This window comes from Hypanus sabinus, chromosome 10, assembly GCF_030144855.1.
Source record: "Hypanus sabinus isolate sHypSab1 chromosome 10, sHypSab1.hap1, whole genome shotgun sequence".
NCBI classification, from domain to species: domain Eukaryota; kingdom Metazoa; phylum Chordata; class Chondrichthyes; order Myliobatiformes; family Dasyatidae; genus Hypanus; species Hypanus sabinus.
Window position 1 is genome coordinate 63,255,426 of NC_082715.1, and position 58,119 is coordinate 63,313,544.

General features: G+C 42.2%; 1 protein-coding gene across 1 annotated transcript; it reads left to right on the top strand.

Moving 5' to 3' along the window:
- The first annotated feature begins 5,606 nt into the window (after nt 1–5,606).
- Nucleotides 5,607–40,539, top strand: rnaseh1 (ribonuclease H1). Its single transcript, XM_059981986.1, has 8 exons — nt 5,607–5,721; nt 17,465–17,586; nt 27,470–27,652; nt 29,912–30,011; nt 34,357–34,411; nt 36,469–36,553; nt 38,189–38,313; nt 39,571–40,539. Exons 1-8 carry the CDS (start codon nt 5,618–5,620, stop codon nt 39,655–39,657), a joined length of 861 nt encoding a protein of 286 aa, XP_059837969.1. The 5' UTR covers nt 5,607–5,617; the 3' UTR covers nt 39,658–40,539.
- The last annotated feature ends 17,580 nt before the right edge of the window (nt 40,540–58,119 follow it).

Genomic DNA, 58,119 nt, shown 5'->3' on the forward strand with positions numbered 1-58,119 from the left:
CAGATTAAAACACAATAAATTATGCAGATGCTGGAAATATTGACAACATTCTGAAGAAACTCTGCAAGCTGGCAGCATCTTTTGAGGGAACAAGCAGGGTGCGTTTCGGGCCGTTTCAGAGGGAATGCACCCTTAAAGAGAAAGAAGTCATGAGGCAAAAGATGCCGAAAAAGGATTGTAAGACATTCATCTTCAACTGAGAACACTTGGGAAGATCTAGAGAGGAAGGTGTGTCATCGTATTAGATTTAATGGGTACGGAAAAACTGGAATAAAGAACCCTAGTTACAATGAAGAACAGAAAGCAGATAGGAAGCAAATAACTTAGGTGTAAATCTAAAACAACAATCTGCAAGAGAAACTCTGTGGACCAAGCAGCATCTCTAGGGGGAAAAGGAATTGTCCAATGTTTCACTTCAACTGAGCGTCATAGGAAGTCATTCTTGCCCGTGGCCATCAAACTTTACAACTCCTCCTTCGGAGTGTCAGACACCCTGAGCCAATAGGCTGGTCCTGGACATTTCCACTTGGCATAATTTATTTATTATTATTTAATTATTTATGGTTTTATATTGCTATATTTCTACACTATTCTTGGTTGGTGTGACTGTAAGAAACCCAATTTCCCTCAGGATCAATAAAGTATGTCTATCTGTATCAGGACTGGATGATGAAAAAGTCTCTGCTGATACTTTGATTGTTTATTCCCCTCCATAAATACTGCCCAGCTTGTTGAGCTCCTCCAGCATTTTGTATATGTTAATCAGGACTGTCGATATTCTTTCACAGTTGCTGTTCGACCTACTGAGTTCTTCCAAGATTGCTTATTGCTCCAGATTCTTGCATCAGCAGTCCCCTGTGTCTCCACTGAGTCAAGATCTCCTTAGCTTCTGATAAAAATCAGCTAAGCAAACTAGTGCCATTAGGCACAGATTGGAAATTCAGAGGAAAATATAATACCAAAATCACAAACAATATATCTTCCAAATTCTTGGTGATTGTGCATGTGTTTTCTAATTTCTTGATAATTTTGTTCTTCAAAGTTTTTAGATTGACAGACTTAAATAGAGCTACACTTTCCCAGAGGTAGTCTTCTACCTCTTGGCACCTCATAATATACTTTACTGAAATAATTTAGATCACATTAATATTTATACAAATAAAGTCAATTGATATCAAAGTTATTTAAAACTAACTTTCTATTCATGTTGTCCTCCAAATACTGATTTCATTGCTACTCTATCCCTATTTTAAATGTTAGTTGGTTTAATTTGTGTTTATTTATAATTTAGTACTCAACACTATCCACTTCCTAACAATATATTGTGGTTTCTTTGCAGCTTCCATTTGGGTTGCATGTATAAATCTGTGGTTTATGCAAAGCATGAGAGATGTCCTTTACATTTCTTCTTCAGAAACTTTGCTTACTTCAACATAAGAACACAACATTTCCTCAAAACTGTCATGGCCCACATATTTGAAGCTGACACCTCTTTGAGGTAACGAGCATGGTTTCCACTTCTGCATTAACTCACTACGATTGGCAGACAACTTGAATCCCAGGGCCTCACAGGCTGAAAATCCTTTCCTAAATATCTCTCCCTTTTTACTTCACTGAAAGCTGGCACAAAATCCACTTTTTGTAACGAAGTGCGCCTTCTAAGTGTGCCTCTTTGGCTCAATAGCTATTCTTTTCATAAGGCCACAGCCAAACACTTTGGGCATTTTTGTGTTAGAGATGGAATAAATCTGAACCCATCCCAGATCATTATCTGCATTATAATCTCAGCACTAGCTCACAGCTGAAAAACAACAGGGCCTCAGAGCAGACAAGGACCTTGCAGAACGTAATTTCCTGTTTCAGCAGAACTGTTTACTGTAAAACATGGTAGAAAATGTGTGTGTGTGCATGTCTGCGCCCATCATGAGCAATGAAGACTACTGACATCCTTGGGTGAGTGTGTTATTTGTGTGTGCAGAGGTGACTGATGAGCCCAATCTGGGCTAGGGAGCACCTCCTGCACATTGGGCAAGTGTGTGAAGATTGTGTAGTTGAGGTGCCTGCTGCTCGTTCTTTCTGCTGTCGTCGCTTACGTTTTGCTTCAGTGTTGCGATTCTTTTCAGCTTTGGTGGCACCTCTGTTGAGAAGGCTGTGCCAGGATGAGCGATTCAAGGCTGCGTGTTGCCAAGAAGTATGACCGAGCTCAAAGGCCTTGAGTGTGTCCTTGAATCATCTTAGCTGACCACCATGAGAGCACTTACCTGTGGTAGAGAAGTACTTCTAGCATAAATAGATACAAGTATCTGGGAGTGCAGTTAGACGAGAAGCTAGACTGGACTGCCAACACAGATGCCCTGTGCAGGAAAGCACAGAGTCGACTGTACTGGTGTCATTCAATGTTTGTAGTGAGATGCTGAAGATGTTCTATCTGTCAGTTGTGGAGAGCGCCCTCTTCTTTGTGGTGGCGTGCTGGGGAGGCAGCATTAAGAAGAGGGATGCCTCACGTCTTAATAAGCTGGTAAGGAAGGTGGGCTCTGTTGTGGGCACAGAACTGGAGAGTATGACATTGGTGGCAGAGCGGAGGGCGCTGAGTAGGCTATGGTCAATCATGGAAAACCCTGAACATCCTCTGCACAGCACCATCCAGAGACAGAGAAGCAGCTTCAGCGGCAGGTTGCTGTCAATGCAATGGTTCTCAGACAGGATGAAGAGATCATTACTCCCCAACGCCATTCGGCTCTACAATTCAACCACCAGGGGCAAGACATGTTAAGTGCCGGTGTTAGGACTGAGCTTAAGTTACCACTCAATGCACTTTAGTAAACTATTCAAGAACTTTTTAAAAGCTATTTATTAATGCTTTTTGGGAGGGTGATTTTAGATGCATATCATATTTTAACTACTGTATGTAATTAGTTTTGCTACATTAAGTGTATGGGACACTGGAAAAATGTTGAATTACCCCTTGGGGATGAATAAAGTATCTATCTATCTATCTAAATGCAGAATTCATCACCATCCAGGAAGAAGAGACCACTCCAGGAGATTTCTGCAATATCACATTTATAACTATTTTCACAGGAGGACACAACTTTATGTATACAGTACAGAGGTCATACATTTCCTTAATTCATTCAAGGGCTTTACAGGCTGAGGCAGCATTTAATTGTCCATTCCTAATTGCCCTTGAAAAGGTGGTGGTATACCCACAATGTTATGGAGATGGAGTTACAAATACCTTGTACCAGCAATGGTAAAGGAATGGTGGTATATTTCCAAGTCAGGACAGTGTGTGGCTTTGCCGGCAACTTCCAGGTGGTAGCTTTCCAAGCTGTTGCTTCCTTTGTCCGTTCAGATGGTAGATATTAGGGATTTGGAAGGTGCTGTCTAAGGAATTTTGTTAAGTTGTTTCTAGTTGGTGGTTGAGTGAATGAATGGTCATGGATGGGTTGCCTATCACACAGGCTGCTACGTCTTGGCCCAAAATGTTGATTGTTTATTCCTTTTCCTAAATGCTGCCCGATCTGCTGAGTGTGTGTTGCTCTGGATTTCCAGCATCTGCAGGATCTTGGATGTTTACATTCTGTATAGTGTTGAGCTTTCTGAGTATTGTTGAAGCTGAACTCATCCAGGCAAGTGGAAAGTATTTCATCACACATCTGAATTGAGTCTTATAGATGCAGGACAGGGTTTGTGGAAGCAAGAAGTGAGTTACTCGTCACAGGATTGCTAGTCTCTGACCTTAAAATCAGGTATATTATCACCGGCATGTGTTGTGAAATTTGTTAGCTGTTGTTCTTGTAATGGTGATGATGGTAATCCAGTCTCTGACTGATTCTGCCTCAGATAAAGTCATTGAAAGGATCTTTCTTCCTGTGCTTCAGAAGCTCCACCAGAGTGACAATGCCAATCATTAAAAGGTACAATGTACACAATCTTGACTGCACAACAGATCCTGAAAATATGACTTTCTCAACATCACAAAAAGTATTGTCTTCATTGTAGGTAGCAATTAGGGGTGACAGGGTAGAAGTAGATGCACATAAAGTAATTGGGGAGGGGGGAATTCCGAGGTAGGGTATTTCTGCTACCCTATTAGAGTAGATCTTCGTTAAGATTGGCCTTTCCCAACACAAATTTATTTTTGTCCAGGAGGGCCAAGAGGAGGGACTGTTGGAGTGATTTCTGGGTTTAGCACATTTAGCAAATGACTTTGGACACCAATCTTCAAATAATCTGAATATAGATTATAGATTTAACTTAAAATGCAGCTCTGAGCAATAGGTTTTTGAAAGCCTTGAATCACAGACTAGACAATGCTGATTAAAATTCATCTAGATGTCTGCAGTGTGGGTGCGAATCAGGAGGCATGACGTTTGTGTGTAGTTCCAAAGAAAGCATTGTAGATGCATTGTAAATATGGAATTGTCCTTTGATGTTCAGCACATAAAGTATCAGGTGGTGAGGACCAGCCAGACCTTTCCGCCGAAAGTGTCTGATGCCTGCTGTATCTTGCTTTGTCAAATAAAGAGGCTGTTTCATATCTACCAGTACTTTTCTCCAGTGACTTCATTCACCCAACAGTCATTAAGCCCAAAGAATTGATTGTGGACTTCCAAAAGGGTAAAATGAGGGAACACACACCAATCCTTGTAGAAGGATTGAGTGGAAAGAGTGAGCAATTTCAAGTTCCTGGTGTCAATATCTCCAAGGATCTAACCTGGACTCAACATATCCATGCAGCTACAAAGAAGGCATGATAGCAGCTCTTTTTCATTAGGTGTTTGAGGAGATTTGGTATGTCACCTACAACACTCACAAATTTCAGCTGTACTATGGAGAGCATTCTAACTGGTGGGGGGGGGGGTGCACAGGATCAAAGTAAGCTGCAGAGCGTTGTAAACTCAGTCCTATCATGAACACTAGCCTCCATAGTATCCAGGACATCTTCAAGGTTGTGTTCATTATTATGAACCCCCATCACCCAGGACATGCCTTCTTCTCATTATACCATCAAAAGGCAGTACAGAAGCCTGAAGGCACATACTCACAGTTCAGAACAGTCTCTTACCCGCACCATCTGATTTCTGAATGGACATTGAACCAACGAACACTACCTCAGTACTTATTTACATTTTTTGCACGTTAATTTAATTATTTATATACTTACTATAATTCAGTTTTTCGTCTATTTTTATAGCAGAGGCAGCATTGTACTGCTGCAGCAAAGTGAACAAAATACACGACATACGCTGGTGATATTAGACCTGATTCTGATTCAGTAACTGCATGCATCAGGGACTGCGGCGGTTGGTGCAGTATGGACAAGGCAACCCGGGCAGTTCCTCCAGCCACGTTCATTGTTATTTCAGCACCGGTAACTTCCAGAGACTTCATACTGCTTCTCCCCAGCCTACCACCTGAATGTGGTACAGGCGCCAGAGAATCAAAAGCGGAGTGGGCGGGACGAGTACGTGGCGTCACACGATTGACGTGGGTAGCTACCAACAGGCTCTCCCGTGCAGTTTCAGTCATCACACGTCCCATCCTCTCGCAGAGCGGCAGTGTTTACGCGCTCCCGGCAGCCAATCAGGGGCGGGGCGGGGCGCACGGCCGGATGTGGAAGTTGGGCGGCTTGGCTGCAGCGCTCATCTGTCGAATGAAGGGTCGGTTTTACTATGCGGTGCGGGCAGGGAGGAACCCCGGGGTGTATGAGACTTGGTGAGTGTGGGGACCGGGGTCAGCCAGGGATTCCGCTCCCACCACCCTTCCCCCTCCGCCCTGGCTCCGAAGTAGGTACTTCAGCCTTTGGCTCTGCAGGTTGTGGATTCAGATACAAAGTCGGTGGGGTCGTTTTGCTCTCAGTCTACGTCTGTGGGTCTTATTGGACTGGGGTGAGGTTGGATTGCGTGGCCTGGTCATGTCGGAATAGGTGTACTGTTTGGAGGCATGTTCCCACTCGGTGTTAACCGGGAAAATTGAAGTAGGGATTATGGTCAAACCTGGAATACTTCGATTATGTGAGAGGGTAAGATAAAAAGTGTTGCATGCCAATAACCGGTAGTTGTTGCTTGCCAACCTCATAAAGCCTTAGAATTTCAGTAGAAATACATCCAAAACTTAGTGGAGAGGAGATAGTCACACATTCACACCTCTTGGGGAAATTAGGATATTTCAGGGAGTTCAATATAATCAGTTTTTTTTTAGCAAAGAAAACGGCCTGTCCTGAATGCAGGAGTTGTTTGAACATTTGTCAATCATTGTTGTCACTGTCCAGACAGACTGTCACTGTCAAACAGGTCCAGAGAGTTGCCAACGTGCTGTAAGGTGAATCACATAAACACCTATGTCAGCATGCTGTTCATCATAGCTCAGCATTTAGCATCATCATTCCCACAATCCTGATTGAGAAGTTTCAGAACCTGTGCCTCTGTACCTCCCTCTGCAATTGGATCCTCAGCTTCCTAACTGGAAGACCACAGTTTGTGCGGTAGTGGTGAGGAAACAGAGAGCCTGCTGAGAGACGTAGATAGCTTAGGAGGATGGGCAGAGAAGTGGCAAATGAAGTACAATGTTGGAAAATATATGGTTATGCACTTTGGTGGAAGAAATAAATGGGCAGGCAATTATTTAGATGGGAAGAGAATTCAAAATGCAGAGATTCAAAGGGACTTGGGAGTCCTTGTGCAGGATACCCGAAGGGTTAACCTCCAGGTTGAGTCGGTGGTAAAGAAGGTGAATGCCATGTTGGCATTAATTTCTAGAGGTATAGGATATAAGTGCAGGGATGTGATGTTGAGGCTGTATAAGGCACTCGTGAGACCACACTTGGAGTATTGTGTGCAGTTTTGGGCTCCTTATTTTAGGAAGACATTGGAAAGGATTCAGAGAAGATTCATGAGAATGATTCCAACAATTAAAGGGTTACTGTATGAGGAATGTCTGGTAGCTCTTGGGCTGTATTCCCTGGAGTTTAGGGGTGGGTGTCTCATCAAAACAATCCTAATGTTAAAAGGCATGAACAGATTAGATTTGGTGAAGTTATTTCCCATGGTAGGGCTGTCTAGGACAAGAGGGCACAACTTCAGGATTGAAGAACGTCAATTTAGAACAAAGAGGTGGAGAAATTACTTTAGTCAGAGGGTGGTAAATCTGTGGAATTTGATGCCACGAGTGGCTGTGGAGGCCAAGTCATTGGGTGTATTTAAGACAGAGATAGATAGGTTCTTGATTAGCCAGAGCATCAAAAGGTATGGGGAGAAGGCAGGGAGTTGGGATGACTGGACGAATTGGATCAGCCCATGTTTGAATAGTGTAGTGGACTCAATGGGCTTAATGGCCTACTTTGGCTCCTATATCTTATTGTCTTAACATCTCCTTGCTGGCGATCAACACTGGTGCACCTCAGGGGAATGTGGTTAGCCCATTGCTCTACTCTCTCTATAACCATGACTGTGTGGCTAGGCATAGCTCAAATACCATCTATAAATTTACTGATGATACAACCATTGTTGGTAGAATCTCAGATGGAGATGAGAGGGCATACAAGAGAAAGATATGCCAACTAGTAGAGTGGTGTCACAGCAACTACCTGGCACTCAATGTCAGTAATATGAAAGAGCTGATTGTGGACTTCAGGAAGGGTAAGATGAAGGAACATATACCAATCCTCATAGAGCGATCAGAAATTAAGAGAGTGAGCAGTTTCAAGTCCCTGGGTGTCAAGTTCTGTGAAGACCTATCCGGGTCCCAACATGTTGATGCAGTTGTAAAGAAGGCAAGACAGCGGCAATACTTCATTAGGAATTTGGTATGTCAACAAGTATACTCAAACTTCTATAGATTTACTGTGGAGAGCATTCTGGCAGGCTTGCATCACTATTTGGTACAGGGGTGGGGCTGCTACTGCACAGGACTGAAAGAAGCTGCAGAGTTTTGTAAATTTAGTCAGCTCCATCTTGCGTACGAGCATATGAAGTACCTAAGAGATTGTCAAGGAACTGTGTCTCAGAAAGGTAGCATCCATTATTAAGGACCTCCAGCATCTAGGGCATGCACTTTCCTCACTGATACCATCAGGTAGAAAGTACAGAAGCCTGAAGGCACACACTCAGCAATTCAGGAATAGCTTCTTCCCTGCCTTTCGATTCCTAGGTGGACATTGAACCCTTGAACACTACCTCACTTTTAAAATGTATATTATTTCTATTTTTTGCACATTTTTACTATTCAATATATGTATACTGTAATTTATGTAATTATTTACTATTATTTTATTACTTTTTCTTCTATATTATGTATTGCTTTGAACTGCTGCTGCTAAGTTAACAAATTTCACAGTGATAATAAATCTGATTCTGATGTGCTTTAGAGGCATGGTGGCGGAGAGTGTACTGATAAGTTGCATCACAGCCTGGTATGGAAACAGCAATACCCTTGAATGAAAAAGCCTGCAAAAAGTATTAGATATCTCCCAGTGCCTTCTCCTCCAGTGAGCACATTTACAAGAAGTTCTATTGCAAGAAAGCAGCATCCATCCTCAAGGACCACCCCCCCATCACCACCATTCAGGCCATGCTTTCTTCTTGCTAATCCTATCAGGAAAAATTAACAGGAGCCTTGGGACTCACTCGACCAGGTTTGGATACAGTTATTACCCCTCAACCATCAGGCTCTTGAACTAGAGCAGGGGTCGGCAACCCGCGGCTCCAGAGCCGCATGTGGCTCTTTCATCTCTGTGCTGCGGCTCCCTGTGGCTTTGGAAAATAAATGATGAGTATTTAATTAAAATGTATTTTATGTTAGTTTGTTAGTTTTTGAAATGTAATTCTAAATTTGAAGATTATGTTAATCTTGTATAATCTAAGTAAAAGGTGTTTTTGTCGCTATTAATATACGTCACCACTGCCAGTGCCTGACACCCGCCAGTGCGCGATTTCTTTAATTTTTCGATCCAAGGTAGGCTAACTATGGAGAATTCTAAAAAAAGAAAAGTGACTGAAGAAAACAGAACGTTAAATGATACGTGGGCAGATTCATTTGCTTTCACTGCTGACGCGACTGGTTTACCGGTATGCTTAATATGCAATGAGAAACTAGCAAACAACAAAAAGTCAAATGTCGCAAGACATTTCCAGAATAAACACGCAACCTTTGCTCAAAAATATCCGGATGGAGATGAGAGAAAAAAAGCTGTTTCGGAACTGATGCGGAAGGTTGATCTGAGCAAAAATCATTTCAAGAAGTGGATGAAGTCTGAAAAATCAACTACATATGTCAGTTTTGTTGCCGCTCAGGAAATAGTCAGGCACGGGAAGCAGTTTACAGATGGTGAATATATAAAAGAATCTTTCATTAGATTTCAGAACATCTATTCACGGAATTTAAAAACAAGAGTGAAATTGTGAAGAAAATCAGGGATCTGCCCCTCTCTGCAAAGACTGTCAAAGACAGAACCATAAAAATGGCAGAAGACATCACAAGACAGCAAATTAAAGACATCAATTCAGCTGTGGCCCCCTCGATTGCCTGTGACGAGTCTAAAGACAAAGGTGATATTGAACAAATAGCGCTGTTCTGCCGGTATGTAAATCCTGCCGGGCCACAGGAAGAAATGATTGAGTTGATACCTCTAAAAGGCCAAACACGGGGGGGAGGACATCTGTGAGGCTGCCTTGAATTGTTTAAGAGCCAAAGGAATAAAGACCACCCACCTGGTGTCAGTAGCTACTGATGGGGCACCGTATGACAGGAGCGCACAAGGGATTTGTGGCTTTCCTGCAGAAGTCGCTGGACAGAAAGCTGCTGACTTTTCACTGCATCTTGCACCAAGAGGCACTGTGCGCTCAAATATTTCCTCCGGAATGCACAGAAGTAATGGATGTTGTCATTCGGGTTGTCAATAAAATAATGGCAAAAAGTTTAAATCACCCGCAATTCCGTTTGTTACTGGACAAGCTGGAAAGCGCATATTCTGATCTCCTGCTGCACAACAAAGTCCGGTGGCTGTCAAGAGGGGAGGTGCTGAAAAGGTTTGTCGCGTGTCTGGAAGAAGTGAAAACTTTCCTGGACAGCAAAGGGCTCACCTTTCCTGAGCTGGAACAGCCAGAGTGGCTGTAAAAGCTGTACTTCATGGTGTTCATGACAGCGCACCTGAACACGCTGAACACAGCTCTTCAGGGGAAAGGACGCACAGCCCTGCACATGTTGGAGGATGTTTTGGCATTCGAGCGCAAGTTAACAGTGCTTGCCAGAGACTTACAGAAAGGCACATTGTCTCACTTCCCCAATTTGAGAGAGTTCAGACAAGCTCACAAAATGATAAATTCGGAGTATTTACATTCTGCAATCATCGCAATGCAAACATCATTTGGGAAACACTTCTGTGAGTTCAGAGAGGAAAAAAAACACATTATCCTTCCCGGTCACTCCCCTAAGCATCGAGCCATCCCTACTGATTACGACTGCATTGGCAGGTGTGAGTCAACCTGATCTTGCGATGGAACTGGACGACCTAGCCGACAAAGACATATGGGTGTCCAAGTTTAGACGCTTGGCGGCAGACCTTGAAGATGTTACCTGTCAGAAGGCCGTTCTTCCTAAGAATCACCAATGGAGTGATATTGAAAACCTCCTCCAACCGGACAAACGTGTTCTAAACATGGAATGCTATCCCCGACATTCATGTAAACATTAAAAAGTATGCGCTTGGAGTCCTGTCGATCTTTGGATCCACATATGATTGTGAGCAGGTGTTCTCCAACATGAACTTTATTAAAAACAAACATCGCGCACGCCTCACAGATGACAGCCTGCGATCCTGTGTAAAGATGAAGGTGACGTCATACAGCCTTGATGTGCAGACGCTGTGCGCTGAGGTCCAGGAGCAGAAATCCCATTAACCAAGTATGATAAATATTTTAATTGCCTACTATTTTACGTATATTCATATTTTTTCATTGTTCAGTGAAATAGTACTTTTATTTTTTAGGTTGACAGCTGTCTGACGTTATTTTTGGTTTGCCTCTGGCGGACAATTTAAGTTCGACGTTTTTCATAAATACAAGAATGACTCAGATAGACATTGAGTACTTTACTCAAAAGTAACCTTCAACCCAACGTCTTTTTTTCAGAGTTCAAAATGTTTTTGTTGCATGCAGAAATGTAATTTCGTTTTCTCTGCAGGAGTTTATCGATTTCATAAATGCAACACATTATAGTTTGTTTATACATAGCATAAAGGCAAAAAAAAAACGTATGCAGTGTTATTTCATTTGACATGTCAAACGGGTTTTGTGGCTCCCAGTGTTTTCTTTTCTGTGGGAAACAGGTCCAAATGGCTCTTTCAGTGGTAAAGGTTGCCGACCCCTGAACTAGAGGATATAGCTTTGCTCCTCTCACCCCAACATTGAGCTGTTCCCATAACTTCTGGAGACACTTTCAAAGACTTGTCATCTCATGTTCTCATGGTTATTGCTTTATTTATTATTATTTTTCTTTCTGTGTTTGCAGTTTTTTGTGTTTTGCATTTTGTTCGTCTTGTGTGCAGTTTCTATTGATTCTATTGTTCTTTGCATTTACTGTGAATGCCAGAAGTAATTGAATTTCATTGTAGAGTCCTGCTGAAGGGTCTTTGCCTGAAATGTCAACTGGATTCTTTTCCATAGATGCTGCCTGGCATCTCCAGCATTTTGTGTATGTTGCTTGGATTTCCAGCATCTGTAGAATTTCTGTTGTATCTCATTGTAGTATATGGTGACATACAGTGACATGCAAAAGTTTGGGCACCCCTGGTCAAAGTTTCTGTTACTGTGAATAGTTAAGTGAGTAGAAGATGAACTGATCTCCAAAAGTTATAAAGTTAAAGATGAAACATTCTTTTCTACATTTGAAGCAAGATTAGTGTATTATTTTTGTTTTGTACAGTTTTAGAGTGAGAAATAGGAAAGGAGCACCAGGCAAAAGTTGGGCACCCCAAGAGATTTGAGCTCTCGGATAACTTTTACCAAGGTCTCAGACCTTAATTAGCTTGTTAGGGCTATGGCTTGTTCACAGTCATCGTTAAGAAAGGCCAGGTGATGCAAAATTCAAAGCTTTATAAATACCCAGACTCCTCAAACATTGTCCCAACAATCAGCAGCCATGGGCTCCTCTAAGTAACTGCCTAGCACTCTGTAAATTAAAGTAAATGATGCCCACAAAGCAGGAGAAGGCTACAGTAAGATAGCAAAGCGTTTTCAGGTAGCAGTTTCCTCAGTTCGTAATGTAATTAAGAAATGGCAGTTATCAGGAACGGTGGAGGTCAAGTTGAGGTCTGGAAGACCAAGAAAACTTTCCGAGAGAACTGCTCGTAGGATTTCTAGGAAGGCAAATCAAAACCTCTGTTTGACTGCAAAAGACCCTCAGGAAGATTTAGCAGACTGGAGTGGTGGTGCACTGTTCTACTGTGTAGCAACACGTGCACAAGTATGACCTCAATGGAAGAGTCATCAGAAGAAAACCTTTCCTGCGTCCTCACCACAAAATTCAGCATCAGAAGTTTGCAAAGGAACATCTAAACAAGCCTGATGCATTTTGGAAACAAGTCCTGTGGACTGATGAAGTTAAAATAGAACTTTTTAGCCGCAATGAGCAGAAGTGTGTTTGGAGAAAAAAGGGTGCAGAATTTCATGAAGAGAACACCTCTCCAACTGTTAAGCACGGGGTTGGATCGATCGTGCTTTGGGCTTGTGTTGCAGCCAGTGGCACGGGGAACATTTCACTGGTAGAGAGGAGAATGAATTCAATTAAATACCAGCAAATTCTAGAAGCAAATGTCACACCGTCTGTGGGAAAAAAAAAGCTGAGGATGATAGCTTCTACAACAGGATAATGATCCTTAACACACCTGAAAATCCACAATGGACTAGCTCAAGAGGCACAAGCTGTAGGTTTTGCCATGGCCCTCAGTCCCCTGACCTGAACAGCATCAAAAATCTGTGGATAGACCTCACAAGAGCAGTGCCTGCAAGATGGCCCAGGAATCTCACAGAACTAGAAGCCTTTTGCAAGGAAGAATGGGCAAAAATCCCCCAAACAAGAATTGAATGCCTCTTAGCTGGCTACAGAAAGTGATTACAAGCTGGGTTACTTGCCAAAGTGGGTGGTACTAACTACTGACCATCCAGGGTGCGCAAACTTTTGCTTTGGCCCTTTTCCTTTTTTGTTATTTTGAAACTGTAAAAGATGGAAATAAAGAAGTGGCTGGAGATCGGTGACTAGTCGAGTGCCACAGGGATCTGTCCTGGGACCCCTGCTGTTTGTGATTTTTATAAATGACCTGGATTTAGAGGCGGAAGGATGGGTGAGTAAGTTTGCGGATTACACGAAGATTGGAGGAGTTGTGGATGGAGCTGCAGGTTGTCGAAGGTTACGAAAGGATATAGACAGGCTGCAGAGTTGGACAGAAAAATGGTAGATGGAGTTCAATCCAGATAAGTGTGAGGTGATGCATTTTGGAAGGACAAACCAGAAGACTGAGTACAGGATTTATGGTCAGTTGCTTAAGAGTGTGGATGAACAAAGGGACCTTGGGGTTCAAATCCATACATCCCTCAAAGTTGCTGTGCAGGTTGATAGGGTAGTTAAGAAGGCCTATCGGATGCTAGGCTTCATTAACAAGGGGATTGAGTTCGAGTAGAGAGGTCATGTTGCAACTCCCTTAATCTCTGTTGAGCGCACTTGAGAGTATTGTGCTCAATTCTCATTATAGAAAGGATGTGGAAGCTATGGAGAGGGTGCAGAGGAGATTCACCAGGATGTTGCGTGGTTTGAAGAATAAGTCATATGAAGCAAGGTTAGCAGAGCTGGGACTTTTCTCTTTGGAGCGTAGAAGAATGAGAGGGGACATGATAGAGGTCTGTAAGATTATGAGAGGCATAGATAGGGTGCATAGTCAGTACCTGTTTCCCAGTGCACCAATAGCAAACACCAGAGGGCATATGTACAAAATTAGGGGAGGCATCAGGGGTAAGTTTTTTACACAGAGGGTTGTGAGTGCCTGGAATGACTTGCCAGGGATGGTGGTGTAGACTAAAACATTAGGGGTATTTAAGAGCCTCTTGAACAGGCACATGGATGAAAGAAAAATGGAGGGTTATGGGGTAGTGTGGATTTAGTACTTTTTTTAAGGATTATATGGGTCGGCACAACATGGAGGGTTGAAGAGCCTGTACTATGCTGTAATGTTCTATGGTTCTAAGTAATCTTAAAATATTAAATAAATGTGTCATCTTTAACTTTATGCCTTTGGAAATCAGGTCATCTTTTACTCGCTTAGCTATTCACAGTAACAAATTTTGACTAGGGGTGCCCAAACTTTTGCATGCCACAATACAGTTGGCTCTCCTTATCCGTGGGTTCAGCATGTGCAGATTCAAACAACCACGGATCAGTTGAGCATTGTTCGCCTCGTGTCTCGTTCATTTGCTACTTGTGTTGTGAGCGAGAGGAAGGAGTTTAAGGCTAGTGAGGGATGGCTGGCCAGCTATGTAAAGCGCTTCAGCCTCAGAACTTAAAGATTGCGGCAGAATCGGGATCAGCTGATGTCGAGGCGGCATCAGTGTTCCCAGAAGAGCTACGATGCTTGCGCCTGTACTGAACACGTACAGACTTTTTTCTTGTCATTATTCCCCAAACAGTACAGTATAACAACTATTTACATAGCATTTACATTGTATTAGGTATTATAAGTAATCTAGAGATGATTTAAAGTATATGGGAGGATGTGTGTAGGTTATATGCAAATACTATGCCATTTTATATAAGGGACTTGAGCATCCGTGTTTTTTGATATCTGCGGGGCGGGGGGGGGGGTCCCCAGAACCAATCCCCCGCAGGTAAGGAGGGCTGACTGAATATAGACTTTGATATTTAGTTTACTTTGAATTCGAAGTTTAAAAATTTGGACAGACTAAGCTTGTTTCTGCTGTAGTTCAGAAGGAGTGGGGGGGGGGGGGGAGAGAACTAGTTTGAGGCATCTTCTCATGCATGGAGTGGGTAGAAAGGTTTCCTTTCGCTGGAGAATCCAGAACTAGGAGTCACTTTTTTTTTTAAAATAGAGTCACCTGTTTAAGACAGGTGTGGCAAATTTTCTTAGAATAGTAAGGTTTTGTAACTTTGAGGTCTGTAACTGAGTATTTTTAAAAGCTGTAATAGGTAACACGTGATATCCAAGGCGTTAGCTGGTGGAATGTGATGTTTAGTTTACAGTTATCAGCCATGGTGTAAATGGTGCTATAAGCTTGAGTTCAGTGGCTTCCTCTAGCTCCTATGCTTAGTATGCATCGGCTTTTTTTTTTTCAAAATTGATACCCAAGTCTGATTCTGTCATGTTGATTGTGTAGCATTCCTGTTTTTTGGATTCCTGCAGAAAACCATTTCCACTGAGATTGAATCTGTTATGGACCCATCTGTTAGGATCTTTGTGAAGCAAACACATCCCTTGGTGGGGAGTAGCTAAAGAAGGTTGGTAATATGTAGACCATAGGACGTGGCAGCAGAATTGGGCCATTTGGTCGATTGATTCTGCTCTGCCATTTCATAATGGCTGATCCATTTTCCCCCTCAACCCCTTTCTTCTGCCTTCTCCCCATAACTTTTCATGCCCTAATTAATTGAGAACCTGTCAACTTCCACCTTAAATACACTCAATGACCTGGCCTCCACAGCCACATTTGGCAGTGAGTTCCACAGATTCAACACCCTCTGGCTAAAGAAATTCTTCCTCATCTCCATTCTAAATGGACGAACCTCTTCTGAGGCTGTGCCCTCTGGTTCTAGACTGTCCCACCATGGGAAACAGCTTCTCCACATTCACTCTCTAGGCTTTTCAAGATTCAATATGTTTCAATGAGATTCCCACCCCCCCTCAATATTCTAAATTCCAGTAAGTACAGGCCCAAAGTTATCAGTCACTTCTCAAAAGATAAACCTTTCATTCTGCTATAGCTCTGAGCTCTCTCCAATGTCAGCGCATCCCTCCTTATATAAGGGGCCCAAAACTTCTCTCTTAAGGAAAGCATGCTGACTTTGGTCTATTTTATCTTCTCTCCAAGTACCCCAAAAATCACATCTTTAACAATTGACTCCAGCATCTTCCCAACCTCTAACTTTTCTGTAATTTCCTTCTTCTGCCTCCTTCCCTTGAAGAGTTGAGTGACATTTGCAATTTTCCAGTCCTCCAGAACTATTCCAGAATAGTGATTCTTGAAAGATTATTACTCATGCCTCCACAATTTCTACAATTCTGCTGACGGGTTTTGGCCCAAAACGCCAACTGTACTTTTTTCCATAGATGCTGCCCGGCTTGCTTAGTTCCTCCAGCAGTTTGTGTGTTACGGTTCAGAACTGGCATCATGGATTTTCCTTGCATTTTCTTAACTCTGCACACAAGGACTCTACATCACCTCATTCTGAGGATTTGATTTTATCTTATCGACAGAGCCTCAGTAACCCTGTGCTTACCTGCTTGTCCTTTTGATACAAGGTGTATCTGTGGATGTTATGCTCCCAACTATAATCTTTCAGCCATGACTCAACGATGCCCACAGTGTCATACCTGCCAGTCTCTTAACTGTGCTACAAAGATCATTCAGCTTGTTCCGTATGCTGCGTGCATTCAAATGTAACACCTTCAGTCCTATATCCATCACCTTTTTTTATTATTGTCCCCTTTTTGCACTGCAACTCATCTTGCTGACTGCAATTATGCACTATCATCTGCCTGTCCTTCCTGGCAAAAGTCTCTGCTTGTAAATGAACAGTCCTATCACTCTGGCTCCCATCCTTCTGCCAAATTAGTTTAAACCCTTCCGAACAGTTCTAGCAAACATAGTATATAATCTTGTGGGTACTAATATTTCTATTTAAATGAAAAGTTGACTAACCAACTGAGTGTGCCTGTACTAGTGAACTGGAGAATTTTTATCATCGTCTGTTCTTGGTTTACATGTAAATATTATAATTGGAGTGAAATTATTGTTAGATTTTGTTAGATTTGGATTGTTCGGTGAAGGATAATTTGAATTATTGTGCTCAGTTGTAATTAAATTTTTGTTTTTGTATAAGTCACTTAAGTTTAGAAAAGCTGCCAAACGGGAACGATGCTCTGTGCCGCTGCAGTGAGTTAGCAGGATAATGTGTAGTTTATATTGGCAATATCCATTGAATGCAAGAGCTTCATTTGAAAGAAAGTTGACTTGATTGTGCGGGGGTGGGGGCGTTGGGAAGACATTTCGCTGTACATTGTGGATGCATACAAAGATGTAATCGGGAGAATTAAATGGGAGGAAAATTTTTGGAAAGTTCTGATGATGAGTCAATTGATTTCTAATTTGTACTGTTTCGTTTTGTTTGCTCCAATTAATCTTTATTGAAGAATAAAGGTATTACATTTTTTTCTGAAATTAGATATATTCTCTTCTAGGGATGAATGTAAAAAGCAAGTTGACAGATTTCCTAATGCCATTTTCAAGAAGTTTGCAACAGAAGATGATGCATGGGCTTTTGTAGGTACTGAAGCTATAAATTCACAAACTGCATCATCAGGTAAAGTATGATATTTGAGTTGCATAATAAATGGATGTAAATACTGTATTGCCAATACTGTAGAAGAATATAAGAAACTGGCATTGTTCTTTGGGCGAACACATAGATTTTTATTTTTAATGTATTGGCTTTTTAAATGGGTAAATTGCAAATAGAGAGGGATTAGGGAGAGTATGAGGAATAAAAATTGCAGCTTAGCAAAACTTGTGACAGAAGTAAATACAGGAGTGTGAAATGATGTGAGTTAAGTCGTGCTTTATTATCACATTTAAGTTGAGAGGGTAGCTGATGTGTGTATGTGTGTAATCAACTCCTGCCTGAGCAGTGATGTGGATCTACTCCAGTTTGCCTACTGTCACAACAGGTCAAAAGCAGGTGCTTTTTCATTGGCTCTTCCTCAACCCTGGAACATCTGGACAATGAAAATGCATACATCAGGATGCACTTCACTGCTTACAGCTCTGCATTCATTACTATCATCCCCTCAAAACTAATCAATAAATTCCAAGACCTGGGTCTTGATATCTCCCTTTGCAATTGGATCATCAATATTCTCACTTGCAGAACCCAGTCGTTTTGGATTGGTAACAATTCGAACAACCACAATTTCCATCAGTACAAGTGCTTAGCCCCCTGTCTGCTTGCTTTATACTTGTGACTTTGAGGCTAAACACAGCACTGATATCATATTTAAGTTTGCTAATGATCCCACTGTTGTTAGCCAAATCAAAGGTAGTGATGTATCAGCATAAAGGATGGTGATTGAAAATCTGACTGAATGGTGCCACAAAACAACCTCTCTCTCAAGGTGAGCAAAGCCAAAGAGTTGATTATTGACTACACGATGAGGAAACTGGAGGTCCGTGAGCCAGGCCTCATCAGGGAATCAGAAGTGAAGAGTGTCAGTAACTTTAAGTTCCTTGGCATTATCATTTCAGAGGATCGGCCTGGATCCAGCACACAGGTGCCATTAGGTGGCAGCACCTCTACTTTAGAAGTTTGTAGACATCAGAAGTTTGCGATGTGAAATTTATTAAACACAAAGTACACTGCAGATGCTGGGGTCAAAGCAACACACACAACACGCTGGAGGAACTCAGCAGGTCGGGCAGCATCCGTGGAAATGAGCAGTCAATGTTTCGGGCCAAGACCCTTTGTCCTAGTCTTGGCCCAAAACGTTGACTGCTCGTTTCCACGGATGCTGCCCAACCTGCTGAGTTCCTTCAGAGTGTCATGCGTGAAATTTATTAATTTAGCAGCAGCAGTTCAAAGCAATATATAATCTAGCAGAGAGAGAAAAACCAAAAAAAAAACATAATAATAAATAAGTAAATATATTACTTATATTCAATAGATTTTTAAAAAGTGCAAAAAACAAATACTGTGTATTAACAGAATGTGGGAAAAACAGAAATACTGTACATGCAGCATGTCAACTAAAACTTTCACAAACTACTAAAGATGTGTGGTGGAGAACCTACTGACTGGTTGCATCATGGCCTGGTATAGAAACACTAATGCCCTTGAACAAAAAAAGCATACAAAAAGTAATAGATATAGCCCAGTCCATCCCTCCCCATCAATGAGCACATTTACAATCAGTGCTGTCACAGGGGAGCAGCATCCATTATCAAGGACCCTTACCATCTCAGTCTTGCTGCTGCCATCAGGAAGGAGGTATAGATCCCAGGACCCACACTACCAGCTTTAGGAACAGTTATTACCCCTCAACCATCAGGCTTTTGAACCAGAGGGAATAACTTCACTCACCCCAATGGTGAACTATTCCCGTAACCTATGGACTCAATTTCAAGGACTCCTTATCTCATGTTCTTGATGATTATTGCTTGTCTACTTATTTTTTTTTCTTTCTGTACAGTACTTGCAAAGGTCTTGGGTGTATATATGTACCCAAGGCTTTTACACAGTATACTGTAGTTTTATGTATTGCACTGTATTGCAGCCACAAATAAATTTTGTGGCATGAGTGATAAACCTGATTTTGACATGGGTCTTTATTGTGGACTGAGTGGGAAGAGAGGGAGAGGGGAAATTAAGTTGGGGGAAGGGCTGGGAACACCAGAGAGATATTTTGTAGTGATCAATAAGTCAATTGCATGATCTTGCCTGGGGTGTTTCAGGGCTGTGTGTGTCTGCACTTCTGCCACCCCTCCCCTGGCACTCCTTATCTGCCAAATGTCCCACACCCTTGCTACAGCACTTCACCTTCACCAGTCCCAACATCCATTGCTGCCACCAGATTTACAAACCAACTCTCTCCTGTCTGTAGTCCTATCTCCTTTCTGTACTCTGACTCAGCTTTTTTTTTAGTTATTTTGGAAATCTTGAAGGGTCAGAAACTAAATGCTTTTTTTTTATCGTCTGGCGAACATGACTGTTTTGACATTAAATTGGATTATATTGTCACACAAAGAAAATCAGCTTTAAGACTAATATGCTTTCTGTTCAAAATATGTCAAGTTTGATACAACATTTCAATTTCAGAAACAAGTATGATTCTGTTTTACCTGAAAAGCACTGTCAAAGTATAATAGCCTCATAGCTTTTATAAAAACTATAACCGTTCCTTAAAATGTAAAATCTTAAACCTGTCTCATTGTTGATACTTGTTTACAACCTACAGCAGCAGGTTCTGCAGGGTATTCCGAAACATCCTTTTACTGCCATTTGTGAAGTAGCATTGAATAACACAAACCTTTTCAATAAATAAAGGAAAAGTGAGCCTTGTATGGTTTTACAAATTACTATAGACAAGAAAAGTTGAAGATTACATTGCAAAGATCTGGAAAGTGTATTTTGTATTGATAGAAGTAGCTTTTCCATTATCTCCCACTTCCTTCAAACAACAGGGCACTTGCATGGATCCCAGCTATGCCTGCCTGTTTGACAGCTACGTGGAACAGTGAATGTTCTAAGCCTACACTGGTGACTGTCCCACACTTTTCTTATCTACATCGACGACTGCATTGGTGCTGCTTCCTGCACCCAAGCTGAACTCATCAACTTCATCCACTTTGCCTTCAACCTCCACCCTGCCCTCAAATTCACCTGATCCATTTCCAATATCTCCTTTCCCTTCCTTGATTTCATTGTCTGTATCTCCGGAGACAGCATATCCACCGATGTCTATTACAAACCCACGGTCTGTCACAGCTACCTGGACTACACCTTGTCCCACCCTACTACTTGTAAAAATGCCTTCCCCTTTTCCCAATTACTCCGTCTCCATTGCATTTGCTCTCAGGATGAAGCTTTTCATTCTAGAACAAAGCAGATATCTTACTTTTTTTTAAAGAAAAGGGCTTCCCTTCCTCCACCACCAACACTGCCCTCAACTACATCCTTCTATTTCTTGCATGATTGCTCTTGCCCCATCCTCTCTACCCTATGAGGGATCTTGTCCTCACCTACCACCTCACTGGCCTCCACATCCAGCACATAATTCTCTAAAGCTTCTGCCACCTCCAACAGGATCCCACCACCAAGCATATCTTTTCACAGGGATTGCTCCCGATGTGACACCTTGAAAGCAGAATAACTGCTACACCTGCCCCTACACCACCTCCCTCATGGCCAGCTGATGGCGCAGTGGCATCGGCGCCGGACTCCGGAGTGAAGGCTCCCGAGTTCTAATCCAAGTCGGGCCACCCCCAAGCGCGCTTTCCATCCGGGCTTGGGTTAAGCGTCAAGCTAGCCACTCGGCCTCGTTAAAAAAAGAAGAGTCGAGTCAGGAACGTTCACATCATGACCCAGTTAATCTGAAAGGAGACCAATCCTGACACCACATGCCTGACAAGAATAGCTGACTGTCTGGTGCGACACACTTTTTTTTAAAAAAACAAACAAACCAACTTCCCTCACTACCATTCAAGACCCTAAATAGTCCTTCCAGATGAGGTGGCTCTTCACCTGTGAGTCAGTTGGGGTCACTTACTGTGTTCAGTTCTCCCGGTGTGGCCTCCCGTATAGCAGTGAGACCCGACATGGATTGGGAGATTGCTTCGCCGAGCATCTATGCTTTGTCCACCAGAACAAGCGGGATCTCTCAGTGGTCACCAATTTTAATTCCACTTCCGATTCCCATTACGGTGTGTCCATCCATGGGTTCCTCCACTGTTGTGATAAGGCTACACATCAGTTGGAGGAATCACACCATGTATTCCGTTTGGGTAGCCTCCAACCTGACGGCATAAACATCAATTTCTCAAACTTTTGGTCATGCCCCCCAACTTCTCCATTTTCCTCTCACCTCATCTCCTTGCTTGCCCATCACCCCCCTCCGGTGCTCCACTGCCGCACCCCCCTTTTTCTTTCTTCCATGGCCTTTGTCTCTTTCACTAATCAGCTTCCCAGCTCTTGCTTCATCCCTCCCCCTCCAGGTTTCACCTATCACCTGGTAGTTCTCTCTCCCCTTCCTCCCACCTTTTTAAATCTGCTCCTCGGCTTTTTTTCCCTCAAGTCATGCCAAAGAGTTTCAGCCCAAAACATCAACTGTACTTTTTCCCATCGATGCGGCCTAGTCTGCTGAGTTCCTCCATCAGTTTGTGTGTGTTGAAGTAGCAGAAGTCCATTTTTTAGGTTGGATTCATGATTCATGGCTTGCAAGAAGTGGAAATAATTTTCCACTGGTATATATGAATTACGGGAAGGCAGACTTACTTATTCATATGTATTAGATACACTCTGCATGCGCAGTTTTTCAGATGGGATTGTTCAAATTTGTAAACAGAAACAGTGTCACTGTGTTTTAACAAGAAACCACGCTAAATATCCAGATATTTACATGTGCTATGATACTTGTTGAATAACTCACGTTTTGAAATAAAATCGAAGAAAAAAATTCCAATGGCAGTGAATGCAAAACGCAGGAAGATTGACACTGAGTGCTGAAATTTCCAAGACACTTGGACACTAGATTACTTCTTCACTGAGCAAGCTGGGAAACCAGTTTGTCTCATTTGCCTAGAAAATCTTGCTGTGAAGAAGGTGGCAAATATCAGGTGACATTATGAGACCCGCCATAGTGGAAATTTTAACAAGTTTACGGGGCAAGCAAGAAAAGATGAAGTTGAGTAAATGAAAGCTAGTTTTGGAAAACAAATGTCATATTTTGCCAAGAAAAGCAGTGAAAGTGAAGGAAATACCCCTGCCAGCTACGAAGTCTCAAAACATATTGCAGAAAAGATGAAGCCTTTTACAGATGCATGGTTTGTCAAAGAATGTTTACTGGCAGTGGTGGATATTGTCCTGAAAAGAAATCTTTATTTGCATCTATCAGCCTGTCAGCAAGAACGATCATACGGCAAGTTGCAGCAATGTCAGCAGATGTTAAAAATTGTGGGAGTACCAGCTTCAAAAGGGAAATTGTGCACATTTTCCCATTTTTCAAAAAAAAGTAAAGCTCAAGATCCAGACATTTTTGTGAATATTGTCCAAGAATCGAGAAGAGAGTTTTCATCTCGTTTTGCTGATTTTTGCTTGCATGCAAATGAGTTCAAGCTGTTGCTACTCCATTTGATGTGAAAGTGGACAATGCATCAGAAATTCTTCAAATGGAATTGATTGAGATGCACTGTGACGACCTATTGAGATCAAAATTTCATTCTGAAGGTATGTCAGTGCTTGGCTTCTATAGAAAATATATTCATCCAAGTGGGAAGTATCCTAACTTAGTGGACCATGCAAAAAAAAATGGCATCATTGTTTGGCAGCACTTATCTGTGTGAGCAATTATTTTCAAAAATGAAGCGCACCAAGAACCATTTGAGAGCAAAATTGACTGATGCCCATCTGGGTAACGTCTTGCTTTTGGCATCAACAAGTCTGACCCAATATCGAGAAGCTTTCAAGCAACAAACAGCAACAAGTTTCACATTCATTTATCAACTGTTTGCATTAAAAATTTATTTTTTATTATACTTAATTTACCACCATTCAATGCATCATGTTCATACGTTTTATGTTTAAAGATTCTTTGTCTCCTTTTAATAGATTCAAAAGATTCCTTAATTAAATTAAATTGCAACTAAACTGAGTTCTTTGATTACTAATTGGCACCCTTGGTTAAGCACAAATGATTTTGTAGCATGCATTATTCATTAATTTGAGGCAAAACATAACTAGATGTATTTAAATGGACATTTCCCATATTTCATGTTTTTTATGGCATTTATCTGGCCCACCGTCCACTCATTAATGTGCAGTCCAGCCCACAGAGGCGAAAAGGTTGCTGACCCCTGTTCTAGAGTCTATTATGCATGGAAAATCCCAGATGATCAACAATTTTTGAGATACTCAGCCATCCCGTGTGGCACCAACAATCATTCCATTGTTAAAGTTATATAGATCACATTTCTTTCCTGTTCGTTTGGTTTGTACAACTGAACCTTTTGATTGTGTCTGCTTGTTTTTGTGCATCGAGTTGCTGCCACATGATTGGCTGATTTGATATTTGCATTAATGAGGTGTACCTAATAAAATGGCTACTGAGTGTATGCTGGCAGCATTAACTGATACATTTTTGGTAAATAAAAGAAAAATGTAAGTCGTCTACAGTTTGAAAAATAAGAAAATACAAGAGATTTGGAAAAAATCCTTAAATTCAGTTTAACTTAATTTTCCAAAGTTTTAAATTGTAGTTGCAGGACATAATCATATATATATTCTGAGTGCTGCTCATTAATTATCTTGAGTAAATAGATGGTTTAGACGAAGATTCTTTATTAGTATGTGGAGGTTCTATATTGTATGACTGAGAATTTGAGAAGACAATGCTTAAATGGGATGATGGGAGCATTAATCCACAGATAAAAATATTGGAATATGCCTTGCATATTCTTCTGATTATTACAAAGCTTTTGATAAAAGTGATTTTTGTAAAGAATAATATTTTGATCTGACCTATATATCTATATCTGTCACTTGAATGAATCAAGCTATGGGATACATGGAGATCATTTAATTTAGCTTGTTTAATTTGCTCCAGTTTTTAAACTAATTTTAACATAAATCTGGTATTTATAAATAAAAATCATTACTAATAAAGCAGAATTTGTTTGGTGTGTCCACAAAAGCTTCCTAACACAATTTGTGGACATGCTGACCAGAGGAGAAGCCATTACTGGATCTAGTACCTTGTGATAAACCTGGTCAGGTGATAGAACCTCTTGGTGGGTAAGCATGTGGGAGACAGTGACCACAAATCCCTGACTTTTAGCATAACCTTGGACAAAGATAGAAGCAGATGGTATTGGAAAGTATTTAATTGGGTTGGGGAGTGGGTGAATTATAATGCTATTAGTTAGAAACTTGCCATAAATTTGGAACAGATGTACTCTGGGAAATGCACAATGGAAATGTAGAGATTATTAAGGCTGCACTTGCATGGGATTCTAGATGGCTTTGTCCCATTGAGGCAGCAAAAAGGCTAGTAGTGTGAAAGAACCATGGTTGATGAGATGTGGAACATCTAGGTAAGAGGAAGAAGGAAGCATACAAGGTTAAGGAAGCAAGGATCAGATCGGGCTCTGGAGATTTACACAGTAGCCAATAAGGACTAGAAGAAGGGACTTAGAACTAGAAGGGCAAAGGATTGACAAGTTGGATCAAGGAAAAACCCCAAGGTGTTCAACATGTATGTGAAGAAAAGTTGGATTACTAGAGTGAGGGTCGGACCAATTATGGGTAAGAAGAAATATGCATGAAGTTGGAGGAGGTAGGGAAGGTGCTCAATGAGTACTTTGCTTCAGTATTCAGCAGTGAGAGGGACCTTGCCAATAGTGAGATCAGTGTACAGCAAGTTATTATGCTGGAACATGTCAAGTTTAAGAAAGAGGATGTCTGAAACTTCTGAAAAAACATTAGGATAATATCAAAACACAAAATTACAACTGCAGATGCTGTGGATCAAAGAATACGTACACGACGCTGGAAGAACTCAGCAGGTCAGGCAGCATCCGTGAGAAAAGAGTAGCCAACGTTTCGGGCCGAGACCCTTCATCAGAAATGGGGGGGAAGAGAGGGCTGAAGCCTTCCTCTGATTGGTTCTCCACCTGGCGCCTCTAGCCCTTCCCCCTCCCCTATCTCTATTACAGGGCTTCAGCCCTCTCTCTCCTCCCCCCCCCCCCCCCCAGCCTGACCTGCTGAGTTCTTCCAGCGTTGTGTACATATTCTTAGGATAATATCATAGGGTGGGACAGGATCTACCCAGGTTACTACAGGAAGTAAGGGCAGAGATTACTGTGCCTTTGGTGATTATCTTTGCATGGGCATGGGAGCAGTACCAGAAGATTAGAGGGTGTTGTATGTTAAATTGTTCAGGGAAGGGATAATCCTGGGAATTGTAGACCAGTGAGTGGGCAAACTATTGGAGAACGAGATGTATGAACATTTGGAAAAGCATAGTCTGATTAGGTATAGTCAACATGCCTCTGCTAGGGTCAGTTTGTGCCTCTCAAGCCTGATTAACGACTTCAAGGAAGTGACAAACCAAATTGACGGATGTAGTGTATATGGAATTTTAGTAGGGTATTCAACAAGTTACCCATTTTAGGCACATTCAGAAAATCAGTGGAAACCTGGTTGTGGGACATCCATGATGTTTGTTGTTATACAAGGATCTGTTTTGGGACCCCTGCTCACTGTGATTTGCGTATACGGCTGGGATGAGGGAGTAGATGTGTGGGTTAGTAAGTTTGCAGATGACATGGAGGTTGTTGTAGTTTACAATGGGACATTGATAGGATGTAGAGCTAGGCTGAGAAGTGGCAGATGGTGTTTCATCTGGAAAAGTGTGAAGTGATTCACTTCAGAAAGGCTGAACAAGAAGGCAGAGTACAGGATTTCTGAGCAAAATAGAGTTCTTAGCAATGTAGAGGAACTGAGGGATATTGGGGTGCAAGTTAATAGGGTTGTTAAGAAGGTGTGTGTTTGTTTTCATTTAGATGGGGGGATTAAGTTCAAGATACAGAAGGTTATATTGCAGCTCTTTAAATTTCTGGTTAGATCAGTGTTCGGTACTGGCCGCCTCATTATTGGAAGGTTGAGAATGCAGAGGAGGTTTGCCAGGATGTTTGGATTAGAGAGCATTTATTATGAGGCTTTTCACTTTGGAGTGAAGGATGGTGAGAGATGACTTGATAGACGTATATAAAATATAAAAGGTTTGTTTTAGATTGGACAGCCAGCACCTTTTCCCCACTGTGGCAATGGCTGATAAAGGAAGCCATAATGTAAGGTGATCGAAGGAACGTACAGGCGGGGGTGGAGGCGGTGTCAAAGGTAGGTTTTTTTTAAAGAGTACGTTTCTGGAATGCATTGCCAGGCTAGTGTTAGAAGCAGATACATTAGTGACATTTGGGAGACTATTTATCATCTCTAATATAGAAGCAATAGTGCCATTCCGCAGTTAATCAAATCTAGGACTGGTGATGTGGCATATGGTTGCTGCATCGATACCAGAAAGTTGAGCTCAGACTTTTGTTTCAATCACATCTTGCCTTTTCAGTCTGAGATACAGTACTCCTGAAATCATGGATAAAGTTTGCTTGCTTGAGCTTGGGGTCTGTCTTCTTTGATCCACAATATTTTGTAATTCACTTCCTTTTCTCTGCTTCATGATATTAAAGTGGGAGTTGAGGCATGGCTGTAAGTACTCTAGTGTACACTTTGATTACTACTTTCGTTTTCTGTAAACATCCTTAAAATGGTGCAATCTGCTGTTTATATTTTATGCCATTAATTATCACTATTCTGAATCTTATTTCTATCTTACAACTGAATAGTATTTCTGGAGAATCACATTTTGAAATGTACATCCTTTCCTTGGCTTCTGAAAAGCTGATCATTTATTTGAAACTTTTAGAATGTGGTGGCCAAAGGAAGTCTGCTGATGAGTCTGAACAACAGAACTGTGGTGGGCTTAAACATTTGCTTGATTTGTCTGATGATGATGATGACGACGACGACAATGAGGATGAGCCATGCAGCAAAAGGTTCAAAAGTACAAAACCGTTCATTGACTCAGAACATAAATTCACATATATGGGTAGGTAAATGTATTGTGTACTTCGTTGTATTGGTCATGTATACATGATATTAAAGTTGTTTCTTTGATTAGATGTTATCTTTTACTATGTTAATGTTAAAATTCTAAGAAAATAAATGTTTAAGTTCCATTTACCAATGTGAATATTGAAAATGAGATGATATATTCATGCATATTTATTGCTTTCCATTATTTGCAGTTTGTTTCAATATTTTCTGTTTGAGTGATTAGTGAACTACTTTGGGAAAAAAAAGTTATCGATGTTGTTACCAGTTTGCCAGTTAAAACATTCTAAACATTAGTACTTTTTCCCTTTGTTATGAAGCTGAAATTATTGATGGTTGTAAGCAGGTAGAGAGAATAAATTTAGTGACTACTTTTAGATGCAGAATATCAAAGCAATTGGAAAATAGATGGAAGTGGAAGTAGAAATGTTTTTAATCTTTTGGTAAGACTGGGATACTAAATGTATACAATTGTCTCTTGTTTTACTGTGATCTTAAGTGACCACAAAATACAAAATTCTTCAGTTATGTATTTTGTCCCATCAGCCTGAATTCATTTTTGATTGGTGCAGACGTACACCCATAAACTGGCACTTGACGGCAATAACTGTCCGTTTGTTCGTTCAGCAGTGCTATAATTTTAAAACCTATGAGCTGTTCATGGCAGTTTAATTTATTTGAAATTAATTTTCTTTATCATTTGTTAAATGTGTAAGTAAATGAAATCTTGAAACAGTGCCTGCTTTAAATACCCCACCAAATATAATTAACCTCAGTATCAAACTTTTCCTTGCTCAATCATGGCAGCCCCTAGTTACACAATGCTTCAGATTTAAAATCTCATCTGTGTTTAAATTCATTGTCTCCTCATCTCTAATCTTGTTAGCAGAACATTGTTAATCCTGCTTTCTTGATCTCATCCACCTATGCAGACCTTGGTGCAGAATTTCTACACCAAGACTTTAATCTACTTAAGGTGCTCCTTAAAATGATTTTATTTTCTTCTTTTCTTTTTAGATTTTTTAATTAATTTTAAACAAACATAAATGAAACATGAATACAGAGAGTTTGAGAGTACATAATTAATAGATTAAGTATACATTCAAATAGATGATAATCCACATATATATAAATAATAACCTCCCAAACTCATAGTAATACGAGAAAATACCCCCCCCCCAAGAAAGAAAACAAAACTAACGTGGGCCATTGCATTATGTCAAATATACACAGCAGCGTCAGTAACTCCGTACCTCCATCCAAATAATTAAGGATAATGAAAGTAAGGTTTAGGAAAAATCAGTTTAGCTCATGTGAAAATGTTGAATAAATGGTCTCCAGGTTTCTTCAAATTTAACTGAAGGATCAAAGACAACACTTCTAATTTTTTCTAAGCTCAAACAAGAGATAGTTTGAGAAAACCACTGAAACATAGTTGGAGGATTAATTTCTTTCCAGTTCAATAGGATAGATCTTCTAGCCATTAATGTAACAAATGCAATCATCCGTCGAGCTGAGGGGGGTTACAACTATTATCCACCACTGGTAAACCGAAATTGCAGTAATAGGATGCGGTTGCTATTTGATATTCAGAACTGTTGAAATAGTACCGAAAATATCTTTCTAATAATTTTGTAAACAAGGGCAAGACCAAAACATGTGGGTCAATGAAGCGACTTCAGAATGACATCTGTCACAGGTTGGATTAACATGAGAGTAAAATCGAGCAAGTTTATCCTTGGACATGTGAGCCTTATGTGCAACCTTAAATTGTATTAGGGCATGTTTAGCACAAATAGAGGAAGAATTGACTAATTGTAAAATTTTCTCCCACTGCTCAGTGGGTATAAGACAATGAAGTTCTTTTTCCCATTCCTTCTTAATTTTTTCTGATACTTCTGGCTGTATTTTCATGATCATATTATAAATTATGGCTACTAAACCCTTCCGGCAAGGATTCAGAGCTAAAATTTTTTCCGTAATGTCCATTAGACATAATTTCGGAAAAGACTGTAACATATTATTCAAGAAATTTCTAAAATGATTTTTATCAAGGCTAGGGTCACCTTTCCTGGTATTTAATTCTTCAGTTTGGATTGCGTTTTCACTCTAATCAACTAATTTGATACAGTAAATTTGCTGGAATTTAGCTCAAGAAGTTTAACATTAATATTGGGAATAACTAAATAATACTGGTCTGTTAAGGCAGCAAACATTCTTTGGATAAAATAAATGCTTCTGCTTTTACGTCCAGGAGATGCTGTTGCGGTTTATACTGATGGCTGCTGTACAAGTAACGGAAAGAAACAATCTCGAGCAGGAATCGGTGTGTACTGGGGGCCTGGTCACTCCCTGTAAGTAATGAACTTCATTAAAAAAAAATCATTTTAAAATTTTAGTGGTTTTTAAAAAGCTTTTAAAAGTTAGAAACACAGTACAGCAAAAAGATTCATAGAAAGAGAAAGTCTTAACATTTCAATTCAGGTCTCTTCATCAGAATTGTTGACCTGAAACGTGTGCACGTGTATTTGTGCATGTGTATGACAGCGATGGCAAGGTTCAGGTATCTTGGATAGCAAGGACATTAAGGTGATGATGTGAGAAGCTGGGAGGTGATTGGTGAAGAGGGAAATGGAATTGGATAGGAGAGACAGTTAATGATGGAATAAAGGGAAGAAGGGAACCAGAGGGAAGAATTTGGAAATGATGGCCATGTCATGAGCCCTAATAGGGGAAAAAGAAGGGGTAAAACAACACACAAAATGCTGGTGGAACACAGCAGGCCAGGCAGCATCTATAAGGAGAGGCACTGTCGACGTTTTGGGCCGAGACCCTTTGTCAGGAGAAGGGGTAAATGGGCCACGGGGGAAGGGCAGTGGGAGGGGGAGGAAATAGGGGAAAGGTAACAGGAAGTTAGAGAAATTGCTCTTGACGTGGACAGGTTGGAGATTACCAAGATGGAATATGAAGTATTGCTCCTCCAATCTACACCTGGCTGTTGGCTGAGGAGGAGGCCATGAGCAGCCATGATCTCCTGGGTGGTCAGATGTTTTAACTCCATTTCCCATTCCATTTTGGGAACGGGAAGTGGAATTAAAATGCCTAGCCGCCAGGAGATCCTAGCTGTTGTAGTGGATGAGTGAAGATCCTTGATAAAACTTTTTTTTTCTTTCCTCTCTTCTCTATTCCCCCCCCCCCCCCCCACCCTTGCCTACCACTCCACAAACCTCTGCATACAACACGTCATTCTCCACAAGTCCTCCATCTCCAACATGATTCCAGCATTGGGCGCATCTTTGCCTCCCTTCCCTTCTCCACAACTCCCTTGTCCACTCTTCGCTCCCCACTGATACCCCTCCAAACAATTATTCCTGCAATCGTGCTAAATGTGGCATTTACCCCTATTCTATCTCCCATTCAAGGTCCTAAGGAGGATCTCCCAGTGGCCAGCCATTTTAATTCCACTTCCCATTTCCACACTGACATATCTGTCCGTGGTCTGCTCTCTCCTGTCACGTTGAGGCCGGATGCAGATTGGAGGAGCAACATCTTGTATTGTATTGGTAGCCTCCAACCTGATGGTATCAACATGAATTTCTCTTATTTTGAGTAACCACATCCCTCTTTTTCAAACCCCCCCTACCCCAGTGGGCCACTTTACCCCCTTCTTTCCTTTTTTATCTCAGTTTCATAACCATCACCTTCACGTTCCTCTCTGGTTCCCTAACTCCACCCTTATTCCATGGTGTACTGTCCTTTGCTTTTTCAGCCCTTTGCCTCTTCCACCTATCACCCCCCAGCTTCTCCCCTCTTTCCCTTCCCTTCATCACCCATCTGTCTGCCTTCTCTCCTCACTGAATTCACCTATCACATATGAGCTCATGCTCCTCCTCTTGTTTTCCCAATGGTTTCTGCCCTCTTGCACTCCTGATGAAGGGTTTTGACCTGAAATGCTATCTGTTATTTTTCCCTCCATAGATGCTGCCTGACCTAATGTGTCTTCCAGAAGTTTGTGTTGCTCCAAATGTCCGTGACAAGTAAAATAAAGAAAAATGCCAATATATTTATAACAAAAAGGTAGCTAAGAAGAAGGTAGGTCTAAACAAGGACTAAGAAGGGAATCTATGCCCTGAGCTTGAGGAAGTGGCAATGTAGGCAATGTACTATTTTAGCATTTTGGATCAGTATTCCCTAAGGAGGTGGATGTGCTGAGATGAGAGGGGTATGTTGATTATTAAAAAGGTGAAGCTGAGTCTCTGAATATTAAGGTAGATAAGTCCTCAATGACTGATGGCACCTATCCCAGGTTGGAGGGAAGCAAGGCAGGACAGTACCTGATTTTGTGTCCACTTCAGCCGTCAAGGGAGTCTCAGAAGACTGGAGAATGACCAATATTCTTCCTTTGTTTAATAAGGGCAATTTAGATTATAAGAAAATTACAGGCTAGTGAACTTCAGATTAGTGGTAGGGTGATTATTGGTAATAATATTTGAGATGGAATTTGCTCACATTAAGGAAAAGTATGGTCTATTCCTATCAAGTCTATGAGGCATAGCAGAATTAGGCCATTCAGCCCATTGAGTCTGCTGTCTTGGCTGATTCATTATTCCCCCACCACGCACACAACTCCAATCTCTCCCTTTTCCCCATAACCTTTGACATTCATGTACATCAAGAACTTGTTAAGCTCTACTTTAAATATACCCCATGACTTGGCGTCCACATCTATGGCAGTGCTACAGATGCACTACTCTCTGCCTAAAGCAATTGCTCCTCTCTGTTCTAAAGGGATGTCCTTATTTCCTGAGGCTGTGCCTTCTGGTCCCAGACTCCCTCACTATAGGTAACATCCTCTTCCACATCTACTATCTTTCAATAGGTTTCAATGACAAATTCCACCCCCCACCCCCCCAAAACAAATTTTTCTAACTGCCAGGACATACAGTTCCAGAACCATCAGCTCACCTCATACTTTAACCCTTTCATTCCTGGAATCATTCTCGTGAATTCTGTCAGGACCCTCTCCAATGCCAGAGCATCCTTCATTAGATAAGGGGCCCAAAACTGCTCTGTGGTCTGACTAACGTTTTATAAAGCCTCAGGATTACATCCCTTGCTTTTATATTCTAGTCCTCTTGAAATGAATGCTAATGTTGCATTTGCCTTCCTCACCACACACTCAACCTGCAAATTAACCTTTAGGAAATCCCAAGCCAGTGATTAGGAAATGAAACTGTATTTGGCCATTGCTGCAGTGGACTTGGAGATGATTTGATGTGGCAGAACCAAAGCAAGGCAGAGTTGAGGCAGCAGGGCCCAGGGCCTGAGAGCAAAGAAAGACCCAAGCTTTGATCAATTTCACTGCTGGGTTAAATAAGATAGGACAGATACAGACCCAGTCGAGGCAACAGGACCCAGGTCTGAGAGCAAGGAATGACTTGAAGTTTGGACTATCTAAGTGCCAGGCCAGATTGAAAAGATCAGGGTGTCAAGGCTGGAAATGAGGGATGGGCCAGTTCAGCTTGCTGCTCTGTGATACTTACTCATCTCTGCGCTGAATAGAATTGCCTTCAACTAGCTAGCTCCTGAATCAAATGTAGTGATGACTGGCTTCATAGTAGTGGACACACTTCTGTGAACTTCAGTCCTGAATATTTGGCAGTGTTCACAGCTTCGTGTGTTCCTGCACATTCACGTTACCTTGCCTAGACCATGATGCAGTCAGTCAGGATACTTTCAACAGTACTTCTGTAGAAGGTAGTGTCCAATGTCAAGCTGAATTTCCTTACTTTCTATGAAAGTAATCTATTCCTTGTGATTGCATACGGTGCTGGGCCCAAGGTAGGTCAGCTAAAGTATTAAAGTTCAAGAATTTAAAGCAGCTGCTCTAAGTTCAAATTTAATTGTCTGTCAACCTTCATAGGAATACAGCCAAATGAAACAGCATTCCTCTCAAGCAAGGATCCACTGCTGCTTTTCCCCCAATGTTTTTATTTCTCATATTTACTGTGGGTTTTGTTGTGAGAGTGCAGGAGGCACAGACAGGTGGAAATGGGATGATGAATTAAAATTGCAAGAAATTGAGGGTCACTCCTACTTATTGAGAGCAGGTGATCCACAAACTAATCACCCAATCTATATTTGGCTTTTCCAACTGTCTGCCTTTACCTTGTCTGTTCTTCAGCCTGTGTAGGTGTAGGCTATTACTGTCTCATTAGCCTGAAATATTTAGGCTTTTTGCAAAATTTAAGTTTTTGTCTGAGTCATGTGCAGGCACTGATCCATGAGAATTTTATTCTTGTTTGGAAGAACAACAGTCAGTTATTTTGTTTTTCTGCCTTTACATCTGTTTTATAATCCTCCAAACCGTGTAATTTCATCAGGTTTCAACTTTGCTAACTAATCTTTTAAATGGGACTTCATCAAGTACCTTCGCCATGTAAGTCTACAGTACTCGTTTTTGGATTTGTTTGACAACCAAGACTACCTTTCCAGATGTAGACAACTTCAGAGGTGATCAGTATTATTTTATAATATCCAGTTTAATTTCACTGTATCCTGTGATTCTTAATGCACCGCACCATGGATTCCACTGCAAAGTACTCTTCTTTCTCGTGAAAATATAATGGTATTCTGCGGCATGAGGTTTTCTGAAGCTGCACAGTGCTGTTTCCTGCTAATTATTCTTTCTTCCATCAGAAATTTGAGTGAACGACTTTCAGGAAGACAAACCAATCAAAGAGCAGAAATAGTTGTGAGTATTTTGTGTGAGTAGATGTACATAAAAATGTTGCACAATCTTATCTGCCTGGTAAAAATAACACTTTTCATTAAGTGACTAGCAGTTATGCATGGCACTGCTCAGGTTATTCTGAAAGTTTTGATGTTTGCATTTATTTCCATGCAGTGGGGCTTTTCAACATTCCTTGTAAATTAAATAATACCTAACTTAAATATGATTACTCTAGGAATTATAATTAGAGGATTAAAATTGTCATTTAACGTTAAGAAAAATAAACATACTGAAAATACATAAATTGCTTTTAATATAATTCTCTTTAGGTAGGTATGTATCTTTGCACAATGCCATAGGATTATAGAACACTATAACACAGAAACAAGCTCATCTAGTCCATGCCAAACTATTAATCTGCCTGGTCCCTTTGACCTGCACCTGGACCATTGCCTTCCATGCCCCTCCCATCAATGTACCTGTCCAGATTTCTCTCAAATGTTGAAATTAAACCTGCATCCACTACTTGCACTGGAAGCTTGTTCCACACTCCAATTTACTAGACTCTATAATGTTGAAATGCTTCGTGATGCACCTATTTAAGAAAACTCTGCATTGTGCTTTATTCTCCTCCAAGCTTTGTGGTGCATCGGGCAGCAACCTAGCCTTTTCTTTAGCACTTTAATATAATTTCCAGTACACAAAGGTAAAGGAGAACAAAAACATTGTTACTCCAGATCCAATGCAGCACAAAAAGAACAATAAGATTAAAGAACACAAAATATGAATACATTGGATATCTTGTATGCATTATATGTCCATAAAGTGACGCAAGGCACAGGAATACATAAGTAATTCTAACAGGAAATGATAAAGTGGTGATGGAAGGCTGGATAAGTGTATGAGGTTTTAGTCAGTCTTACTGCTTGGGGACAGCAACTGTTTTTGAGTCTTGTGGTTCTGATGTATATGCTATGTAGCCTCCCTGATGGGGATGGTACAAGCTGTCCATCAGCAGGGTGCGTAGGAATTTTCATGAGGTTCCTGGCTGTTTTCCAGCACATTTCTGTGCATGTGTTCCAGGCAGGCTGGTGCCAGTGATGTGTTGGACAGTTTTGACTACCCATTATAAAGCCTTACTATCCTTTACAGTGCTCTTTCTATACCATGCAGGGATGCAGCATGTTAGGGTGCTCGCCACTGTGCATCTGTAAATGGATGTGAGTATAGATATGCGTAGTCTGGCTCACTTCAGCCTCCTTTTAAAAATAGAGGTGTTGGTGAGCTTTCTGAATGGATAGGGTATGATTTGAAACCATGAGAGGCTGTGTGAGATGTGCACTCCCAGGAGTTTGAAATTGCCTGCAGTTTCCACTGTGCTGCCCATGTAAAGAGTGGTGCGAGTTCTCCTGGAGTTGATAACCTTTTTTTCTCGTTAACATTGAAGAAGAGGGTCCAGGCCTTGAGCTCTTCCATCTTTTATCTGTTTGCCATCTTGTTGTTGTTGATGAGCCCCACCACTGTTAGGTCATCAACAAACTTCACAATGTGATTACTTGGCTGTTTGGCTGTGCTCTCGTATGTGAGCAGAGTGTACAGCAGTGGGCTAAGCACACAGCCTTGGGGGCCACATGGGTGAAGGATGATGTCAAGGAAAACTTGCTTGTAGAAGCTTCGCATGTGCGTATTATTCACAGGAAAAGCAAATTACGCTATTTTTACACAAAAAATAAATTTTTAAAAAATACAAATTCCATTTTAGTGCATAGTGGTCATAGAGCTGCTCAGCTGTAGTGATTAGAAATGTACCGGTTGGTTCAAGTACTGAATGGCTGAAGGGATCCAGTGAGGAAGTGGCATGGCTCAGACAGAGGGGAACCTTTGATAAAAGTTTTGTCCTTGAGGTAGTTCCACAAGGACTGTGTAGGGATATGCCCATAATATATTGGGCTAAGTCTGCTGCTCTGCCTTTATATTCAGCTTGCCCTACCAAACCATGATACTTTCAATTCTCTATTTTAAATATTTTAAACATAAGTTACAACAATTTATTGTATTTTTTAAAATTCTTTTGTTAGGCTGCTTGTCGGGCAATTGAACAGGCAAAGGAACTCAATATTGAAAAGCTGGTTATTTTCACTGACAGCATGTTTACAATTAATGGTGAGTAACTAAATTCATTTAGTATACTAGAAATGACTTGAATTGAAACTTTAATTCAAAAAGGAAAAATTTTAAAAATTACTACTTTTATGTATAATCTGATTCAAAAACAGACACTTAAACAAGGAATCCATAAGTCAAGACAAAAGTGCGAAACAGATTTGAATATTAATATTAATGAAACAAGTTGGTCAAGACTATGTCTCGACAGTATGACAAATACAATAGATGTTTGACTCAGATTAGTACAACATAATTTTTACATCAATTATATATTACACCGCAAAAAATAAATAGATTAAACCCAAACTTATCTGATCAATGTTTTCGATGTAATCAAGAAATTGGTACTTTCTTACTTTCTACTTGGTCTTTTTTCAAAATTCAACCTTTTTGGATAAATTTAAGAGTTTTATTGGAACAAATTATTGGAACACAACTTCCACATAACCCAATATTATTTTTATTAGGTGACATTAAAGGGATAAAACCAAAACTTAAGTTGAATAAGTATCAGAAAGAATTTATAAAAATCGCATTGGCAGTAGCCAAAAAGACTATTGCAGTTACTTGGAAATCTGATTCGTATTTAAGTATGGATCGTTGGAATAATGAAATATTTAGCTGTATTCCACTTGAAAAAATTACTTATAATTTAAGGAATAAATATGATACATTTTTGAGTGTTTGGCGCTCTTATTTACAAAAGATAGGATTGAATATGTAGGTGCACCAATGATAAGATGTTGGTCCTCTGGGGAAAGAAACAAATACATATATTAAATTTGTTTTGAATCCCATGGAGCATGTGGAGACCTTCTGATATCCAGGCAGTCTTTCTTACTTTTTTTTCTGTTTTTTTTTAGGTAGGGGTATGTATGGGGGAAGGGTTAAGGGGAAGGAGGAGGGTAGATATTATTCTATGTAAATAAATTTGAAAATTGAATAAAACAATTAAAAAGAAGTATACTATATAGAAATTTCTGTGTGCTTTTCACTGATTTGGGAAGTTTGATCATGATTGTGGTTCTGCTGCTTTCTAATACTGTTGAATGACCTGCTAATGCTAATTGCATTGTTGGCATGTTTTGCCTCTGCTGATGAGGGAAGTGTAATGAGAGATGCACTTGGGTTGATTTAATGCTAAGGACTGCATTCCAAATTTGCTGTCATGATTCTTGCTACGTTCAATGCTTCAATCGTTCCATTTAATATCAGAATGTATACAGTATACAACCTGAAATTCTAACTCTTTGCAGACATCCATTAAGTAGAAGAAAAACCCCAAAGAATGAATGACAGGAAAAGTTTAGAACCTCAAAGCTCGCCCCTTCCCCATGCAAAAGCTTCAACCCTCCCTCTCCCACCTGCCTCAGCAAAAAGCATCAGCAGCCCCCACCACCCACCATTCACGGAATAGCAAAGCCACCAAAGAGATTCTGACCTAGGGTACATGGAAGACCACCATTCAACCTGCCACACACTCTCTGTCACTAACAAGGGAGAGAGGTTTTGCTCATGCCACAGTGAGAGTAAGCATGTGTGCTCACTTTATAAAATTTATTCTCTGACTGCAAAGGAGCTGGGACATTAAGACCATGGAAGGTTTTTTAAAATAAAAGTTTGTTCTTTTAGGTATTACAAAATGGATTAAATCCTGGAAGTCTAATGGTTGGAAGCTTAGTTCAGGAGGATCTGTAATCAACAAACAGGACTTCAAACGGCTTGACAAATTGACTTCTGGTATCAATATCGAATGGGTATGCAACTTTTAATTTCTCTGGACAAACCCCAAGAAAAATGATTCCAAATCAATGCTTTCCTTTCTATTATCACCTTCCCTGGTGGGTTCAATTTAAGGGTGAAGTGACTTAACAAAACTGGACATCCCTCAATTATTTGTTATACTCATTGTGAATTTCCAAAATCCTGACAATTGAGTCATGAAGAACTAACTGATTGCAATCTGTACACATTTATGTAAGGTTGCAATTAACTTTTGAAATGTTAATATTTAAATCTATTATCAAAGTATGTTTATGTTACTTTATACTTAGATTAGTTTTTTTCAAGCATTTACAGTAAAAATGAAAACAATTTTACAAGCTAAACTCAAAGACGGACAACCAACCAATGTGGAAACAAAGGCAAAACTGCAAATTAATACTGAACAGTTGTAGAATCATGGAGTCAATTTAAAGTAATGGTGAATGAAGTTATTTACATTTGTTCAGGAGCCTGGTTTAGCATAATTGTTCCTTAACCTGGTGGTGTGGGTCCTAAGGCTTCTGTACCTCCCGTCCCAATGCTAGTAGTGAGAAAATGGTGTAGACTGAATGTTGAGATCTTTGATGGATGCTGCTTTCTTGTAAATGTATTCAGCAGAGGGTAGGGCTTTGCCTGTGATGGACTTGACTGTATCTACCACTTTGTATTGCCCTTACCATTCCTGGGCATTGGTGTTTCTATACTGGGCTGTGATGCTACCTGTTAGGATGCTCTTCACTGTGTACCTTTAAAAGTTTGTTACAGATTTGGTGACATGCCAAATCTGTGTAAACGTTTGAAAGTAGAGATGCTGTCTCATGCCTTATTTGTGGTGATGTTGATACTTTTATGTGCTAGTCCAGGGACAGATTTTCTGATATCATCATTAGTTCATGATGTTATTATCATTTTATCATAAGCTGGATAAGATTTTCAACTTCCTGCATTGAAACTTGGATGAAGGAGCACTTTCCCACTGTCACATTACACCCTTCTCTTTGTTAAATTTTGTACAGAAGGTGACCAGAATGCTAAAATCAGGTGGTGAAGTCTTATTTTTCTGAAACAGAAGGATCTGCCTTTTGAGGCAGCTGATTGCCCATACATGCAGTGGGAGACTGTTACATTCCTGAGAACATGTGATAAATTGGCACACGATTTAAGATAATAGTGAAATGCCATGAGGTAAATGTTTTTAATGTTTAAAATATGAATATTGTCTTTAATGCATCTTTTGATCTTCATTTCAGATGCATGTGCCAGGTCATGCTGGTTTCACAGGAAATGAAGCAGCAGACAGTCTTGCAAAAGACGGCGCATCTAAACCACTATGCTGATGATCACACTCAAGAATGCACTATCCAGAGTACCATCCTACAAAGCATGTGTGTGTATCAAATGTTTACCAAGCAAAGTTAATTTAATTGTTTTATTTCGGTAAAGCTTCATATTGCTGACAGTTGTTTAACCATGCACTCGTGCAGTCTTTGGCCTACTGTTCCATCCTGAGTTGACAGTTCGTATTTGTTGTATCTACTGGCCATGATTTTCAAACAGTTGGTTCAAATTCTAGATTACATATCTGAATTTACAATATCCACTGCTATCATAGCGATTTCTTGCTAATAAAATGTATTGATAGAAATATGAAGGTTGATTTTAAATCAGCATAACAAATTTATTTTTCATTCTCTCTGGACTGCATGTCTGTATTTGGGTGTTCTTTGATTTTCTGAGACGCTTGCTGTTTATTTGAGGTAAGTAACAACTAATAAAAGTTTTACCTCCTTGATCCCCTTGGTGCCTGCATAATAAATGTTTCCATGACGGCATCACATCTGGGATTTGATCCTTTTATCATAATACATTGTAATAGTGTGTCAAGTGTGTTAGACAAAGGTGCTCTAAAAGAAAAAGGTATGCATTATTAATTTTTGTGCATTGACTTGAACAGTTAATGAGCAATTTCTAACATCTGGATTGGTGTACAGTCATTTTAGTCTTAATGTAAATTGGACTCAACTTTTTAATGCCCATTTGCATTGACCATTTTAGTGCAGGAGTGCCTCTGTACATTATCAATTCACACAAGGTGATTGCAAGATGTTTAATTTCAAGATGGCGCAGCTGACCAGAACAAGACTGTCAGTTTATGCATATGATTGTTTTGTAAAACAAAGATTACACTGAATAAATTCTGTTCTAGTTTTGTACATACATTTTAAGGAGTTTTTGCTCTATTTGTTCACAAACCCAATAATGAAATAACTCAACGGCACATTCTACTTTTATTGTCTTAATTATTTCTGACGCAATTGAAATATGATCCTGATGTACTTTGTTATTAGTTTTCAAGCACTGGCTGGAAGGCTGTGTTTAAGTACACCTTCTGTTGATTTGGGTCAATTAGTCCAAAATCTAATCCCAATGTATAAATGAGGCTTGTATTTGATTGCTGTTTGACAAGATGAGAGATTACTATAAAATTTTAATTGGATTAAATTGGCACAGCTAAATCAGGATTATTAAATTGGATTTCTGGCAAATACAAATTTAATGTATACTCAGTATTTGTCATAATACCAGTGATGTTAGAACTAACTTCTTAATCATGGGCAAAGGTTCAAAACTGTCATTGGTTATCTGCAGTTATGCATTTAAGTTGAATATAAAAACCCCCCATCCTTCTTTTTACTGAATCCTCATTGATTCTAGCTGTAAAGCATCAAAAGCATCTTTGTCAAGTCGTCTTGGTAACATTCTCTTGAATGGTTCTGCCTGGGTTGAGGAATTTCCGTTGGTTTGCTACGAAGAGAATGGATTTCTCCCTGTTCTCTTCCAGTTCATCAGGTACCTGGTTCTAAATAAAAATCAGTATTTTGAACGCTGAGTCATTCTATGGCAGCAAAGAAGGAAAACCTGCTGCAGACTTGACATATTTCTTGCGGTTGGTACCTCAGCCAAGAACTAGGTTTATCACTCTCCATTGTGGTCTTCTTCCACTCCAAGCCCTCAGCAAAATTTAGGACCTTACCTACAGAATAAAATTCCATCACCCTAGCTGCATGTTCTCATGTAGATAACCTTTGCTGGTGCTTGTTGAAACATTACATTAGTGTATTTACTGAGGAAGTGGCACCTAATGAGGTTGCAGACAAAGTGGTAGGCCCATCAGCAAAACTAGGAAGTGGCCAAGACTAAGTTCAAAGGAGTTAAATTAAGGTTAGCAATTTGACCAAGAAATTTAGGTTGCTTTTTCTCCTGCCTGTAGAACAGGAGTTTCCAACCTGGGGTCCATGACCCCTTGCTTAATGGTATTAGTCCATGGTATTAAAAAAGGTTGGAACTCCTGATGAAGGTATTTCAATAGAATATCTTCATGAGATTGACTGAGCTTTTTCCCTTTAGCTTCATGTACACTTGTTTTCAGCATGGTTAAAAGGTTCAGATGCTACTACCTGCAGGCCAGTTAGGAGCAAGAGAAAAAATATGTGACTATTGGAAGACCATTGTCCCTTTAACTGAACAGTTCTTCAAATCTTGCAGTACAAATCCTTGGAATGAAATGGTACAGGCTATTCATTAACTATTAAAGTTATAGTGGAATAAAGTTCAGCAGTTGGTTAGAGGTGTCCCCCTCCAGCATGAGAGATGTTTGCGGAATGGAAATGTTACTCTAGCGATTTAACAAATCACTAACCAAAAATCTGATGCGGAGTAAATTTAGTTACAGAATTTAATATGGAAAAGCAAATGCAAAGGAAACAAATTTTGATATTTATTGTTAGTCACAATATTGTAGGGCAATAAAGTTTGAATATAGTATCACCATGTTAATTGGATTGACAGTCACTTCTGAAACCCACCTTTGCTATGCCCTCTCCAGTCCGAGGACATGTGAACAGATGTCTGTGTTTAGCACTGCCAAGCTCATACCTCCAAGGCATTTTCTCTGACACCCATCACTATGGGGAGCCCCAGTAGCCATAGCAAACTCACAATAGTTTCTTCAAGTAATCTTTTGGCCTTACTCCATTTCTAGATCATTTTGCTTTCATTCTTCAACCCCTGAACACCTACACCATCTTTCTCCCATGAGCAGTGTCCTCATATCCTATCCTTCCCAAACTTTTCCTAATACAAAGCCCTCGTCCATCCATGTTTAATGTTGATGTTGACTATCAGACAATGAATTTGTCAATTCTGGCAAAATATTTTAATACGTGGTAGCTGGGAGTGGGGAAGAGGTTCATCCAGATAGAAAGGAAATACAGGGATGAATTGCTGGCCTGGAATTTGCAATTGGCAAGGAAGTGGAGGCATGTTGCTCACCTTGAGGGCAACAAATACCTACATATTTCTGGATTTCCCATTTCCAACTACCATGCGTTTTTAGTTGCCATCAGTTCAGTGGGATACTTTGATTCCCAAAACAGTAATTGTATTGAATAGCAAATCATAATGAAGAATTCTAACACAGTAAACCAAGAAGAGGGGGTGGGTGGGGAAGTTTGAATTTCAACAATACAAGAGATGCTGGAGATCCAGAGCAACACACACAAAATACTGGAGGAACGCAGCAGGTCTGGCAGCATCTATGGAAATGAATAAACAGTAAACATTTCAGGCCAAGCCCTTCTTCAGGAAAGGAAAGGGGAATATGTCAAAATAACAAAAGGAGTGAGGAGAAGCTGGAAGGTAATAGGTGAAGCCAGGTGGGTGGGAAAGGTAGAGGCTGGAGCAGAAGGAATCTGATAAGGGAGGAGAGGACAGTGGACCATGAAAGAAAGGGAAGAAGGAAGGGCACCGGGGGATGTGATAGGTAAAGAGAGGTAAGAGGCTAGAATAAGGACTGGGGGTGGGGGGGGGGGGTGAGGAGAATTACTGGGGAATATCAGTTTTAGAAGATAAAGTGGAGGTATTTGACAAAGCAGTACACGGATTTAAGTTGTGTCTCACCAATGTAGAGAAGGCTGCACCAGGAACACTGGAAACAATAGACAACCAAAGTAGGTTTGCAGGTGATGTGTTGCCTAACCCGGAAGGACTGTTTAGGTCTTGAATGGAGGTAAGGAGAGGAAGTGAATGCGCAGGTGCAGCATTTATGTCACTTGAAGGGACTTGTGACAAGAGTGACATTAGTGTGGAAGGGTGAATGGACAAGGGAATTGAGGGAGCTGGGGAAAACAGTGAGCAGGTGGTTAATATGTGTTTGATAGTAGGATCTTGTTAGAGGTGGTGCAAGTTGCAAAGAATGATGTGTTGGATGCAGAGCCTCATGAGGTTGCAGGTGAGACAAGGAAATCTACCTTGTTTTAAGGTGGCAGAAATATATGGTGCACAGGAAATGGAGGAGATGTAAGTGAGGACAGCATGAATGGTGGAGGACATTACTGGTGTTCTGGATAGGAAGGCCTCATCCTGGGTACATACTGGATTGAATTGACTTTATTTCTTACATCCTTCACATACATGAGTAAAAATCTCTGTTACATCTCTGAATATTCAATTTATAGTAATTTGTAATAATTAGTATACACAACAACAGTTAATATAGCATAGAAGTACAATTGCATCTGCGTGAATTAATCATTCTGATGGTCTGGTGGAAGAAGCTGTCCTGGAGCTTGTTCGTTCTGGCTTTAATGCTACGATACCATTTCCTGGATGGAAGCAGCTGGAATAGTTTGTGATTGGGGTGACTCGGGTCCCCGAATATCCTTCGGGCACTTTTTATGCACCTGTCGCTGTAAATGTCCTGAGTATTGGGAAGTTCACATCCACAGATGCCCTGGGCTGTCCACAACATTCTCTGCAGAATGCTGCAATTGAGGGAAGTGCAGTTCCCATACCAGGCAGTGATACAGCCACTCAGGATCCTCTTAATTGTGCTCCTGTCGAAAGTCCTTGGGATTTGGGGGGGCCATACCAAACTTATTCAACCGTCTGAGGTGAGAGAGGTGCTGTTGTGCTTTTTATCACCACACAGCAGGTTTGTTCATTACAACCATAACATCTCAGGCATGTTAGAAATGTCCTCCACTGTGAAGGCCAACACAAAATAGTCATTCAAAGTTTCTGCCATTTCCTCATTAACCAATATCAATCCCCTCTTCTCGTCCTCTAAGCGACCTATTTTCACTTCATATAGACTCTTTTCTGCTCTATATAATTATAAAAACTTTTACTATTAATTTTTATATTTTGTGCTAGTTTATTTTCATAATCTAGCTTCCCTTTCTTCATTGCCTGCTTACTGGTTCTTTGTTGCTTTTTAAAGTTTTTCCAATGTTCCAGTTTCCCACTACTCTTGGTGAATTTGTATGCACGAGCTTTTAGTTTGATGCTTTTTTTTATTTATTAATTTACGGAATGCAGGCATCACCAGCTAAGCCAGCGTTTATTGCCCAACTGTAGTTGCCCTTGAGAAGGTGGTGATGAGCTGCCTTCTTGAACTATTGCAGTCCCCGAGGTGCAGGCACACCCACAGTGTTATTACGGAGGGAAATCCATGATTTTGACCCAGCGACAATGAAGGAATGGCGATATGTTTCCAAGTCAGGATGGTGAGTGACTTGGAGGGGGATTTCCAAGTGGTTCCCAGGTACCTGCTGTTCTCGTCTTTCTAAATGGTAGTGGTCGTAGGTCTGGAAGATGCTGCCTTAGAACTTTGTGTTTTTGCAGTGCACCTTGCAGATAGAAACATAGAAAATAGGTGCAGGAGTAGGCCATTCAGCCCTTTGAGCCTGCACCGCCATTCAGTATGATCATGGCTGATCATCCAACTCTGAACCCTGTACCTGCTTTCTCTCCATACCCCCTGATCCCTTTAGCCACAAGGGCCATATCTAACTTCCTCTTAAATATAGAGAGTGAACCAGCCTCAACTGGTTCCTGTGGCTGAGAATTCCACAGATTCACCACTCTGTGTGAAGAAGTTTTTTCCTCATCTCAGTCCTAAAAGGCTTTCCCTTTATCCTTAAACTGTGACCCCTCGTTCTGGACTTCCCCAACATCGGAAACAATCTTCCTGCATCTAGCCTGTCCAATCCCTTTAGAATTTTATACGTTTCAATAAGATCCCCCCTCAATCTTTTAAATTCCAGTGAGTAAAAGCCTAGTCGATCCAGTCTTTCTTCATATGAAAGTCCTGCCATCCCAGGAATCAATCTGGTGAACCTTCTCTGTACTCCCTCTATGGCAAGAATGTCTTTCCTCAGATGAGGGGACCAAAACTGCACACAATATTCTAGGTGCAGTCTCACCAAGGCCTTGTACAACTGTAGTAGTACCTCCCTGCTCCTGTACTCAAATCCTTTTGCTATGAATGCCAACATACCATTTGCCTTTTTCACCGCCTGCTGTACCTGCATGCCCACCTCCAATGCCTGGTGTACAATGACACCCAGGTCTCGTTGCATCTCCCCTTTTCCTAATCGGCCACCATTCAGATAATAATCTGTTTTCCTGTTCTTGCAACCAAAGTGGATAACCTTGTAGCAGTGTGCTACATGCAGCGCTAAAATTACGACACGGAGTCGGTAACTGCAGTCGAAGGAAAAACTTTATTCGAAATCCTCAGCCTCATTTTTAAGTCTCCCTCAACCTGCCCCCCCCCCCCCCCCGTGGCGCAGAGGCTCCAAAGCTCTGTGCTCGCAAACCCCTGTAGGCTATCTCCCTTAGCCGGAAAGCTGGCTAATTGTGCCGGTTCGGATGTGCCAGGAAATGGGTCGCCACATAACCCCCCCCCCCCAGAACCGGCAATACACCCCCCAATGTCCACAGTCTGGGCCGGAACCTGCTTGGGAGGTCGGCCTCTGCGTCGAGGTGCCAGAAACTCGACCGTTTGCGCCAGGTCCACATGGGCCGGTTTGAGGCGGTCCACCGTGAAAACCTCCTCTTCCCCCCCCACGTCCAGCACGAGCGTGGACCCGTTGTTCTGGAGCACCGTAAACGGCCCCTCGTATGGCCACTGCAGCGGTGGCCGATGCCCGCCCCTTCGTACAAACACAAACTTACAGTTCTGCAGGTCTGTGGGTACGCAGGGCAGGTTCTGCCCGTGCTGTGAAGTGGGTATGGGGGCCAGGTTACCGAGCTTCTCGCGTAGTCTGCCCAGGACTGCTGCGGGATCTTCCTCTTGCCCCCGTGGGGCTGGTAGGAACTCCCCGGGGACGCCCAGGGGCGCGCCATATACCAACTCGGCCGACGAGGCGTGCAGGTCGTCCTTGGGCGCTGTGCGGATGCCGAGTAGGACCCAGGGAAGCTCGTCCGCCCAGTTGGCTCCTCGCAGGCGGGCCATGAGGGCCGACTTCAGGTGATGGTGGAAACGCTCCACTAGCCCGTTCGACTGTGGGTGGTAGGCAGTGGTCTGGTGTAGCTGAGTCCCCAAAAGGCTGGCCATAGCTGACCACAGGCTGGAGGTGAACTGGGTGCCTCTGTCAGAGGTAATGTGAGCTGGTACGCCAAAGCGAGATATCCAGGTGGTGATCAGGACTCAGGCGCAAGATTCGGAGGTGGTGTCGGGGGAAGTGGCGGACCGCATCTACCTTAGCGGGCAGAGGGGTTGCCCCGTCTTTAGTAATCCTGTGGCCAGGAATTCAATGGTATCGAGTTTGAACTGGCATTTGGCGGGGTTGATTGTAAGACCGTACTCACTCAGTCGGGCGCAGAGTTGACGGAGGTGGGACAGATGTTCCTGACGACTGCTGCTGGCTACGAGGATGTTGTCCAAATAGATGAACGCGAAGTCCAGGTCCCGTCCCACCGCGTCCATTAACCGCTGGAACGTCTGTGCGGCATTCTTCAGGCCGAACGGCATGCGGAGGAACTCGAAAAGGCCAAACGGGGTGATGAGAACCGTTTTGGGGACGTCGTCAGGATGCATCGGGATTTGATGGTACCCTCGGACGAGGTCTACCTTGGAGAAGATCCGTGCGCCGTGCAGGTTTGCTGCAAAGTCCTGAATGTGCAGCACAGGGTAGCGGTCCGGTGTGGTAGCCTCATTCAGCCTGCGGTACGCCGCACGGTCTCCAGCCTCCCGCCGCTTTGGGCACCATGTGCAGGGGGGAGGCCCATGGGCTGTCGGACCGCCGGATGATCCCCAATTCCTCCATCCTCTTGAACTCCTCCTTCGCCAGTTGGAGCTTGTCCGGGGGAAGCCGCTGAGCGCGGGCATGGAGGGGTGGTCCCTGGGTCGGGATGTGGTGCTGTACGCCGTGTCGGGGCATGGCCGCTGTGAACTGCGGTGCCAGAACCGATGGGAAATCCGCCAGGACCCTGGTGAAGTTGTTGTCGGACAGCATGATGGAGCCGAGGTGTGGGGCTGGCAACTGGGCTGCACCCAGGGAGAACGTCTGAAAGGTCTCGGCGTGGACCAGTCTCTTCCTGGGCAGGTCGACCAGCAGGCTGTGAGCCCGCAAAAAATCCGCACCCAGAAGCGGTTGGGCTACGGCGGCCAGTGTGAAGTCCCACGTGAACTGGCTGGAGCCGAACTGTAGCTGCACCTGACGGGTGCCATAGGTCCTTACTGTGCTGCCATTTGCGGCCCTCAGGGGGGGCCCCGGTGCCCTGCTGCGGGTGTCGTAACTCGTCGGAGGTAAAACGCTGATCTCGGCACCAGTATCGACCAAAAAACGGCGTCCCGACCACTTGTCCCACACATACAGGAGGCTATCCCGATGGCCAGCCGCCGTAGCCATCAGCGGCGGCTGGCCCTGGCGTTTCCCGGGAACTTGCAGGGCGGGCGACAACGGCGGGCTTCTGCGCCCCACTGCTGGTGGTAGAAGCACCAGTGTTCATTGGGCCGGGGGTTGGCGGGCTCTGTGGCCGGGCCTGGACTGGTTTGCTGCTGGGAGCGTGGCTGGGAGATCTGTGCGATGGACGCCCCACTCTCCTTCTTGGCATTCCACAGCAAGTCCGCCCGGGTTGCCACCTTCCGGGGGTCACTGAAATCCGCGTCGGACAGCAGCAGGCGTATGTCCTCGGGCAGCTGCTCCAGGAATGCCTGCTCAAACATGAGGCAGGATGTGTATCCGTCGGCCAGAGACAACATCTCATTCATTAAAGCCGAAGGAGGTTCTGTCGCCCAAGCCATCCAGGTGCAGTAAACGGGCAGCATGCTCGCGCCGTGAGAGTCCGAAAGTCCTGAGGAGCAGGGCTGTGAATTCCGTGTACTTGCCGTCTGCCGGGGGCGACTGTACGAACTCTGCGACCTGGGCCGCTGTGTCCTGGTCGAGGGAGCTCACCACGTAGTAGTAGCGGGTGTCTTCTGAGGTGATCTGGTGAACGTGGAATTGGGCTTCGGCTTGCTGGAATCATAGGTTCGGTCGCTGTGTCCAGAAACCTGGCAGTTTCAACGAAACTGCATGAACAGAGGCGGCGTCGGTCATTTCTGGTCCAAAAATCGTTTGGACCGTCGGGGTCACCAATTGTAGCGGTGTGCTACATGCAGCGCTAAAATTACGACACGGAGTCGGTAACTGCAGTCGAAGGAAAAACTTGATTCGAAATCCTCAGCCTCACTTTTAAGCCTCCCTCAACCTGCCCCCCCCCCCCGTGGCGCAGAGGCTCCAAAGCTCTGTGCTCGCAATCCCCCGTAGGCTATCTCCCTTAGCCGGAAAGCTGGCTAATTGTGAACCGGTTCGGATGTGCCAGGAAATGGGTCGCCACAACCTCACATTTATCCACATTAAATTGCATCTGCCATAAATTTGCCCACTCACCTAACCTATCCAAGTCACCCTGCATCCTCTTAGCATCCTCCTCACAGCTAACACTGCCGCCCAGCTTCGTGTCATCTGCAAACTTGGAGATGCTGCATTTAATTCCCTCATCTAAATCATTAATATATATTGTAAACAACTGGGGTCCCAGCACTGAACCTTGCGGTACCCCACTAGTCACTGCCTGCCATTCTGAAAAGGTCCCGTTTACTCCCACTCTTTGCTTCCTGTCTGCCAACCAATTCTCTATCCACGTCAATACCATACCCCCCAATACTGTGTGCTTTAAGTTTGCACACTAATCTCCTGTGTGGGACCTTGTCAAAAGCCTTTTGAAAATCTAAATATACCACATCCACTGGCTCTCCCCTATGCGCTCTACTAGTTACATCTTCAAAAAATTCTATAAGATTCGTCAGACATGATTTTCCTTTCACAAATCCATGCTGACTTTGTCCGATGATTTCAACTCTTTCCAAATGTGATGTTATCACATCTTTGATAACTGACTCTAGCATTTTCCCCACCACCGATGTCAGACTAACCAGTTTATAATTCCCCAGTTTCTCTCTCCCTCCTTTTTTTAAAAAGTGGGGTTACATTAGCCACCCTCCAATCCTCAGGAACTAATCCAGAATCTAAAGAGTTTTGAAAAATTATCACTAATGCATCCACTATTTCTTGGGCTACTTCCTTAAGCACTCTGGGATGCAAACCACCTGGCCCTGGGGATTTATCTGCCTTTAATCCCTTCAATTTACCTAACACCACTTACCTACTAACATGCATTTCCCTCAGTTCCTCCATCTCACTAGACCCTCGGTCCATTACTATTTCCGGAAGATTATTTATGTCCTCCTTAGTGAAGACAGAACCAAAGTAGATATTCAATTGGTCTGCCATGTCTTTGTTCCCTATGATCAATTCACCTGTTTCTGACTGTAAAGGACCTACATTTGTCTTGACCAATCCTTTTCTTTTCACAGATCTATAAAAGCTTTTACAGTCAGTTTTTATGTTCCCTCCAGCTTTCTCTCATAATCTTTTTCCCTTTCCTAATTAAGCCCTTTGTCCTGCTCTGCTGGTCTCTGAATTTCTCCCAGTCCTCAGGTGTGCCGCTTTTTTTTTGCTAATTTATATGTTTCTTCTTTGGACTTGATACTATCCCTAATTTCCCTTGTCAGCCACAGGTGCACTACCTTCCCTGGTTTATTCTTTTGCCAAGCTGGGATGAACAATTGTTGTAATTTATCCATGTGATCTTTAAATGCTTGCCATTGCATATACACCATCAACCCTTTAAGTATCATTTGCCAGTCTATCTTAGCTCATTTGCATCTCATACCTTCAAAGTTACCCTTCTTTAAGTTCAGAACGTTTGTTTCTGAATTAACTATGTCACTCTCCATCTTAATGAAGAATTCCACCATATTATGATCACTCTTACCCAAGGCACCTCGCACGACAAGATTGCTAACTAACCCTTCCTCATTGCTCAATACCCAATCTAGAATGGCCTGCTCTCTAGTTGGTTCCTCGACATGTTGGTTCAGAAAACCATCCTGCATACATTCCAAGAAATCCTCTTCCTCTGCACCCTTACCAATTTGGTTCACTCAATCTATATGTAGATTGAAGTCACCCATTATAACTACTGTTCCTTTATTGCATGCATTTCTAATTTCCTGTTTAATGCCATCCCCAACCTCACTAGGTGGCCTGTACACAACTCCCACCAGCATTTTCTGACCCCTAGTATTATGCAGCTCTACCCATATCGATTCCACATCCTCCAGGCTAATGTCCTTCCTTTCTATTGTGTTAATCTCTTCTCCAACCAGCAATGCTACCCCACCTCCTTTTCTTTCCTGTCTATCCCTCCTGAATATTGAATATCCCTGGATGTTGAGCTCCCATCCTTGGTCACCCTGGAGCCATGTCTCTGTGATCCCAACTGTATCATATTCATTAATAACTATCTGCACATTCAATTCATCCACCTTGTTACGAATGCTCCTCACATTGACACACAAAGCCTTCAGGCTTGTTTTTACAACTCTTAGCCCTTATACAATTATGTTGAAAAGTGGCTCTTTTTGCTTTTTGCCCTCGATTTGCCTGCCTGCCACTTTTACTTTTCACCTTGCTACTTTTTGCTTCTATCCTCATTTTACACCCCTCTGTCTCTCTGCACTTGTTCCCATTCCCCTGCCTCATTAGTTTAAAGCATCCTGAACAGCAGTAGCAAACGCTTCCCCTAGGACATTGGTTCCAGTCCAGCCCAGGTGCAGACTGTCCTGTTTATGCCAGTCCCACCTCCCCCAGAACTGGTTCCAATGCCCCAGAAATTTGAATCCCTCCCCCTTGCACCATTTTACAAGCCACGTATTCATCTGAAATATCCTCCTATTTCTACTCTGACTAGCACGTGGCACTGGTAGTAATCCAGAGATTATTACCTTTGTCGTTCTACCTTTTAGTTTATCTCCTAACTCCTTAAATTCACCTTGTAGGACCTCATCCAGTGTTTTACCTATATCGTTGGTACCTATGTGCACCACAACCACTGGCTGTTCACCCTCCCATTCCAGAATGTCCTGCAGCCGCTCAGAGACATCCTTGACCCTTGCACCAGGGAGGAACATACCATCCTGGAGTCTCATTTGCAGCCGCAGAAACGCCTATCTAGTCCCTTTACAATCGAATTCCCTGTCACTATAGCTCTCCCACTCCTTTTCCTTCCCTTCTGTTCCACAGAGCCACCCATGGTGCAATGAACTCGGCTGCTGCTGCCTTCCCCTGATGAGACATCTCCCCCAACAGTATCCAAAATAGTATATCTGTTTAGGAGGGAGATGACCCCAGGGGACTCCTGCACTACCTGCCTACTGCTACACTGTCTAGTGGCCACTCCTTCCCTTTCTGCCTGTGTAGCCTTTACCCGCGGTGTGGCCAACTCACTGAACATGCTATTCACAACTTTCTCAGCATCATGGATGCTCCAGTATGAATCCAATCGCAGTTCCAGATGCTCAATGCGGTCTGCCAGAAGCTGCAGTTGGATACACTTCCTGCACACATAGTCGTCAGAGACACTGGAAGTATCCCTGATTTCCCACATGCTGCAGGATGAACAAACCACAGGGCTGATCTCAGCTGCCATGACCTACCCAATACTTGCCTCAACTTTTGAAATTTTCTCCTTTGAAAGGAACTTACCCGGCCTTACCTCACTTGGAGTGAAGCTCATCCTCAGCCTCTTCTCATCAAAGCCTCTTGAGCCAAAGCCTCAAATCTTCACAGGCTGCTACACTTGAGGTAACCCTCTATTTATTTGTTTGAGCTTTTCAAACTGCTTGGTCACCTGACCTCGATTGCCCAATCAGCTGTTTTCTGCTGAGTCTGAGCTATTCAAATCTTGATTGACTTAATTGCACAGTCCAACTGCCAAAACTGCCAAAATCTCGAGTCAAAGCCTCAAATGTCCACTCCTTCACTGGCCCACTCACTCACCAGCCGCTTTCCATAAATAGTTATGATTCATGGCATTGAGTGAAGTGTCCAGCGTCAATATCACTGTGTTATTGATTTTCCCCTCTCTGAATCTTATTTTGTGCAAGTTATGTTTAAAAAATAGATTTCTAGTATGTGGTCAATTTGTACACACAAAATTAAGGAGTTTACTGATTTGTTAAAACTTACCCGGATAGTAGACACTGCTGCAGTTGTTCATCGATGGTGGATGGTTGGATGCTTGTGGAAGGGTTGCCGATCAATTGGGCTGCCTTGTACTGGATGGTGTCAAGCTTCTTGAGTGTCAATGGAGCTGCACTCATCCAGGCAAGTGGCTAGTATTCCATTACAATCCTGACCTGAGCCTTGTAGATGGTGGACTGGCTTTGGGGAGTCAGGAGGTGAGTTACATGCCGCAGGATTCCTAGCCTTTGACCTGCTCTGGTAGCAAGGGTGTTTATATGGCTAGACCAGTTCAAATTCCTGTCAATAGAAACCCAGAGGATGTGGATAGTAGGGGATTCAGTGATGGTGATGCCACTGAATGTCAAGGGACAATGGTTTGAGCCTCTCCTGTTGGAGATGGTCATTGCCTGGCACTTGCTTGGCTTGAATATTACTTGCCACTTGTCAGCCCAAGCCTGGATATTGTCCAGGTCCTGCTGCAATCGGGTATGAACTGCTTCTCTATCTGAGGCGTCATTGTTCAGTCATCTGTGAAAATCACCACTTCTGAAATTATGAGGATGGCAGGTCATTGATGAAGCAGCTGAAAATGGTTGATCCTAGGACACTTCCCTGAGGGATTTCTGATGTCCTGAGGATGAAATGATTGACCTCTGACAATCATCTTCCTTTGTGTCAGATATGATTCCAACCAGTGGAGTGTTTTCCTCCTAATTCCCATTGACTCCATTTTAACTAGGGCACCTTGCTGCCCTACTTGGTCAAATGCTGCCTTGATGTCGAGGGCTATCATTCTCACCTCACCTCTGGTATTTAGCTCTTTGGTCCATGTTTGGACCAAGGAGGTGATGAGGTTAGGAGCTGAGTGGCCTTGACAGAACCCAAACTGGGTAGTCATAAGAAGGCTATTGCCAAGTAGGTGCTGCATGATAGTACTGATGATGATTACTTTGCTGATGATTGAGAGTTGGCTGATAGGGCAGTAATTGACTGGGTTGGACTTGTCCTGTTTCTTGTGTTCAGGCCATACCTGGGCAATTTTCCAGGTTGCCGGGTAGATGCCAGTGTTGTAGTTGTACTGGAACAGTTTTTATTTCCTTAGTTATCCAAGGCTGGCTCTCCCCACCCTTACTGTTCTTGTTTTTAACTGGAACACACTTTTGATGAGCACAGTGAAAAATCTCTTTGAAAGTCTTCCACTGTTCCTCAATTGTCCCACCGTGAAGCATATGTTCCCAGTCTGCACGAGGCAAATCCTTCCTCATTCCATTGTTTCGGCATAATACACTGGTCTTAGATTGAACTATTGCACCCTCCATTTGTATGAGAAATTCAATCATACTGTGATCACTCTTTCCAAGAGGATCCCTAATTACAAGATAACTAATTTTGCCTGTCTCACTGCACAGGACCAGATCTGAGATAGCACATTCTCTTGTAGGTTCAGTAACATGCTGTTCAAGAAAGCCATCACAGATGCATTCTATGAAGTCCTCCTCAAGAATGCCTCGACCAACCTCATTCACATCATCTATGTTCAGGTTAAACCGCAGTTCCATTCTTTCATACCTCCGATATTTCTCTGTTTATTGCCTGTGCCACTGTAATGTTATTGTTCAGTGGCAGATAGACAACTCCCAGCAGTGATTTTTTCATTTTACTATTCCTAATCTCTACCCAGATGAATTCAGCATTCTGCTCCTTATATCGTCTCTCACTGTTGCCCTGACCTCACCTTTAATTAAGAGCACTACCCCTTCCTGCCCATCCTTCCATGTTACCTGATATCCTTGGATATTTAATTCCCAGTCCTCTCCTCCCTGCAACCGTGTCTCTGTAATGGCTGCTAAATCATACCCCTTCGTACTAATATGTGCTCCAAGTTCACTGAGCTTGTTTTGAATACTACAGGCATTCAAAGAAAGGGCTCTTACACTCATTGTGCTTTTAAAATCTTGTAATCTTTTAGTCTTTTGCACTTGACTTCTCTTCACTCCACTCTGACTTCTCTTTTTTTTATAGCTTTTGTTTTTTCTTTATCTTTATCCATAGTTTTCTTTTCTACTTTATCCATACTTCTCCAATCTGTTGAACCCACCCCTTACTATTTCGTTTAAAACCCTAACCACAGCCCTAGTTATGTAGTTTGCTGGGATCCAGGTCCCATCATGGTTCAAACGGAGCCTGTTCCAATGGTACCGCTCCCTCCTTCCCCAACACTGGTGCCAATTTCCCATGAATTCAACCTCACTTCTCCCACACCAACCCTTGAGTCATGTGTTTACCTTTCTAACACTACGGTGCCAAGGGACTTGGGAGTGCCTGTGCATGAATCACTAAAGGTTGGTTTGCAGGTGCAGCAGGCTACCAGGAAGGCAAATGGGATGTTGGCCCTTATTGCTAGAAGGATTGAATTTAAGAGTAGTGAGGTTATGCTGCAACTGTATGGGGTACTGGTGAGGCTGCACCTGGAATGCTGTGTGCATTTCTAGACTCATTACTTGAGAAAGGGTATACTGGCTTTGGAGGCAGTGCAGAGGAGGTTGGCCAGGTTGATTCCAGAGATGAGGGGGTTAGACTATGAGGAGAGACTGAGTTGCCTGGGGCTGGAATTCAGAAGAGTGAAAGGAGATCTGATATAAACATATAAAATTATGAATGGGATAGCAAAGATAGAGGGAGGAAAGTTGTTTCCAATGATAGGTAAGACTAGAACTAGGGGATATAGCCTCAAATTTATACCATCTATAAATTTGCTGATGATACAACCATTGTTGGTAGAATCTCAGGTGGTGACGAGAGGGCGTATAGGAATGAGATATACTAACTAATGGAGTGATGCTGCAGCAACAACCTGGTACTCAACGTCAGGAAGACGAAAGAGCTGATTGTGAACATCAGGAAGGGTAAGAGAAAGGAACACATACCAATCCTCAAAGAGGGATCAGAAGTGGAGAGAGTGAAGAGCTTCAGATTCCTGGGTGTCAAGATCTCTGAGAATCTAACCTGGTCCCAACATATCAATGTAGCTATAAAGAAGGCAAGACAGCGACTATACTTCATTAGGAGTTTGAAGAGATTTGGTATGTCAACAAAAACACTCAAAAACTTCTATAGATGTACCATGGAGAGCATTCTGACAGGTTGCATCACTGTCTGATATGGAGGGAGAGTTGGCTACTGCACAGGACCAAAAGAAGCTGCAGAGGGTTGTAAATCTAGTCATCTGCATCTTGGGTACTAGCCTACAAAGTACCCAGGACATCTTTAGGGAGCAGTGTCTCAGAAAGGCAGTGTCCATTATTAAGGACACCTAGCACCCAGGGCATGCCCTTTTCTAGATGTTACCATCAGGTAGGAGGTACAGAAGCCTGAAAGCACACACTCAGTGATTCAGGAACAGCTTCTTCCCCTCTGCCATCCGATTCCTAAATGGACATTGAATCTATGGACACAAACTTACTTTTTAAAAAATATACAGTATTTCTGTTTTTGCACTATATTGTAATCTATTCCATATATGTAATTGATTTACTTGTTTGTTGTTATTTTTTTTTATCTGCTGCTGCTAAGTTAACAAATTTCACATCACGTGCTGGTGATGATAAACCTGATTCTGAAAATTCCAGGGAGTAGATTTAGGACAGAGATGAGGAGGAATTGCTCTTCCCAGAGGGTGGTGAATCTGTGGAATTCTCTGCTCAATGAAGCTGTGGAGGCAACCTCAGTAAAAATATTTAAGACATGCATATTACAGGAATTAAGGGTTATGGGGAAAAGGTAGGTAGGTGGAGCGGAGTCTATGGTCAGATCAGCCATGATCTTATTGAATGGCAGAGCAGGCTCAAATGGCAGAAATGGCCTACTCCTGCTCCTATTTGTTATGTTCTTATGCTCTTAAGTTGTTTCTGTGAGGGGAAATGGACAGTCCGCTTGTCCTTTTTATTTGTCCTGAGTGCCACTATCCTGTGCTTGTTTGCAATAAATTGATCAAACCTGATTTCTATTTCACTAGACCATGCAGACCTATCTGATTACCTTGAACATTTCTTTGGGCCCTACAAAATCTCTCGAAGATGCTCACATTCCTGGCTTGAACATGCTGTTGTTCCTTCATTGTCCCTGCGTTAAAACCTGAGTACATTTCACTTTAGTTGGTCAATCCTGGTGTAGAATACTTGCGCAGGTCTCCCAACTTGAGTGTCACATCTTTGGGATCCCTTGCTGAATTCCATCTGGAGACCATTCAGAAGGACTGAACAAACTGCCAGATTTCCCTGTTTCCTGAAGAGTTGTGGCTGAATATTCCCATCATCATGGTGGGTACTGCGAACATTAATACATTTCTCGAAGTAAATTCTGGTTAATGCAGTTTGTGCATGTCACTCTTAAAATTTCAGTTGATTCGTCACAAAAGATTGCAATAAGCAATCTTAAACATTTGTTTTTATTAATTTTATTTTAGAACAGGGAACTTAAATGATAGACTGGTATACATTGAAACAAAAAAAAATTAATAAAAGACACATACAGGTAAGTTTAGTTTTGCCACGCTCCTGGCACCCACATAGTATGTCTACAACTTTCTAGCCCTAAACCATACCATTTGGAATGTGGGAGGAAACTGGAGCACCTGTAGTCACGGGGAGAACGTACAGACTTCTTACAGATGGCAGTGGGAATCAGACTCTGAAAGGTGATGACTGGCATTCCAAAGCAATTACACTAACCACCATATTACCTGATGCAGATCTGATCAGCTTATTGTCCTGGACACCAGAGTGCAATGAAATATCTCACTAGTCTGAAGAGCTGTTTATTTATTCTGAAATGTATAAGAAAATTAGGCGTCAGGGAACATCAGCATGCAGACAGACAATAGGGTGTGAGAAGTGTGACAACGAAATTAAAGAGGTCATGCCCAGGATGAACAATGGTCTTCTTTATAACAGGAGGTGATGCTCAAAAAGAAGCAAGATCAGTGGGGTTAAGCCTGGAATAAGCAATATCGAACTTCCATTTTTCTCCACAGATGGTGCTCGACTCTTCGAGTTCCTCCAGCAGTTTGATCTCTGCTCCAGGTTCCAGGATCTGCAGTATCTTGTGTCTCCATATCCAGTTTCACCCAGGCACAGAATGTAAAGTCTGTAAGTGTAAAGCATCGCTTTCGTTATTCTCTTAGGCATGTGACCCTTCAGACATTTACAACAGTAACGGAAGCTCAGCCATTTGGGGGTCTAAGTGTAGGTTGTATGGAAGCCTGATATACTTAGAGGTGTTGTTGACTGGGCAGAGTGAGCCTGGGGTAGCTGCAGCTGCATGGCACAATTTACTGGGAGATGTGTGTCAGGTGGTGCAGGGTGACCACTCGCTTACCAC

Excerpts from the sequence above, each read along its gene's own strand:
- rnaseh1 (XM_059981986.1), top strand. The coding sequence starts at position 5,618 with ATGTGGAAGTTGGGCGGCTTGGCTGCAGCGCTCATCTGTCGAATGAAG. Across the intron at positions 17,587-27,469 it reads TTCACAAACTGCATCATCAG|AATGTGGTGGCCAAAGGAAG; the intron begins GTAAAGTATGAT and ends TGAAACTTTTAG. Across the intron at positions 30,012-34,356 it reads TGGGGGCCTGGTCACTCCCT|AAATTTGAGTGAACGACTTT; the intron begins GTAAGTAATGAA and ends TTCTTCCATCAG.